Genomic DNA, 72,089 nt, shown 5'->3' on the forward strand with positions numbered 1-72,089 from the left:
CACGGTTCGGTTCGGTTCGATACTTTGGTGTCACGGTTCGATATTTTTTCGATACAAAAAAATGTTCATGCATTTTTAATTTGTCATTTATTAAAATTATAAATACATATTTTAACTCAAAAGTACAGTTTTTAAATTTAACCCTAACCCTTGTGCGTGTTTTTTATTTTGACAGCGAATGCGCACCTGCGGACCACTTATGTGCAGCCCTGGTTATTTAGCTCATCATATTGCAGCCACAGAAATTCTTTTGTCCATGAAACCATAAAGCTGCACTTTCTTTTTGCCTTATAGTCTGATTTGTCATAACTTCTCCGTTTTGTGGTAAGCTTTTCTTTGGCTGTCACTTCTTCACCCTGACCTGTCTTATTTGGCTCAGCAGAACTGAAATGCTTTTACACGCTCACTCACATAAGCTCAGCGATTCTCTGCGCGATCAACCTCTCACATGTTTAAGCTGCGGGAGATTTCACTTGTCATGTTTGCATAGTAAGCTAACGATTAATAAGACGATGTCAGAGGAATTGGTGCACAAATTATCATCACTCACAGATCAGTGCTGTCGCTCTCTATACACAGTTCGCACGATTGCAAAGTGAAAGCAAAAAAACAAGCGCAAATTCAAACGCGACTTCAATATGTCACATATTGACAGTGGCTCACCGATGCCAATGACATAATTACCCAGCTACATTTCTGAAAGAATGCAAAAGCATTGACATATATTTTTCCTACAATAGCCCGACGGGCAGGGAAGAGATAGATTTTGGTAGCCCGACTGAAAAAATCGCTAGCTCCGGGACGTCGGGCTAGCGATATTGCAAGCCCTGTATCTGATTGAGGAATCACTCATCTTTGGAAAAGAGAGTTTATTACAGAGAAATGGCTCTTTCCAAAATAAAAGCTATACTATCCGCTTCTTCTGGGCTATATTCTCAGCAGCATAAGGAGAATCATGTGCTAACAGCTGTCTAAATGACTCGGCTAAAGTTAGTAGCATGCTTGCTTTTTTTTGTCTGCTTCCACTTGTCTTTGCACTAGGATGATGTCGGCGTAAATGTGCAGTCATATTCGTTGTGTTCCCACTAGTGCTTTCAGGTTAATCTCGTTGAAATGACCTTAACGCCACAACACGGCAAATCTCCGTTAACGAGCTACCGCCGATCGCTCCGTGCATGGGGCTAGACGGCAAACACGTTAACGAGCTAACTGCGCTAACACACTAGTTCACACCAATGTAATTGAGCATTGCATGGCACATCCAACATACTGTTTTACTTTAGTCCATGACTCGCTTACCTTCAGGATCATACGTCACATGAAAACCAAAATAATTCCAAACGCCAGATCTGAATGTTGCAAGTAGAGCTTAACTTCTGTCTCGCTAGCTTGCCCTGCGCTCTTCCTTCTGACTATGCTGTCTGTGTTGAGCACTCAGTGGATCTGCGCTCGACAGTGCAGCCTAGGCGGAGTAGTCGAACACAGATTCACTGAGCGCTCAACACAGACAGCATCGTCAGAAGGAAAATTGATAAAATAAATTACAAATGTTGTATTGTTCGATACATATGCGTACCGAACCGAAAGCACTGTATCGAACGGTTCAATATCGATACGAATATCGTTGCACCCCTAATATATATATATATATATATATATATATACAGTGATGCCGGTAACGCGTTGCTTAGTAACGCGTTACTCCGAATATGACCACTTTTTCAGTAACGACTAATCTAACGCGTTACTATTTCCATAACAGTAGTCAGATTAAAGTTACTTGTCCAAACCACTGTGCGTTACTATTTTTTTAAGCAAAAAGATTTGGTTTCTTCTTTTCGTCTCAGCGGATGACAAACGCATACGTGTCGTGAAACGTCACATAAGCGACAGGTCACGTTTCCCGCTCACAAGCAGCCAGCGACGTAAAAAAGTGTAAACAACAATGGAGGGAGAGAGATGTTCGTTCTTTAGCTGGAAATATGGTCACTATTTTGAGTTTCTGTTAACTAAAGATTTAAATATTAAGGTTCGTTGTACACTCTGTGTTGGCGAAAAAGTGTTATCTACCTTCAAAAACACTACGTCAAACTTAAAGAAACATTTGGAGTCGCAGCACAGCACAGTCAAACTCACAGAGAGAGTCCCACCAAGTGGTCCGAAGCAGAGAGCCGTGACTTCCGCAGAAGGTCCTACACCCCCCAAACAACAAAAGTTGGACTTTGGTGCAAAACCAGTAAGTGATGAAGAATTGAAGAAGTTGGTCGCGCAGTATATTGTAGAAGAAATGCTACCTATAAACACTGTTGACTCGCCCTCGTTTCGTGCCATAATAAAAAAGATCCCTACTTCTGTTAATGCCGAGCTGCCTCACCGAACGACTTTTACTTCTTACTTGGAGAAGGAGTTTACAGAAATGGAGAGAAATTTGAAGGCCACACTGAATGAGATTGACTTTGTTTCAACTACCGCGGATATTTGGACTGCTAACAACAGAAGCTATATGGGAGTAATGCTCCACTGGATCAGTAGAACCACATTAGAGCGTCACAAGGTTGCATTAGCATGTAGGCGAATTCGTGGTAGACACACGTATGATGTCACTGGTACAGAAATCGAAAACATCCACTCCTCTTATGGATTACTCAACAAAGTAGTTGCAACAGTTACTGATAATGGATCCAACTTTGTTAAGGCGTTTCAAGTTTATCATCCTGTCACGGAGTCCGATGATGAGACGGAGGAGGAAGAGTCCAGCCCCAAAGACGATGATGTCACTTTTTCTGATCTGTCAGAAATCCTCTCGGCTGAGAATGAAAGTGATGGTCAGCTGTCTCTTCCCCCGCACCGCAGGTGTGCTTCGCACACCATCAACATAATTTGCACACGTGATGTGGAGAAACATTTAACAACCAATGCAGAGAGCAGGGCTGTGTATAGGAGCAGCACAGCAAAATGCACAGCTCTTTGGACCAAATCGAGTAGATCTACACTTGCATCAGAAACAGTGGAAGAAATCAGCAAAAGAAAGCTCCTAATACCAACATCCACAAGGTGGAATTCCTTTTTTGATGCTGTAAAGAGAATTGCAGAAATCCCCATGGGTGAGCTGAATACTCTGTGCACAAAGCTAGGACTGAAGTGCTTCAAAGATCAAGAATACCAGTTCCTGCATGAGTACTGCATGGCCATGAAACCTCTGACTGCAGCACTGGACATTTTACAAGGCGACTGTCCATATGGAACTTTACTACCAACACTTGAAGTTCTGATGCAGAAGACCCAGGCTGTGAAAGATGACCTCTCCAGGATGACTGCAGGCCTTCCAGATGCCATTGTACAGGTACGCTCTATCTTGAAATTAGTCAGATTTTTTGCTTCATACAATTCACAAACATGGAACAGAATATTAATTATCATTGAAAAATAAGATTAAAACAATTAAAATGTTTACAAGTAACCTAAAACAAAATAAACCCATAATACTGATCTCATATTAGGCATGGTTTGCAAATAATTCAATAACATAATAAATTGTAGGCATAAAAATATCAATTATGTTTTTTAGGCTATTCAGACTCGTTTCGCCGGTGTGCTGGATGACAAAGATGCCCTTCTTGCAGCTGCCAGTTGTCCAAAATTCAAACTCCGATGGCTGAGAGATGCAGGAAGGAGGGAGCGAGTAAAACAGCTTCTGACAGCAGAGTGTTGCACCACTGCTCCTCTGGCAAAAAACCCTGCCAGTGTGCCCAGTGCTACTACATCTAGCAGCCAAGGTGAGATGGACTTTTTCACTTTTGAGGCAGAGCCAGAGGAGGAGACCTATTCTGCAGAAAAAGAAGTCATGGACTACCTGATGTCAGGCTACGACCTTCAGATTCTGCATAAATTTTCAAGCATAAAGACAATTTTTTTAAAGTATAACACTCCAACCCCATCAAGTGCTCCTGTGGAGCGACTTTTTAGTCTGGGAGGTTTGGTGCTCACGCCTAAAAGAAATCGACTTTCTGACAAAAGGTTTGAGAAGCTTCTGTTAATGAGGTACAACCACTGGTTTACTCGCTCCACTCTACTGTTTCCCCCATAACATGCGATGACAACATATACTGAAAAAACAGAGAATGGGGAATCCAATTTAAATAATTCAATTACTTGTAAATAGTTAAGTTTATCAAAGTCACTTAATAAACTTATTAAAGTTTTCAAGTTGATTAACTTAAAACAATTACCTGCAAGGAAGTAAGGCAATTTAAGTTGGACCTGCAGTCTCTTTTTTTTTTTTTTTTTTTTTCATAAGATTAGTCCAAAGTTACAAAAGCGGACAATAGTGCTTACATGTGGATGGTATAAAAAGTATCTTAAGGGAAGTCAAGAAAGACTCTTTGTTTGTTTGTTTGTTTTTTTATAAAAAGTATTTATGTTAAGTGAAGTAACAAAACTGTCTTTATTTTCATACAAACAAGTATTTCTGTCAGGAAAAAAGTTAAGTTCAACTTCAAATGTCAGGAGATATATTGTTGACATTACTGTTAAAATACACTTCCAATAAAGTGAGTATTGGCAAAATCGGTTGATTTTTTTATGTTGAGGCAGTGGGGAGTGTTATTGGCAGCTTCTGAAAGTAACTAATAAAGTAACTAGTAATCTAACTTAGTTACTTTAAAAATAAAGTAATCAGTAAAGTAACTAAGTTACTTTTGGAAGGAGTAATCAGTAGTCCGTAATATATTACTTTTTCAAAGTAACTGTGGCAACACTGTATATATATAAATAATGTTCTTCCTCTACACCCCCCCCCCATTTTTGCACATGTCGAGGAGCGTGTCAGGCTACATTTCACTGTGTGTTATACTTGTATAACTATGCATGTGACAAATAATAAAGAACCTTGAACCTTGAGAAGTGCGTTGAAGTTCCACAAAGTGATGAATGAAGGACATGCATATTGTATTGAAGAAATAAGTGATGAGAATGCTCTTATTTGCATTTACAAGCTCACCTATGTCAGACCTTTTGATAAACAAAGTTCTAATGAAAGTGAGAACATGTACACTGTTACATCTTTCAGAAAATGTTTTGAAATTGTGGTGCACAGTTCAGAATAAAAGTTTCTTAAAAACCATTGCATCTTTTTAGTAAATGTTTATTTCCAAAAGAAATTTCTAGAAGTTCAGAACAGTAAAATTCCCGCTTTTTAGAATTAATTAGAAGATAACTCTTACGTAGTTAAACTAAAATAGTCTTTGAGAGTTAATATATAAACTCTTAACACCTAGTTAGCATTAGTAAGTGTTAAATTATCAACTCCAGACAGATTTGGTGTTTAACACTGAATCAGAGTTAACGTACCAACTCTCCAAAAAGAGTTAGATTAACACTCTCTGGTGTGGACGCATATAGACACTTTAATAGTGTTGAAATCAAATCTGACAGTGTTAATTTGGACACGCTGGATTTGCTGTGTAGAATGAACAAATGCAATTATAGTCGGGTTTACCTGTGAAAAAAAAAAGCTTTAAACCTTCAAATATTCAAGTGAGTAAAAATATCTGATCAATGACAAGTGGAAAGAACTTCTGCCGTTGATATGCAAAACTAAATAAAGTCCAACATTCAATCCACAACATGATTAAAAACATTCTTCTTCTCCCAAATCACCAAGAGCTGCACATTAACCACCACAATATATTTTTATTCTCTGTGCTTTCAAATATGAACACTGTTTACTTTCATCTCAGTTTCATTAGTTTTTGTTAACATCTTCCTGTGCATCACTTTACAGCAGCCACACTCATTAAAATGAGACTTTGTAGGAGTTCACTTCCTCTCATGTGTTCATCCACAGCACCTGGACAATAAAGTTATAGTGACCCTGATACTGCAGCAGATCGCTCTGATTCCCTGTTATCACTTCAAATAGAAATGAGGCTGTAGAGGTTTGGTGCAGGCAGAAAAACAGCTGCAGGGACAATGAAAAGACTTTTCTGCTCCAACTTCTCCCAGCATGCTGAGCTAATGATTAGTTGGTGTTTTTCTCCAAACACTCTCTCACTCTTCTCTCAACGTGTTCACAATAAACTGTGAACAGACACCGAGGAGAGCAGCAGAAGACCTCATTCAGGAGCTAAACTCAACATGAACTGAACTCACAGTAAAGTTAGCTCGGTGCTTACCTTTAGATGAGCCCACAAACCGAGAGAAACTCCGCGATGAAGCTGCAACTCTTTCCAAACACAGGAAACAGATCAGGGAGCAGAGACCCACGTGGTTCACGCTGATCTCAGCTACGATCCAGGAGACAAGGGTGGGCAGATCGATGCAGATACCGATCCAAACGTTGGTAGTGGTATATGATCGACATTTTAGTTTGTTTCTCTCCTCTAAGTTCACTACCTTACTCCCGTTTCGTGAAAAAGGAGCTCTCTCTGCTCGACTCCTCTTCCCTGCACACACGCTTTGCTCCGCCCCTTCTTCCTGCTCTGCTGTGATTCGTTACTTTGCGGTCACGTGACGCAGCTGCGCTTCGCAAGTAGGTGAGGTACATCCTATTTCCTTCTATTAATCTTTTTTCCTGGCCTTGACGAAAACTTCATCACTGGTAGGAGAATTGCTAAGGACTCAGTAGAAGAGAAGAGCGGTGCTGCGAATTTGAACAGTCTTACTATTGTCTCTCCTAAACAATAGGTGAAGATGGACTACAAAATGTGCATCTTTTGTTGTAACTGCTGTTTTATTGTCATTTAAATGTGAAGAGTTTCTGGAAAATAATATGGAAAGGTTATACAAAGGTTAGAATTTTAAAGAAGGAATGGTCATTTGACATTTCGACGGCTAAAAAGAGACACTGTATCAGTTTGTTACTTAAAGTCATGAACAGGAGTATTTCTACTGCATGTTTTTTTTTTTTGTTTAAAGTGCCACGTGCTTGACCTCAGTATGACCTGAATTTAGAACAGAAAAAGAAAGGTCATATATTACTGAGTTTAGTCATCCATAAAATCATCACATTCAATGTAAGATTAAGGTTAACTATTGAACTATTCTAAAGTAAAGGCTTTAAAAACAAGTTGACGCAAGGGGTTCTTCGCTATTAAACATTTGCACATAAATAAGTGACATAATGTCCATAATGTCCAGTACTTACTTTTAAAAGTTTACTCTTCAGTCAATCCGTTTCAGAGAGCCGCCGTTTTTTTCCCAAAAAATTATCCGCACCCACCACTGCACAAGGAATTGTGGGATATGTTGGGCCACGAAGGCTACACTGGACCCAGCCTTCAAATCTTGGGAAAAGAAGAGGGCAATTGGAGGACTTTTTTAATTGGGACGATCTTTGTCACATCGCTGTGACGTAATCGGCCTTAAAACGCTGCATTTAAGGCTGCAGACCTTGAATTGGGATAAAGTCTTTGTCTTTAAGACATTCCTGCAGTTTAACTATTTGTTGTGTGTTGGCTTCATGGATAGAAAAAGTTGGGCGTCATCTAAGAAAAGCACGAAAAAGACTTAACAATGTGGTGTATGCTGTACAGTGCAGCGAGGAATGCCCAGACCTCTACATTGGAGAGACCAAACAGCCACTTCACAAGCGCATGGCACAACACAGAAGAGCCACCTCCACAGGACAAGACTCAGCAGTCCATCTGCATCTTAAGGATAAAGGACACTCTTTCAAGGATGCCAATGTTCACATTTTGGACAGAGAGGACAGATGGTTTGAAAGAGGAGTGAAAGAAGCCATCTATGTCCACTGTGAGCGACCAGAGGCGGTGGTTTACGACACCAACTCTCTGCCATCTATAATCCAGTTTTGAGTTCCCTCCCTAGACGCCTTAACGCCCACTTACATCCTGGACCATCTGACCTCAGGAATTCGCATGGTAAGGTGGGGCCAGGTTTCACAATGAGCTCACCCGAAACTCTGGCTGATTGTGACCCACAGCCAGTTTCACACCTTGTCTCAGGCGATTAGAGGATCATCAGGGGGTCCTTTTGTCCCTCTGTGGGGGGTTACTCCCACTAGGTTTATATCTGGGACTCTCCACCATTTGATCTTAGAACTGAAGAAGCTTCTCGGATGAGAGGTGAAACGTCTTCAAGTAACTTAAAGAAGTCCAGACCCTTTTCTTTCCAAGCTCCTTAGACTACGATGACCTGGATGACTGAGAACCTTCACAGACATTATTGTATTTACCAACATCAAGAAGTCACAAGCAAAGAAAGATCACACAATGGTGCATGTTTAAACAAGGAGAGTTTACTGGTCAAAATTATTTATTAAAGAAATAAACAACATTTTTTTAACCACCAAAAAATACACATTTAAAGCAACACAATGGCGGCCCAATATCTTATGTTTATGTCAGAACCGGTGCCATTATGGAAAAAGTTGGCGGTACCCATCCGGTAATAGATACTGGATGGGTACCGGTATCTATTATGTGGATACTGGTACCCATCCCTACTCAGAACTGACAATGGTGGGGAATACACATCTAAAGAGTTTCAAGAATATTTGAAAGCTCAAGGCATCCACCATGAAGTGACTGTGCCACATACACTGCAGCAAAATTGTGTTGCAGAGAGAAAAAACAAAACTCTAGTGGAATCAGCTAGAAGTATGCCATCACATGCAAAGTTGCTAAACACATTCTGGGCAGAAGCTGTTGCTACTGCAGCTTACATACAGAATAGGCTCCCAACATCTGCTTAAAAGAATGAAACACCCTATCAGAGATGGTATGGAAAAAAACAGACATTAGTCATATGAAAGACAGGAAAGACAAACAAGTACTGAGGAGACTGTCGCCAGTGAGGCTACAAAAGGAGATTAGCGGATCAGAAGACCTCCAAAGAGATATGGATTTGAGGAGTTTGCTGACGTAGTTACAGTTGACCATTATGCAAACATCTGTTGTGTCACAGAACCAAATACACTGGAAGAGGCAATGTCAAGTCCAAATGCAAAGGAGTGGAAAGAAGCAGCTGATTTGGAATATGAGTCACTGCTGGAAAATGGCACATGGGATTTAGTGGCTCTACCAAAGGATTGCAAAGCAGTTGGATCAAAATGGATCTTTAAAGTTAAGCATCACAGTGATGCACAAGTGGGAAGATTCAAGTGCAGACTTAATGCCAAAGGCTATTCACAGATTTATGGTGCAGACTATGATGAAACATTCTCTCCGGTTGTACGATTTGGTTCAATTCGTACTTTATCATTTGCTGTGCAAAACAATCTAAATGTGCTTCAAATGGATGTTGTGACTGCATTCTTGAATGGACACCTGGAAGAGGAAATCTACATGAGCAGCCAGAGGGTTACATCAAACCTGGGCAGGAACATCTAGTGTGCAAACTAGACAAGTCAATATATGGACTGAAGCAGTCTCCACGTTGCTGGAGCAAAGCTTTTACAGAGTTTATGAAAAGCATTGGTTTTACACAGAGTACTTCAGATCAGTGTGTGTTTGTTAGAACAGGTCAGGAGTTGGAAATATTGGCTGTGTATGTTGATGATCTGATTTTGATTACCGAATCAACAGAGAGCACGAAGAACTTAAAGGACACTCTGAGGAAACACTACAAAATGAAGGACATGGCTGAGCTATCCTACATTCTGGGCATCTCAGTGGTCCAAGACAAGGACAAAAACCATGTTGTGCTTCATCAGAGACAGTTTACTGAAAACATACTACAAAAGTATGGAATGGACAGTGCAAATCCAGTAGAAATTCCAGCTAACACAAATGTCAAATAAAGAAAGAGTGATGACGTCAGTCAACCTGTAAACCCAAGCATGTATCAGTCAATGGTTGGAAGTTTATTGTATGCTGCCATGGCCACACGACCAGATATTGCACAAGCAATGGGTGTGGTGTCAAGGTTCAATCATATTATGTTCATTTGTGACGCATGAAGGGGCGTAACCCTGATGAATGAAACCATTCTGAATTGAGCTGTTCGGGGAAGATCGATGCTGGTGTTGCAGTATACATCTTCCCACGCATGTACTCAATAAATCATTGTTTGACTGAACTCTTCTGGGCCTCTGTTGGTTTGTTCCATTGCTCAACATTTTCGAACTCAGGACAACAGGCATCTCCAAAAACGTTGGAGCACTTATGCAAATATGTGATGTCTTGATAAATCAAGCAGATATTTGAAGTTTATACAGCACCATTCTTGCATGAAAATATCTTAAAAGTAAATTTTGTGACCCAGAAAAAGTAATATTTCAAACTCCACCACTCTGCGTTCCTCCACCACTGCCTCGTTTGAGTTTTGGAAGAAATAGATTCTGGGATATTGCATTTTGTCATTTCGAGCTGATTGGAGACCAAAACAGACAATAAGATTTTTTTTGCATCCAAGTCTGTCATTGTATGGTTTTGTGGCACACATATAACGGTGTACAGAAATGTTGAGAGCGCAAGCAACACATTGCGAGCAAGCGCAAATGGAAAAACTGAGCGAGAGGGGCTGCTGTTGTGTGTGTGTATGGATAATAGCAAACACTGAAATTAGGGCTGCCACGATTAGTCAACTAGTCATGATTACGTCGATGACTGATTTAATAGTCGACGCGTCGTTTGAAGCTTTGTGAGATCACAAAAGACGCAGGAATAAGTAGTAGGATTTAAGAGTGTAATCACGGACTGAAACAGAAGATGTCAGCACTGCATGTACAAGGGTGCCAGCTGCCGTTAAACCACGAAGAAGAAGAAGCAGCTGTGTCCCAGAATTCATAGCGCAGCCCAGCTCAGTTTCCAACAATGGCGGCAGCTAGTTAGTTTTAATATTATTCTTATTATTCTTTCTGGGTCACAAAATAAACGTTTAACATATTTTCAGGCGAGAATGTAGCTGTGTAAACCTCAAATATCTGCTCAGTTTATCAAGACACCACATATTTTCAAAAGCGCTCCAACGTCTGTTACCCACTAGCTCGATAGCTAGCCGGGGGCAAAGCTCACTAGAGCCCGTGAGAACACCGGACTCCCGGCAAATCGTTTTCAAACCCACTGCCGTCTTTTGCTACTCAGGTTAAACATGATATATGAGTCACTTAGATAACTTAAAAATGTTATTGTTTGGCTTTTTTTTTGTATTTTATTTATTCCTGAGTAAATCGGTTTGGCTGAGATTAAAGTTATAGTTTTTACACAGCTGAATAAACGTCAAGCAGACAGCTGATCATCAGAAGTGTGAGATGCTCGAGAATTTACTCCGGTGTCCCATACCTTAAATACTTAAAGCTGTAAGCTAATGATAGTTATATAAGAGCAGATGAATGCTGGTGCAATAAGCTGTACGTCCAATGGATGCATGATCTGATTAGTCGACTAATTGCAAAAATAATCTGTGACTAGTCGACTATCAAAATAATCGTTTGTGGCAGCCCTAACTGAAATCAATTTTTTGCACGCAGCAATGAATTTTGTTCACTCAAATTTAGCTTTTCTTCGCTCAAAATAAATTTCTCCTCAAAGTGCAACATTTGCACCAGCAAATTGTTTTTACGTGCACTCAGAATAGTGTCACAAAAATAATGCCATATATTGACAGTATTTGGCTCTACATATCTGTGTGAGCAGATTTTCTCTCACATGAAGAGTGTCCTCAGGTAGCTGTCTGAATGCTGGACACTTGCAGACATGTGTCTAAAAAACACAGGGACGGCCATCTTTTCGAGTCACGAGACCGCACAGCAACTAATAACAGAAGAGCAGGAAGAAGGGGGCGGAGGGTGGTACAGCTGATGCAGAACTATCAGATGGGAGAGACGAGTGGGAGAGTTTCGGTTTAAGTGAATTGCTTTTGACTTTGGACTATGAATTTGGATCATGGACTTTGGCAGTTGGCATAAACTGGTATGTGACTGGCTGGAATGGCGTCTCAGGTGAGTGAGGATGATAATGTGGACTTTGGTGAATGGACCCTGGGTTCTAGTGGGGGAAGATCAAGAAGAGGGAGAAGCAGGAAAGAGGATGCTTATATGTTGGGGGCGCAGTCCAGTAAACGGAGTCTTGAAGAGAGCAGTTCGGATGAAGGGTCTAGGGTGGTGTGGAGAAAGACAGTGATGGAGGAATTTAAAGTTATTTGAAATTCAGGTCGGAAGATGAGAATGTGCGATTGAGCCCAATAGCGGTGTCCAGAGAGTTGAAAAAGAAGTTTGGAGAAGTCCAGCTGGCCAAAATTCTCAGGGATGGTAACTTATTGATCGTGGTTAAGACAGAAGAACGAAAAAATAAGGTGTTGGGTGCCGCAAGCATTTGTAAGACGTCTGTAGCAGAGAGAAGGATATTGGGAGGAAATAAAGTTACACGAGGGGTGATTACAGGTATTCCAGTGGACGAGGATCTGGAAAAGCTTAAGCGGTGTATAAATAGTGGTGAGGTCAGTAATGTAAAAAGACTGTTGAAAACAATTAAGGGGAGAGGGTTAGTAGCTTGTCAGTTTTATTGGAATTTCTGGATGCTGTTCTGCCAGATCAACAAAGACCTTTTGCACATACAACAACAATAAACCATGGTTCACTCCTAAACTCCAACATCTTCGTAAGGCCAAGGAGGACGCCTACAGAAGTGGTGACAGGGCCCTGTACAAGCAAGCTAGGAACACACTGACCAAGGAGATCAAAGCAGCTAAAAGCATCTACTCCCAGAAGCTGGAAGAACGGCTCTCAGCCAACGACCCTGCGTCAGTGTGGAGGGGCCTGCAGGAAATCACCAGCTACAGATGCCCCCCACCCACTATTGAAGCAAACAAAGACCTGGCCAACGAGTTAAACACTTTCTATTGCAGGTTTGAGACGGACAGACTCCCACGCCCCACCCTCCCCTCCCCAGGGACATTGCTTCAGACATTGACCCCCCAACACACCTTCCACCTCTCCCCCCTTCACCCTGCCCCTCCCCAATCAAGACTCAACGACCACCCCCACCCTCCCCAATACAGACTCAACGACCACCACCACCCTCTCCAATCCAGACTCAACGACCTCCACCACACCTCTCACCCCCCTTTCCTCCTCCCTGAAACTCAGAATACACACTCAGGATGTGAGCCGACTATTCCAGAAAGAGAAGCCCAGGAAAGCCCCCGGACCAGACGGCGTCTCACCCTCCTGCCTCAAAACCTGTGCTGAACAGCTGGCTCCCATCTTTACTCGCATCTTCAACAGATCCCTGGAGCTGTGTGAAGTTCCCTCCTGCTTCAAACGCTCCACCATCATCCCTGTTCCCAAGAAACCCACCATCACAGGACTGAATGACTACAGACCTGTTGCCTTGACGTCTGTGGTCATGAAATCCTTCGAACGACTGGTGTTAGCCCATCTGAAAGACATTACAGGCCACCAGCTGGACCCTCTGCAGTTTGCCTACCGGGCAAACAGGTCGGTGGATGATGCAGTGAACATGGGGCTGCATTACATCCTGCAACACCTTGACCGCCCGGGAACTTATGCCAGGGTCCTGTTTGTGGACTTTAGTTCGGCTTTTAACACCATTGTGCCTGAACTTCTTTCCTCCAAACTCTCCCAGCTCAGCGTGTCACCAGCTACCTGTCAGTGGATCACCAGCTTCCTGACAGACAGAAAGCAACAAGTGAGGCTGGGGGAGATCACCTCTGAAACCCGGTCCCTCAGTATTGGTGCCCCTCAAGGATGTGTCCTCTCACCACTACTGTTCTCCCTCTACACTAACGACTGCACCTCCAAGAACTCGGCTGTCAAACTCCTAAAGTTTGCAGATGACACCACTGTCATTGGCCTCATTCAAGATGGTGATGAGTCTGCATACTGGCAGGAAGTTGAGCGGCTGGTACTCTGGTGCAGTCAGCCCAATCTGGAGCTGAACACTCTTAAGACTGTAGAGATGACAGTGGACTTCAGGAGACATCCCTCAACTCTGCTCCCCCTCACCATATCAGACAGCCCTGTGTCAACTGTGAAGACCTTCAAGTTCCTGGGTACAACCATCTCCCAGGACCTGAAGTGGGAGACCAACATCAACTCAATCCTCAAAAAGACCCAGCAGAGGATGTACTTCCTGAGACAACTGGGGAAGTACAGTCTCCCACAGGAGCTGCTGATCCAGTTCTACACTGCGGTCATTGAGTCTGTCCTGTGCTCCTCCATCACAGTCTGGTATGGAGCAGCCACTAAACAGGACAGGAGCAGACTGCAGCGGACTGTACGGGCAGCAGAAAGGATCATCAGCGCCCCCCTGCCCTCCATCCAGGATCTGTACCTCTCAAGAACCAGGAAACGGGCAGGGAAAATCATCACAGACCCCTCACACCCTGCACACAGACTTTTTGATCTGCTGCCCTCTGGCAGACGGTACAGAAGCCTGCAGACCAGGACCACCCGACACAGGAACAGTTTCTTTCCCCTCGCCATCTCCCTTCTTAACAGTTGACCTGTCACACTGCTCCCACTGCCAGACTGCAACTGCACCTTATGTACATTTTGTAGTATTTATTCCACCTCATTCATTTCTGTATTTTATGTATATAAGTTTAGATTCGTTATTTATCGTTGGTTTACACAGCTTTGTGTATGTATGTGTAATGTGTGTATATAGACACGTGTGTGTGTGTGTGTGTGTGTGTGTGTGTGTGTGTGTGTGTGTGTGTGTGCGTGTGTGTGTGTGTGATTTACATTGCTGTGCTTGAGAGCCACCATCTACCGGCATAGCTGGACTGGCCATCGGGCATACCGGGCACTTGCCCGGTGGGCCGCTGGCGATTTTTTGTTTTTATGGGCCGATGGATTTTTTTTTTTTTTTTTTAGGAAGGGTATATATAATGAAAGGTGTTGGATTGGCCAATTGGTCATGATCGACTCTGGGCTGGACCAATTACAGCCGAGGAGGCTGGATGCACCCTCCCCCTTGTTTAGCAATCACGTGATTTTCGCGCATTGCATGCCGGGAACTCGTGGCAAAACAATCCAAGTACCGCATCAAATGCAAGCATTTGCAGCACCGGAAAACGTTCATTCTCCGGTTCCAATACCTTCTTGTTTTTTCTATGCCGCACAAAAAAGGAATGTACAAAACAAAAGGAGAACAATGCCGGTCCGTAAAAAGACAGACTCGACGAAAAGACAAAGAAAAGATACGAGGAAAAAATCAAAGGAGTGAAAGGGTCAGACCCTTACGAGCACACAGAGGGACAAAAGACGTCAGCATGCTGCCCAACTTTCACCACGCTCAGATTTATAATTATACGGTTCTTGGAGTGAGTGCATACACTCATGAAGTTTAGTAACTTCAGGTCACTGCAACAAGCCCAGGTACAGTTTACCGACGGATGGGTACAGGACCTTGAAATGCACCGTGTAGAACGAAAGACCATCGTACGAACAAAGGTAAGTTTACCAGTCTCACAAATCGTCGTCATAAATACACATTCGTTAACCGTTTATTAATAGGACCTTTGAGCTCAACGGTAATTAATTAGTAGTGGAAATAATTTCTGGTAGCATTACAGAAATGTGGCAGTGACAATAATATTGTATGTTGTAATCGTACTGGGCAATTAGTGATACAAAACAACTGTTTTACCCTGTGAATAAAAGTATATGTTTTTGTCAATGTACCATAATAACAGAAGCGAAACGCAATATTGTGTCAGGACAATTCACTATTTATGCACAATAAATAAAGGAGCATAGCGCGGCAATTTCTGTTCAGCGCCAGACTTGCTTGTAACCTATAACCTATAAGAAAAATGACATATTAACTACTACAAAACTCTGACCTTTGTAGGAATGCTTGGAGCAGACTAACATGTGAGCTGGAGTGTTCTGAGACGTTATATTTGGTATATCCAGACCATCCGTCGGCTCTTACTTCGGAAACATGGCTTAAAAAATTTCTCTTCAACGATGTAATCCGATAAAAACCGATCTCTTTACCCGTCGGCTTCCCGTGGCTGTCATGCGACCGGCTATTGCAGTTAATAATACAACAGCTTCTTGGCATTTTTTGGGTTTCTTTTTATCGCTGTGTAACTGAGTTCAATTGAACGCCTGCGTGCGCTAGTAGCTCTTGCCACAAGTTCCCAGAATCCTTTGCGGTTTTACCCCTGAATGACGTCACATTTTCAATCTTTATCCTGGTGGGCCGGTCTCTAGTCAAAATGCCCGGGCCGATTTTTTGTCCCAGTCCAGCCCTGTCTACCAGAACCAAATTCCCTGTATGTGTCTGCACATATACTTGGCCAATAAACACGATTCTGATTCTGATTCTGAGATAGGGTTAAAATAGGATGCATGAGTTTTCCTGTTAGAGCCTACGTGCCACCGCCCCTCAGGTGCTATAAATGCCAAAGATACGGTCACATTGCTGCAGTTTGTAAAGGGAAACACAGGTGCCCCAAGTGTGGGGGTGAGCACAGATTTGAGGAATGTGGGGATACAGGAGTAATGTACAGGAGAAATGCAGTAACTGTGGGGGGGGGGCAGCACAGGGTAAGTTATGGGGGGTGTGCGGTAAGGAAGAAAGCCATGGAGGTCGAGCAGGTTAAAGTAGCTTATAACATAAGTTATGCAGAGGCTGCCAGGAGGGTTCAGAAAGTGCAGGACGGAACAGGAAGAGTCCAGTCATCGGAACTGGTGCAACCGCATGGAACTAACCCTGGACTGATAGTTGAGAATATGATTCTGTTCATTGCCTATGTTATAAATTGCACCGACCAAGTCAAACACAAAACGGAGAAAATTAAGATCATTGTTAAAGGAGCGGAGAGGTTTTTTGGCATTAAAGATGTTTCTTGGGAACATATCAATAAAAGACTTGGAGGGGAGGGGCAAGTGGAAGGTTCAGGGGAGAGGATGACATGATTATTTCACAGTGGAATGCCAGAAGTTTGACAGCTAATGGTGCTATCAAGAGTTTAAGGGATTCATAAGAAAATGTAAAATGAAACCAGAAATAATCTGTGTACAGGAGTCATGGCTTAAAAGCACTTTGAATTTTGTTATTAAAGGTTATGATAGTGTCCAGAGGAATAGGAAGGAGGGTAATGGAGGAGGATGTGTAACGTTTGTGAAACAAGGGATCCAATATAGAGTTGTAGCTACAGGAAGGCAGTTCGAATTTATAATTCTTGATATATGGGGAGGAACTGGCAGCATTAGAGTGGTAAACTTTCATAATCCAGCTAACAAACTATTAGCAGTGGAGGAACCTGGTGCATATTTAAGGGGTAAGAGTAATCTGGTGTGGGGACTTTAATGCACACAGCACGTTGTGGGGTAAGAGTAATGATTGGAATGGGGCGGTGATTGAGGAATTGATGGAGGTAAAGAATTATGCATGTTTGAATGATATAGGGGGCACTAGGGTAAATGTTAGAACAGGGGTCGAATCAGCCATTGATCTTACTTTAGTATCGGACTCAGTGGCAGGCATTTGTTAATGGGAGATATTGAAAGAGACTACTGTAGGGAGTGACTATTATCCTATTCTGATTGAGGTAGAGCTGGGTGTTGAGAAACAGGATATAAGAGGTGTCAAGAAGTGGTGTTTCAGTGATGCTAATTGGGATACATTTGGATTAATTAGTGATCAAGAAATGCAAAGGATCGATATGAATGTTGAAGTTGATGATTTATATGATTCTATTTGTAAGGCAGTGTTAGAGGCGGCACGTAGGGCAATAAGGAAGAAGGAAGGGAAAAGGGAAAAGAGGATTGTACCTTGGTGGACAAAGGAGTGTCTGGAAGTGATTAAACTTTGAGGTTTTTAAGATTTTAAAGAGGAATCACAATTTTCAGAATCTTGTTGGATACAGAAAGTTATTAAAGTTAAAGTAAGTCAAACTGTTAAAAAAGCAAAGAAGGATTTCTGGAGAGGTTTTTCTAACTCAGTTGGGAGGGAGACTAAAATACACAGCGTTTGGTCAATGATTAGAAGCATGAATGGCATAAAAAGGGAGTATGGGTATTCAATTCTGAGGCATGGAGAAGTAGCAACGATTAAAGATGAGGAAAAGGTTAACATGTTGGCAAAATAATTTGTCAAAATCCATAGTTCAGGCAATGCTAGTGAAGTAGGGCGAAGAGGAAGAGAATTGACAGTCACAGAGAATATAGATTTATTGGATATGGTAGAAGATACAGATGATCTATTGAATATTCTTTTTACGAAGTCAGAACTGCATTGAGTGCACCAGAAATTAAAAATATCAGGACCAGGAAAAGATCAGGTGTGTTATATCATGTTAAACCATCTTAGTGAGTCAGGTAAAGAGCTTTTGTTAGAGCTGTAGGATAGGGTAGGGTTTGGGAGGGTGGGAGGCTGCCGAAAAGCTGGAAGGAAGCTGTGGTGGTACCCATACGGAAACCAGGAAAGGATGACACAAATCCAGGAAATTTTAGACCTATAGCTTTAACATCGCATATTTGTAAAGTAATGAAGCGTATGATAAATTAAAGATTAACGTACTATTTAGAAACTAGAGGATTTATCTCTGAACATCAAAGTGGGTTTAGGACAGGGAGGAATACCATGGACCAGTATTGTGTTTGGAACATGAAGTCAGGAAAGCACAAATAAACAAAGAGAGTGTAGTTGTTTTTTGATATAGAGAAAGCCTGTGATATGATGTGGAGAGAAAACATACTAATTAAAATCTGTAAATTTGGTATTAGGGGATAATGGATTTTTTAAAGGGAAGACAAATTCAAGTGAGGATTGGGGAGGTTTATTCTGAAAGGTTTTTGGTAGAAAACAGTACACTTCAATGGAGCATAGTGAGCCCTTTGTTGTTTTCTTTAATGATAAATGGTGTGTTTGATGACATAGAGGGTGGATTGGGGTGTTGGCTTTTTGCTGATGGTATATAAAGGGTAAAAGCCATCTACTTATGAGGAAGGCTTCACATGATGGCAATATGGAAGAGAGGGAAAAATGTTGACTTTATTGTGAAGAAACTGCAGGGAGCACTTGGGAAAGTTAAAGAGTGGTCGTATAAGTGGGGTTTAAAATTTTCAGTGAATAAGACTAAGACAATGTTCTTTACAAGGAAAAGGGTTAGTGAGGAAGTTAAGCTAAAGTTGTATGGTTTAGAGTTAGAAAGATTTAGGCAGTTTGAGTTTCTGGGAATGTGGTTGGATGAAAGGCTGACATGGGCTTTTCATATTCAGAAAATGGTGGATAAATGCAAAAAAGTATTAAATATATTGAGGTGTTTGGTTGGGAAGGAGTGGGGAGCAGATAGGAAGTCCTTGAGAGCCATATGTGTGGGGTTGGTCAGATCTGTGTTAGATTATGTGTAGCATACTATTCAGCTGAAGACACAACTCTAGTTAAGTTAGACATTGTTCAACATCAGGCGCTAAGACTCTGTACAGGTGCTTTTAAAACAACTCCTACTGCAGCTTTGCAGGTGGAAATGGGGGAAAAGCCACTAGGACTGAGAAGAACACAGCTTATGCTTAATCATTGGGCAAATCTTCAGGGCCATGGACAGGATCACCCAACACAAGCAGTTCTCAACCCTTGCTGGGAGAAAGAAAGGCGGAAATCAAAGAGCTTTGGGTGGATTGTGGGTGCAAGAGCAAGTGAATTTAAACTGGATCAGTTATACGTTTGTGAAAGAGTTTAGTTACCAGCAATACATCCATGGATACTTCCCGAAGCCATAGTAGATTTCACTCTACTGGATAAGAAGAATAAGGATGGGGAATTTATTTTAAACTCCTATACTGTGCAGGCTTACATTGACCAGTTTTATGGTTATGTTCAATTATATACAGATGCAACAACGAATTCAGCCAGTCAAATTGGTGTAGCAGTTTTGGTCCCGGAGTTCATGGTTAAAATAGGAAAAAGGATCACTGATAGACTGTCAGTATTCACTGGAGAACTGCTTGCAATTCTGTTGGCTGTTCAGTGGGTGGAAGATATGAGGCCATTAAAAGCTATCATTTGTTCAAACTCAAGAGCATCATTGCTTAGTTTACAGTGTAGTCACTCAGAAGCGAGAGCAGATATTCTAGCAGAGATTCAGCAAACACTTTTCACAGAAAACACTTACAGTTGTGTTTCTATGGATTCCAGCCAATTATGGAATAAAGGGGAATGAAATGGCAGACAGAGCGGCAAAGGAAGCAACAAAACACGGGACAATTGACCTGACTGTTAGTTTTGGTCAAGCTGAAATAAAGAGTATCATATGGCAAGAAACGAGGAGTAGATGGCAACAGCAGTGGGAGGAGGAAAAGAGAAGATGGTGTTTGTATACAATACAAAGGGGGTATAGGAGAAACGAGGACCACTGGAAGGAGCAAGAGAGAGGAGGCGGTCATATCGAGATTGAGATTTGGTCATACTGGGTTGAATGCAACACTATTCTTGATTGGGAAACATAATACGGGGAAATGTGCCTTCTGTGGAGAAAAGGAAACTATAGAGCATGTGATATTGCACTGTCAGAAATATCAGGTGGAGAGCAGCGATTGAACCAAAGTCTCATTACTACGAAAATAAAACTGGATCTGGTTGACCTATTGCAAAAGGAATCTGGAAGTGAAAGTTACCAGGCTTTATTTCAGGTTTTTTTTAAAGCGGGAAGAATGTTTGAACGGATTTGTGGTTGTTTTTTTTTTTTGTTTGTTTTGTTGTTTTTTTTTTGGGGGGGGGGGGGGGGGGGGCGTCATTCCAGTCCACACTCCATGCTAGTGGTGGCGGTAATGCGCCAACCGCCAATAACATTTAAGAAAAAGAAGAAGAAGAAGGAGAAGGGGGCGGAGCAAAGTGTTTGTGCAGGACCGGAGTCCAGCAGAGAGAGCTGCTTTTTCATGAAACGGGAGTAAAGTAGTGAACTTAGAGGAGAGAAACAAACTAAAGTATCGATCATAAACCACTACCAACGTTTGGATCGATATCTGCATCGATCTGCCCACCCTTGTCTCCTGGATCGTAGCTGAGATCAGCGTGAACCACGTGGGTCTCTGCTCCCTGATCTGTTTCCTGTGTTTGGAAAGAGTTGCAGCTTCATCGCGGAGTTTCTCTCGGTTTGTGGGCTCATCTAAAGGTAAGCACCGAGCTAACTTTACTGTGAGTTCAGTCCATGTTGAGTTTAGCTCCTGAATGAGGTCTTCTGCTGCTCTCCTCGGTGTCTGTTCACAGTTTATTGTGAACACGTTGAGAGAAGAGTGAGAGAGTGTTTGGAGAAAAACACCAACTAATCATTAGCTCAGCATGCTGGGAGAAGTTGGAGCAGAAAAGTCTTTTCATTGTCCCTGCAGCTGTTTTTCTGCCTGCACCAAACCTCTACAGCCTCGTTTCTATTTAAGTGATAACAGGAAATCAGAGCGATCTGCTGCAGTATCAGGGTCACAATAACTTTATTGTCCAGCTGCTGTGGATGAACACATGAGAGGAAGTGAACTCCTACAAAGTCTCATTTCAATGAGTGTGGCTGCTGTAAAGTGATGCACAGGAAGATGTTAACAAAAACTAATGAAACAGATGAAAGTAAACAGTGTTCATATTTGAAAGCACAGAGAATAAAAATATATTGTGGTGGTTAATGTGCATCTATCGCTCTCTCTCTCTCTCTCTCTCTCTCTCTCTCTCTCTCTCTCTCTCTCTCTCTCTCTCTCTATATATATATATATATATATATATATATATATATATATATATATATATATATATATATATATATATATATATATATATATATATATATATATATATATCGCTCGAGAGAGAGAGAGAGAGAGAGAGATCTCATATTGTTGTCACTGAGGAGTGTAGTAATGTTTATTTGCTCTGCTTCTTCTTGTCAGGGATAAAATACATATCTATACTTTTGTGTTCCAGCTGAGTAACAGGAGGAGAAGAGTCTGGTGTAGCAGCAGAGGAACAGTTTCAGCCATTTGGACTCAGCTCAGCCACTACAGAGGAAACAATGACTTCAACGCAGGAGGTGAGAAAAATATCTCAGTTACGTTGTTATTGAAACTGTGTGCACAGCTGGTTGTTAACAGCATGTTCAGCCCCTATTCTATGTGTTTAGAGATGCACATAAGATTCTGGGTAGAGAGAAGCAAGTACCCGCCCTGGTTCCCAAACCAAACGGCCAAAACCAGTTATGAGCAAAAAAAAGGTGATTTTTATTTAATGTCAGGAAGCATAGCTCCAGGGTGAACCCAGGCCAAAATAATACACAAAACCAACTAAGTCCCGCCAGAGGAAACTTAACTAAGCCCTAAGGGGAAAAAACAAACTAACAAACAGATGACAATAGCTACTCCTCGTTTCCAAGCTCAGAAACAGGAGAAAAGCAGTTCAAAAGAAAAATAATAATAATAATAATACATTTTATTTAAATAGCGCCTTTCAAAGAACCCAAGGACACTGTACAACAGATAAAAAACTGGAAATATACACAATGATAAAAATAGAGATAAAAGCTAAAACATACAGAAATTTAAGAATAGGCAATTTTAAACAGATGAGTTTTAAGGGTGGACTTAAAAAGAGAGAATGAGCTAATATTTCTGAGGTCCGGGGGTAGAGAATTCCAAAGTCGAGGGGCAGTGCAACTAAAGGCCCTCCCTCCCATTGTGATCAGACGAGCAGAGGGAACAGAGAGAGAAAGAGAAGATGAAGATCTGAGGCAGCGGGATGGGAGCTTCATCTGTAATAAGTCAGAGAGGTACGGTGGAGAGAGAGAATGAATAGCCTTGAATGTATACAGAATTATTTTAAAATGGATGCGAAATTTGACCGGGAGCCAGTGAAGTTGCTTCAGGATTGGGGAGATGTGGTGGGTAGAAGAAGTCCTAGTAATAATACGGGCAGCAGAGTTCTGGACACGTTGGAGCTTGTTGATAGATTTTTGTGTGAGGCCAAATAATAATGAGTTGCAGTAGTCAATCCTAGAAATAACAAGATTATGGATGAGAATGGCAGTGGCGTGAGGTGTGAGGAAGGGGCGGAGGCGATTAATGTTACGGAGTTGGAAATATGCTGCACGTGTAATATTATTGATATGCGAGTTAAAGGATAATGTGCTATCGAGAATGACACCCAAGCTTTTCACAGAAGGAGAGATAGGGACCAGCGAGTTATTGATGGTGAGAGAGAAATTGTTAATTCTGGATAGCAGTCGTTTGGTGCCAACCAGAAGAAGTTCTGATTTATTGCTGTTGAGTTTAAGAAAGTTGGAGGAGAACCAAGAATTAAGTTCAGCTAGACAGAGGATGAGGGAAGGTGGAGGAAAAGTAGAGTCAGGTTTGGTAGAGAGATAGAGCTGGGTGTCATCGGCGTAGCAGTGGAACTGAATATTATATTTACGAAAAATATGTCCGAGTGGAAGAAGGTAGATGATGAAAAGAAGGGGCCCGAGGACAGATCCCTGGGGCACCCCAGTGGATAAAGGAGAAAGCTGAGAAGTGAAGGATTTTAATTGAATGAACTGAGTGCGGTCAGATAGGTATGATTTAAACCAGGCTAGTGGAGTGTGAGAGAGACCAATAGAAGCTAATCTGCTAAGGAGAATGGGATGAGAGATGGTGTCAAAAGCTGCACTCAGATCAAGAAGGATAAGGATGGAGAGGAGACCAGAATCAGCTGCTATAAGAAGGTCGTTTGTTATTTTTATAAGAGCAGTTTCAGTGCTATGTAAAGGACGAAAACCGGACTGGAACTGTTCGTAAAGGTTATTATCAGTTAGGTGAAGATGGACTTGTGAAGCAACTATTTTTTCAAGGATTTTTGAGAGAAATGGTAGATTGGAGATAGGACGAAAATTATTAAAGTTGTTGGGATCTAGACCAGTTTTTTTCAGAATTGGGGTAATAGCGGCAACTTTGAAGGAAGCAGGAACAGTTCCAGTGGTGAGTGAAGAGTGAATAATAGCAGATATGAGGGGAAGGAGAGGGAGTAAGCAGGCTTTGACGAGGACAGTGGGGATAGGATCGAGCTGGCAGGTAGAAGGCTTTGATTTATGGATGAGATCAGCAATATCAGCTAAGGATGGAAGTTGAAAAACAGAGAGGAAGTGAGAAGGGGGAGGAGTTAGGACAGAGAAGCTACATTGAGCATTAGGGTCCAGGTCTAAGTGTATTTTATGAATTTTATCAATAAAGAATAGCATTAGAGCATCACAGAAGTTAGATGAATAGAGATGAGCAGGGAGAGAATCAGGTGGCCTGTTAAAAGAATTGAATAGTGAGAAAAGGGTCTTGGTAGAGTTCTTACTTGAGCAGACAATAGCAGAGTAATAAGCAGATTTGGTTTGACTAATACATTCCTGGTAAAACAGAACGTGGTTATTAAACATATCCTTATGAATAGTAAGGCCAGTTTTCTTATAGAGGCGTTCAAGCTGTCGGCCTTTAGCTTTCAGTAGCCGGAGTTCAGGGGTGTACCAGGGTGCAGAGCGAGAAAAAAGTACAGTTCTGGTTTTTTGTGGAGCCAGGGAATTTAAAATACTACTAAGGCTATGATTATAAAAAAGTACCAGGTCCTCTTGAATAGCTAAGTTGTTAGAAGACAAGCAGCTAGAAAAAGCAGAGGAAAGGATATCAAGATTTATATTCTTGATATTCCGGAAAGAAATAATACAGGGGTTGTTAATTACAGAGAGGGTCATGTGAACATTAAAGGAGAGAAGTAGATGGTCCGAAATTGGCAGTTCGTCAGCTGTACAGATGGAGGGGGTAAGTCCAGAACAGCAGACTAAAGTGTGGCCCTTAATATGGGTAGGGAAGTTTATGTATTGTTTAAGGCTGAAGCTATCAAGGCAGGATAGAAGGTCCTTGGTAAGAGGATGGTCGCAGTTATCCACGTGAACGTTAAAGTCACCCAGCAATATTATATTAGGGGAGACAGTAGCTAGATTGGTCAGCAGATCGGCAAAGTCACTGATAAAAACAGAATTAAAAGGTTGCATACCCCTTCAGCTTCAGCCTATAGACGCATAAGCACTGAACATATACACATGATTGGTGGCTCTAACGGAGCATGCTTACATACATATAATAACAAATAATAACACAAGAATTTGGAATCCAGGGCCAGGTCAGAGTCTGCTGTCAAATCTGATCACTCTCGCACTTACTCGCTTCTCTCGCTCTCTCCTGGCAGTTGTCAGTGCGGCTTTTTGAACCCAGTCACATGATCAGTGGTCCAATCAGCAGCCCACTACTTTTCATTAGTGGAAGGACCTGCAGAGATTCTTATCACACTGTAAAGAAACACAACACAGCAGCTAACACAGACTACTTATGGCCATAACCCCCCCTCCCCCATTCCCAAGATCAAAACATCTCCTCTGTAGATGTTTTGACAGTTAGGAATAAAAGAAACTTTGAGACAGTGCATCCGCTAGTACATTCTCTGTACCCTTTTAATGCCGAATTTCCAGATTGAAATTGAGATAGACCATCTCACATGTCTTTGGTTCGAATTCTGCATTCACATTAGGAACACCAGGGGATTGTGGTCGGTATAAACAATCACAGGCGAGGGGCTGGAACCAACATCCACCTCAAAATGCTGCAATGCGAACAGCAAGGAAAGGGCTTCTTTTTTTCAATCGTGCTATACCTTTGCTGATGAACATTGAATTTCTTTGAGAAATAGCCGATTGGGTGATCCACAACTTGTTGATCTTCCTGTAAGAATATGGTACTTGCTCCGTTGGCATCTACCTCTAATTTGAAAGGACGTGCAAAATCAGGGGCAGCCAGCACTGGCAAACTGCAAGGAGAGTTTTGACAGCCTGGAATGCACTCTGACATGCAGAGGACCACACAAAAGGTTTTAACACACTAGTGAGGCTAGTGAGGGGTGCAAATACTTCTGCGAAGTTTTGGCAGAAACCTTAGTAATAACCCACCATGCCGAGAAAACGACGGAGCTCAGGCCGGGTACGGGTTGGGGGCAGGAAAATTCAGTATGGCTTGGATTTTTGCCAAAATAGGGCGCACTTGTCCCCGACCCACCTGTTTCCCTAGATACGTCACAGTGGCTATGCCAAACTCACACTTGGAAACATTGAGGGCGAGGTGTGCCCCTTCCAAGCGACGAAAAACATCAGTGAGCATTTCCGTATGCTCTAACCAAGTGTCTGAGTAGACAATAATATCTAGATACACTTCACAATTGCTCAGGTTTAGTTTTTTCATCCTGGGTTCCTCCATACATGCAGAATCTACAGTCACAAACAAAAACACCGAAGTTACAAGAGAATACAAAGATCATATTTTTAAAATCTTTTTTTTAAACTTTTATTTAACTTTTTTCCCCAACAAATACAAGACTGGTTCACGTCCAAAATAATAATACTGCACAGCACTAGAGTATTACGACATTATGTCCTTAATTATTGTCCATTAGGGTCCAGTTTACAAGTTACTCCCAGTGCTTCCAGTGGTTTCTTCCATTTGTCCAGAATACTTCGGGAGCTCCCATCAATATAATGTCCCAACCCGATCAGAGTCATAACATCACTGATGAGCGACTTCCATAGAGAAATGGAGGGAGGCTCAGCCCCCACCCATCTCAACATAATACTTTTCCTGGCCAACATTAACAGTGACTGAATTACATGCTCATGTTGTACCAGTGAAACAGGGATATATCCCAATAAGCACATTAATGGGTGTTCTGTTACCTGCTGACCAATGGCTGTACTAATATTGGGACAGACCTCTTTCCAAAAATGACTGAATAATAGCACATTCCCACAAGCAATGGAATCTAGTGCCCACTCTGACCTTACACTTGAGACAATTTGGAGATGTTCCCATATTGTACTTACTATAAATATATAGAGAAATATATACGTTGTGCAGGATTTTGTACTGCAGTTCTTTAAATCGGTTACAAACAGAGATTTTAGATGGAAGGAGCAGGATTTTGTCCCATGCCTGTATATCTATTTCACACTTAAGTAATGTCCCCCAAGATTTTCTCAACCATGCCAGTTTATCCACAATTAGGGCATAAATCTCTGAATAAAACTTTGATACAAAATGTTTACGCTCCCTATTATCTAGAAAGAATTTCCCCAACCGAAAATGATTTAGCATTTTTTAACACATAATTTCTCAATTGCAAATACTTATAAAACTCAGTCTTTGACATAGAATACTGGGACTTCAAGGATTCAAATGATTTAAACTCACCATGTTTAAAGAGGACATAAAACCTCTTTACACCTACTTTATGCCATCCCACAAACCTCAACCCTATGTTTTTCCTGCCCAAATGAAATCCACCATAGCCTTGTTAATTGCTTTAATATCTTCTGATTTCAAAATTACAAACACCATGCCTATATAATATTGTATTTTCGGTAGGATTACCATCTTAATGAGATTTATTCTTCCCAAAAATGATATTGGAAGTGACCTCCATCTTGTCAGCATCTCTCGAAGATCTTGAACCATTCCATTAATGTTTTCTCTATATAAGTGACCAACATTTGGTGTAACTTTAACTCCCAAATATACAAAACCTGATGGTGCCCGGTGAAAAGGTTTAACATATAAAGGTTCAGTGTCCTTTCCACTACACAGAGTCATTATAACAGATTTATCAAAATTTACCTTGTATCCAGATATAAGACCAAAGTCCTTGATACACCTAGTAAGAACAGGTAGAGCGTTAGCAGGGTCAGTCAGTGCCAGAAGAATATCGTCTGCATAGAGCAGGATTTTATGTTGTCTATCCCCAATTTTAACTCCAGGAACACTTGGATTTTGTCTAATGGCCATGGCCAAAGGCTCGATGGCCAAAGCAAATAATAGTGGTGACAATGGACTACCTTGTGCTGTACCTCTGCTCAATGTAATTGGGGAGGATAGCAAGCCGTTAGTTAACTCTGATGCTATTGGTGATTTGTATATAATTTTGATCCACCCCAAAAAGTTTTTTCCAAACCCAAATCTTCTCATTATTTCAAACAGATATTCTCATTCAATTCTATCAAATGCCTTTTCGGCATCCATAGAAACAACAACCCCGGAGATCTGATAAAAATTTAAAAAATGAATAATATTAAATAGACATCGAGTATTATTGTAAGAATTCCACCCCTTAATAAAGCCTGTCTGGTCAGCATGCACAGTAGAGGACATTACTTTTTCTAGCCTAAAAGCCAGTATCTTTGAAAGTATCTTATTATCAACACCAAGAACGCTAATAGGCCTGTAAGATGAGCATAACTCTGGGTTTTTATCTTTTTTAGCTATCAATGTTATATTAGCCTGGTACACAGATTCTGGGAGTTTCGATTTTTCAAATGCTTTATTAAAAACCCTTAATAATAAACTATTTAACTTCACTTTCATTACCTTAAAAATTCTACTGGAAGGCCATCTGCCCCCGGACATTTCCCTGACTGGAGTGCAGATATTGCTTTGTCCACCTCCATCAATGTGATGGGTGACTCCAGCAGGCTAACCTGAGCTGAGGGAATACTAAGTCGTTTAGAAAAAAAGCCTGAGTTAAGCCTTGTTATATCCATCTCAGACTGATATAAGTTTGTATAGAATTCTCTAAATCACTCATTAATTTGACAGTTTCCTACGGTTTTCACATCCACAATAGCTGTGATAAAATAACTTGATGAAGTATTCCTTGCAAGACAAGCCAAAAAGCGGTTAGGCTTATTAGCTGATTCAAAAAGTTGTCGTCTGGCAAGAAGGACATCTCTTTCAGCCTTTCGCATTAACAAATTACGCAGAGATGTCCTGTCAATATTAAGCTCACTTTAGGTTTCAGCTGATTTTGTTACATAATATTGTTTCTCCAGCTTTTTTATATTATTCTCGATCTCTAACTGCCTTGTTAATCGTTGCTTTCTTTTATGACTTGTGTATGAAATAATCATCCCTCTCATGTAAGTCTTATAGCTATCCCATAAAGTTCTCGTGTCTATCTCCCCTTTATCATTTATTTCTAAAAATAATGTTGTTTGCTCTGTTATGAAGTGTATAAATTTCTCATCCAAAAGAGACAGTGCACTCATCTTCCCAAGACATGGAGCGCTCAATATGTCTCATGGGTTGAATGGTTAGGACTACAGGAGCATGGTCAGAGAGACCTATATGACCAATATTTACCTGCTAAACTAACTGACTGATACACTTGGACATAAAAATATAATCTATACAAGATGCTGACAAGTGCGGGTTAGAGTAGAAAGTGTATTCTTTAGATAATGGGTTATAGTGTCGCCAGACATCTACAGGGAGTGCAGAATTATTAGGCAAGTTGTATTTTTGAGGAATAATTTTATTATTGAACAACAACCATGTTCTCAATGAACCCAAAAAACTCATTAATATCAAAGCTGAATGTTTTTGGAAGTAGTTTTTAGTTTTAGCTATTTTAGGGGGATATCTGTGTGTGCAGGTGACTATTACTGTGCATAATTATTAGGCAACTTAACAAAAAACAAATATATACCCATTTCAATTATTTATTTTCACCAGTGAAACCAATATAATATCTCCACATTCACAAATATACATTTCTGACATTCAAAAACAAAACAAAAACAAATCAGCGACCAATATAGCCACCTTTCTTTGCAAGGACACTCAAAAGCCTGCCATCCATGGATTCTGTCAGAGTTTTGATCTGTTCACCATCAACATTGCGTGCAGCAGCAACCACAGCCTCCCAGACACTGTTCAGAGAGGTGTACTGTTTTCCCTCCTTGTAAATCTCACATTTGATGATGGACCACAGGTTCTCAATGGGGTTCAGATCAGGTGAACAAGGTGGCCATGTCATTAGTTTTTCTTCTTTTATACCCTTTCTTGCCAGCCAAGCTGTGGAGTACTTGGACGCGTGTGATGGAGCATTGTCCTGCATGAAAATCATGTTTTTCTTGAAGGATGCAGACTTCTTCCTGTACCACTGCTTGAAGAAGGTGTCTTCCAGAAACTGGCAGTAGGACTGGGAGTTGAGCTTGACTCCATCCTCAACCCGAAAAGGCCCCACAAGCTCATCTTTGAAGATACCAGCCCAAACCAGTACTCCACCTCCACCTTGCTGGCGTCTGAGTCGGACTGGAGCTCTCTGCCCTTTACCAATCCAGCCACGGGCCCATCCAGCCACGGGCCCATCCATCTGGCCCATCAAGACTCACTCTCATTTCATCAGTCCATAAAACCTTAGAAAAACCAGTCTTGACGTTTCAGCTTGTGTGTCTTGTTCAGTGGTGGTCGTCTTTCAGCCTTTCTTACCTTGGCCATGTCTCTGAGTATTGCACACCTTGTGCTTTTGGGCACTCCAGTGATGTTGCAGCTCTGAAATATGGCCAAACTGGTGGCAAGTGGCATCTTGGCAGCTGCACGCTTGACTTTTCTCAGTTCATGGGCAGTTATTTTGCGCCTTGGTTTTTCCACACGCTTCTTGCGACCCTGTTGACTATTTTGAATGAAACGCTTGATTGTTCGATGATCACGCTTCAGAAGTTTTGCAATTTTGAGACTGCTGCATCCCTCTGCAAGATATCTCACTATTTTTGACTTTTCTGAGCCTGTCAAGTCCTTCTTTTGACCCATTTTGCCAAAGGAAAGGACGTTGCCTAATAATTATGCACACCTGATATAGGGTGTTGATGTCATTAGACCACACCCCTTCTCATTACAGAGATGCACATCACCTAATATGCTTAATTGGTAGTAGGCTTTCGAGCCTATACAGCTTGGAGTAAGACAACATGCATGAAGAGGATGATGTGGACAAAATACTCATTTGCCTAATAATTCTGCACTCCCTGTATAAGGTCAAGCTCATTTATAATTTGCCAAAGGGTTTTGGAATTTTTTGACGAAGTAGATTGTGGGGGAGATTTATCCATTTTGGGGCATAGAACACAGTTAAAGTCACTCGCTAATATTATGTTAGCACAGTCCATGTCCATTAATTGACTGAATAATATTCTGCAAAACTCATCATCCTGTGGATTTGGTGCATATATATTACCTAGGAGAACAGTTTTCCCATGCAACATCCCTTTGACCAATATATACCTTCCATCATTGTCCTTGTGAGTGGCTGTAACACTGAAAGGAAGGTTTTTGTGTATAAGAGTAATAACTCCCCTTTTATTTGTGGAGTAGGATGAGAAAAACATTTGACCAACCCATTCTCTACAGTATTTTTTATGTTCATCATCTGTCAAATGGGTTTCTTGCAAAAAAGCAATGTGAATCAAATCTTTCTTCAGAGAATTTAAAATTGACTTTCTTTTCATCACATTGTTGGACCCTTTAACATTCCAAGTAGTTATCTTAACTGACATACAAGAAAAGCAATATATATTTTGTGCTGTTTACATGTTTAAACAAATCTACATTTGACCAGTCTGAACCTATTAACCAAAATAGTTGAACATAAAACAAAAACACTGGTTCCCAGCAAAACCTGACCACAAAGCCTGGAAACCTCAACCCTCCCCAACACAAATAACAAAAAGTAAAGCAAAATAAATTACACATCTAGGTGTACCCTGCTCTAAAGTACAGCTGTAGGGGGATACAGACGCGTAACATACCTGCACTGGAGTGTATGTCAAAAATCAAAGTATACTCTATATCTTAGCTTGTTAACAGTACTGTACTACCCTCCGCACCTTCTTTTAGCCCGACAATCCTCGCGTTCTGCCGCCGGCTCTGATTCTCAAAGTTTTCCAGACGCTCCATGGCCTTCTTAAGCTGGGTCTCGAGAGCGGCAATACGTGGCTCACTTGTAGCTGTAACATCTTCCAAGTCCGAGACCCGCTGCTCCACTGTTCCCATTCTTTCTATCCGACTGTCGAATTTCTCAGTGAGCTCGTTTATTGGCTTTATGACTTCGGATATCTTATTATCCAATACTTTCGATATGTTAGAAGTCACCTTGTCCACAGTCACGTCATCCCGCAATGTACTTAGTGCATCCTCAGCGTCGCACCTGGTCTCATTTTCAGAGCAATTGACTCCTCGTTTGCCCATTTCTCTCTTTTTGCTTGATCCAGGGTGTGCAAAAAACTTGTCTAAAGACATTATATAAATTTCGAGGCAGTTTGTTGGCAAAATGAGCTAAAATACCAATATTTTACAGCTGTCCAGTGCAGAGCTCACAAACTCACGTCTGCTCAGCTCGACGCATCACATTTTTTCAATAATGTCATTTTAATTACAACTGTCATTGTAGCACATCATTGTAGTGTGATACTATCACCAGAAGGTGGTGGTAAAACACCAACAACATGTTTGTTGACCTCTTTGATCCCACTAATGGAGACAGTTTCAGTTTGTTTCACGACTGCATTTCACTCACTGCCTCTGTTTGTATCTCTGTCACTGCAGGACCAACATGGAGCAAGAAGTCAGTGCTCTCAGGAGGCCGACAAACCTCACAGAAGAAAGGGAGAGAAAAAATACAGCTGTGATGAGTGTGAGAAGTATTTTACTAGGAAGTCAGACCTGAAACGTCATCAACTCATCCACAGTGCAGTTAAAGCATACAGCTGTGAGGAATGTGGTAAAGATTTTCCTTGCAGTAGTGACTTAAAACGTCATCAAGTTACCCACTCTGGAATTAAAGCGTACAGCTGTGAGTTGTGTGGAAAGTCATTTACCCAGGCTGGAAGCTTAAAAACACACAAACTCATCCACAGTGGAGTTAAACCGTACACTTGTAATCAGTGTGGTAAAGCTTTTGCTCGCAGTAGCAACTTACGACGTCATGAAGTTACCCACTCTGGAATTAAGGCGTACAGCTGCGACATTTGTGGAAAGTCTTTTAACAATCCTACAAACTTAAAAAGACACAAAGTTGTCCACAATGGAGTTAAAGCGCACAGCTGTGACTTGTGTGGAAAGTCTTTTACCCGGGTTGAAAGCTTAAAAACACACCAACTCATCCATAGTGGAGTTAAAGCGTACAGCTGTGATCAGTGTGGTAAAGCTTTTGCTCGCAGTAGCTACTTACGATGTCATCAAGTCACCCACTCTGGAATTAAGGCATACAGCTGTGACATTTGTGGAAAGTCTTTTAACCATCCTGCAAACTTAATAGCACACCAACTTGTCCACAGTGGAGTTAAAGCGTACAGCTGTGATCAGTGTGGTAAAGGTTTTGCTCGCAGTAGCAGCTTACAATATCATCAAGTTACCCACTCTGGAATTAAGGCGTACAGCTGCGACATTTGTGGAAAAACCTTCCGCTGGCTAGTCAGCAGAAATATCCACCAACGCATTCACACTGGCAATGATGTTTGGTTCTGTGATCAGTGTGACAAACTGTTTGTGACATACAAAGACCTACAGGAGCACATGTTTACCCACACTGAGGAGAGACCTTACAAATGTGACCTGTGTGAAAAGGCTTTTAAAACTCCACGTTCCCTGGGAAGACACGAACAGATTCACACCAGAGAGAAACTCTACAAGTGCAGTTACTGTGAGGTATGTATTTATATTTTTACAGTTGCAGTTATTTTGAAGTATTATGTGAATTAAGTTTAATTTCAAAGTAGGACTGGGCCATATCACACCATTCACAGTAATACCGGTGTAATGTTGGGCAACAATAAAAAAAATGAAATATTGCGATAGAATAGGGGTAAAACGCACATGCGCAGTGCCTTTGTTTTCATACATGGTGGAAAAAGCATGGCAGCGACGCAGAATGAGAAGGGTGAAAGTGGATCATTGAATGAAACAGATGAACCAGAATTGGTTTGTAAAAATGCTGCAACTTCAGTGGTGTGGAACTGGTTTAGCTTTCGTCCGTCAGATACTGCACTATTAGCACTATTTTTGGTAGCGCATGCTAGCCGGCCGTCGCTATTACCGTGTTTTTTGGAAAATACGGCACACTTAAAATCAATCCTTTGATTTTTCTGAGAATCGACAGTGCCCCTTATAATCCTGTGTGACTTATGTATGAATTCTGGTTGTGTTTACTGACCTCGAAACAATTTTTCTGTGGTACACAGCGCTCGAAAATCTGTCAAACATTTTAGTACGACTTTGCTAAGCTACGGACCCGCAATGTTTGATGGATTTTCGGAGCATTATGGCTATCGTAGGCGGAGCCTCGCGGAGTGATACGTACTGTGCTTCAACATAATATTACCGTATTGTGTGTGTATAACCTCTTTTTAAGTTTTGTGGATATTATACATGTTTATTAGGGGTGCAACAATACTCATATCGATATTGAATCGTTCGATACAGTGCTTTCGGTTCGGTACGCATATGTATCGAACAATACAAAATTTTTTATTTATTTTATCAACTTTTCTTCTGACGATGCTGTCTGTTTTGAGCGCTCAGTGGATCTGCATTCAACTACTCCGCCTAGGCTGAACTGTCGAGCGCAGATCCACTGAGCGCAGCGCAAGCTAGCAAGACAGACGCTAAGCTCGTTGCAACATGGCAAATTGAACCTCATTCAGATCTGGCCTTTGGAACTATTTTGGTTTTCATGTGACGTATGACCCTGAAGGTAAGCGCATCATGGACAAAAGTAAAACAGTATGTCGGATGTGCCACGCAATGCTCAATTACATGGGTGGGAACTAGTGCGTTAGCGCAGTTAGCTCGTTAAGGTGTTGACACCGTCCAGCCCCACGCACAGGGCGATCCGCGGTAGCTCGTTAACGGAAATTTGCCGTGTTGTGGCGTTAACGTCATTTCAGATTTATGCTGACAGCACTAGTGGGAACACAACGAATATGACTGCACATTTACGCCGACATCATCCTAGTGCAAAGACAAGTGGAAGCAGACAAAAACAACAAGCACGCATGCTACAAACTTTACCCGAGTCATTTAGACAGCCGTTAGCACAGGATTCTCCTTATGGGGACCTGATATGTTTAATATGCTGCTGAGAATATAGCCCAGAAGAAGCGGATAGTATAGCTTTTATTTTGGAAAGAGCCATTTCTCTGTAATAAACTCTCTTTTCCAAAGATGAGTGATTTCTCAATCAGATATATTTATTTATTTTATCCCTTTGTTTCAGCAACATTAAATTTAAAAACTCTATTTTTGAGTTAAAATATATATTTATAATTTTAATAAATGACAAATTAAAAAAGAATGAACATTTTTTTTGTATCGAAAAAATATCGAACCGTGACACCAAAGTATCGAACCGAACCGAACCGAACCGTGAATTTTGTGTATCGTTGCACCCCTAATGTTTATGTTGCAGATATGTCGGCCAATTCCCACTTGAAATGCCATTTGGTTAAACTTTCAGCAAGGAATTTGCATTTGCACTGTTACATTTTTACAACTTTAATGCACATAAAAAAGCAGCTGCTTGTTTACATTGATGTTTGGGGGGGGTTCTTTGCACTAATAAAGTTGTGGAATTGTAAAGTATTTTACGGTGGCTGGGAAGTGCAAATCACATTTACAACATAAATAACAAAATAGCATTTCCGAAAACACTTTTACATAAAAAAACCACTAAAAAAATTGACAACAAAATAAGAAAACACTTTAACAAGTCCGCAACAAATAAACAAGTGGCTCTTGACGGAAAGGGATTGTCTGAAATACCGGAAGTGACTCAACGATAGGGCTTTGGAGTTGACGGGGTCTAGATTTATGCCTGTAGTGCACTACCATGTAAATAATTTGCATTTACTGAGTATATACTGAGTACCACTGTTCAAAAGTTGAATAAAGAAATGAACTAATTTTTGCCTTTTTTTAAAAATTAAAATCACTTTATAGAACATCACATCAGTTAGTGTTGAATCCATGTCCTTTAGAGTTTAAAAATGACAGTGTTTACATGATATCACCCACTATTAACACTACTTAATTTACTGTATCTTTTGAAAAATTACCGCTATTTATACAGCACAAGACTTAAGAATATTTAAGAAGAGCAAGTTTCATTTTTCCTGGTTTTATTATCACACTGTTCATCAAACGCAGCAAACCTTCACCATCTTATCCAGAAGGGTCACCTCTTCACCCTCACATGGAAGAAGTAATCTGATTGGCATGGTGGTATGTTTGAAGCAGGTCCATTGTGTAGCGCTGGAACCCAGTCACGATGTTTCATCCATTTCATAGGCTGGTTTGCTGCAATAATGCCAAATAATTAGCAACTCTATAAATAGAACATAGTTCTGCAAAATCACTCAGTAGGATGTTTGTTCTAATTTGCTATGAGCTCAGAGCGCATCAAAAATAAAACTAATAGGCTATAAAGAGTGAAGATATTTAGAACTTACTGGAATGAAAATGTCTGGAGCACCAACAGATATTTGGAGATGGAAGAGAACTGGATATCAGCTCGTCTCACAGCTGCTATCCAAAATAGACGCCTTCTTTTGGTAACATCCGATACACGAGCTGCCTCGTGTTGCTTCCAGGTTGGGAAAGAATGAAAAGATAAACCATGTCATCAGTCGTCTAGAAACTAACTCCTCACAGCGCTTTGTTACATTTATTACCCTGACGGTGCTCGCTGCACTGCATAGATGAATGGAAGATGTTTTGCCCATTTTGTGGCGTTAGCTTTAGCCTCTTCACTCCTGTATGTGCAGTTTAGCTGCTGCTGCTTCTTCTTCTGCTAATTTAAAGGCGCTTACCGCCACCTGCTGGGCTGGAGTGTGGAGAATGACTGTTTTAACCCTCTCAGGCTCAAATTAAACTTTTTGTTGCTAATGCACAACCAAGTCCTGCAGTGGTACTTCTGAGTAAAAAAAAAAAAACCTCATAAAATATGTATGTGGGGTAATCAGGTTGTTAGTTTTTAACTGTTGCAAATCGGCAATGCCTGCCTTGAGAGGGTTAAGGCCTGGATATTTTAAGAAAATCACCGCTAAAAATCTGGACATCATTATCTCACCCCTACTCTTGTAAAATCTCTTCAAACATTAATTAAACACTACTTCTCTGAAAAGCCCTCGTTTAGCTGACTACAAATCACTTTTTCTGTACTACAAATGTGAAGTAAGCCTAATTGTTGAGTCACTTCCGGTATTTCAGACAATCCCTTTCCGTCAAGAACCACTTGTTAATTTGTTGCGGACTTGTTAAAGTGTTTTCTGAAATGTTATTTTGTTGTAATGTTTTTTTTTTTAAATGTAAAAGTATTTTCGGAAATGTTATTTTGTTGTTGGTGTTGTAAATGTGATTTGCACCTCCCAGCCACATATCGTCAGTTATATCATTATCGCAAATTTTCAAATGTATGTTGTGATAAATATTTTTGGTTATATCGCCCTACTCTATTTCAAAGCTACATGAGACATGAAAACTTAATGTAAATAAATCTGACACAAATCTCCTGAAATTTTCCCAATGTTGCAAAAAAGTAAAGTTTTAAAAGCTTCCCCCCCTTTCTATCTAACATTTACACTCCAATAGATGCATCGGAGAGCAGCTTGGGGTTAGTATCTTGTGGCATGCAGAGTAGAGCATCCAGAGGTTTAACCACCAATCTTCCCATTAAGTTAATTACCTACAAATGAAGAGTCATTTTTGCCCAGTAAGCTGAGTGTTATAATGTTAATGTAAAATGTAAATACTGGCAGAGCTGCTCTTTATTTCAGGCGGCGTTCAGGATAAAAATGTTGAAAGAATTCCCTGACTTACACTGTCTTTGTGTCTTTGTTTAGAAACAGAGCGACACAGATGGATCCAGTTCTCAACCCTGTCGTCGCTGTGGTGGTGGGAAAGCGTTTCGTTGTGACCTTTGTGGAAAAACTTTCAGTAATCAAGAGAACCTAAATCGACACCAACGTAGACACACTGGAGAGAAAATGAACTACTGCAAAGAATGTGGAAGAGGCTTCCCCACACCAAGTATATTAAAAACGCACGAACTCTGTCATCAAAGGATTAAAAAGCATGTCTGTGACCAGTGTGGGTCATGCTTCACCACTGTAAGTCAGCTTAATGTACATAAAAGAGTCCACACAGGAGAGAAACCATATAAGTGCAGACACTGTGACAAATGCTTCTCACATTCAAGTCGTTGTAATGATCATGAAGATACACACATTGAAGGGAACTTCAGCTGTGACCAGTGTGACAAGAGCTTCAAGAATCTCAGTTCATACTCTGAACACAAACGATCCCACGCTGTGAAAAAACTGTTTCACTGTTACCAATGCGCAAAAACATTCACTTCATTATCTGCTCTGTGCAAACATCAGCGTGATCATGAGACTGGCTGAAATCATTCTCATCATTAAAAATTGGTTCATGATGAATCTGAAGAGACAGACAGTGTTGTTGCGGTTTCAAAAGTTTGTTGTGAAAGCTACTGTAACTTCTGCTGAAATCCCTGCTCTGTAATACATCAACTCTTTCATGTTTTCTTTAATGTTTCTTTGAATTTTAATGCTAAAAATGTTATTCTAATTACATTATAATCTTTTCTCCTCTTGGAAACAGTATTTAATAGTAAAAATAATAGTAGTAGTAATAATCATAGCATAGTAGAAGTAGCATATGAAAGAAATGTCTGACTGATCTATTAATTGGTTTTGTATCACAGGTCTTCAAGCTGACCCACTGTAAAATCTAATTAGTTCACAGAACTATGTAAAACTCGTTGCCTCAAAAAAATTGAGTAACATTTTACTCAAGATGATTAAGCTAGGGCAACTTACCCATTTTGAGTACACTGTACAGCCTCTTTAGTTCCCAGAATTAAAAAAAAAAAAAAAAAAAAAAACTATGTAAACTCGTTGCCTCAAAAAAACTAAGTAAAGCTTACTTAAGATGACTGTTAAGACAACTTATTCATTGCAAGTCTGCAGTATTAAGAATAACTTGATATTTCTGTTGAACATTTCAAGTTCAACTAAATGAAAAAAAAAAACAATTTGTGGTAACCTGAATTTGATTAAAAATAATTAACAACACTTTTTGTAATGACGTTAAAATCAGCCCAACTTTTATTTTCAAACACAACAAAGTATAACAGCCAACATACTGGACACTGTTTGGCTGAACAACAAACAATTATATTGCCATCACTGTTATAACCTCACAATGAAACAAAGTCTCAGATGTAATTATTCTGAAAATAAGTTTAGGCCTACCACAAGTTTGTTTTGTACTTACATTACTTATATAGCCGAAATAAAATATTTGTTGTTCTGTCACAAGTGCCGTCTCTGATTTAAACAACACATTTGTTTTTCATTCCAACACAGGAGCTGGAATGTTGTAATACTTTAAGGATGCTTGTTTCCAGTCCAGGCATTACTGCCTGAATGACTGTCATGGATCGAGGTGATCCAAATGTAGGTGCAGAAGAAAGTCTTTAACTTCCCTTAAGTACAGTGGCAGTGGATGTGGGTTGGAGATGCAATGAGCTTGAACCTGCAGGCGACCATCTTCACTGACCACACCATCTGTGACGGAGGACTCATCTCTCCTGGTGTCCTGCAAGCAAACAATCATATTTTTTGGAACATGAACTTAATTGCTTTCTTAAAACAATTTTTCTGCATTTGGTATAGAACAGACTCCAATTTAGACAATCTCAGGCCCCCTCCCCACCGGAGAGGTGACATTCAATGTCCCACTTGTCAGTCTGGATAGCTGTGACCACCACCCAACATACAATAATGTCATGAAAGCATAATTTTAAAAAGGGCTATGCAAACATGGCCAATAACTTTCATTCTAATGATGTGCAAAATGATTTGGGCACAAAACAAATTTTGCTGTTAGAAAACTTGCAGACTTCACTATATACAGTGTAGACCCTCTAAACTAAGTTTGGGGATGTGATCTTTCAAGAAATGCAGACCAAACTGTTGTTGTTTGTTTACTTACACAGCGTGTCTTGTAGAATTAACTGGAGTCACCAGCAACAGCATAATGCAGTCATATCTCAAGTCTAATAACAGAAGACAGGAAAAGATCAGTACAGAAACAACTTCCCCAAACCAAAGCACAAATAAAACAATAAGTAAAACAGGCTGATCTAAAGTATGATTAAAGTTCAGCCTGATTAATATAAATGTCACTGACAATTGCTAATATATTGGAAAACCAAAATACTTACCACTGAGTTGATGTCTTTCTGTCCAACAACAGGAGTGCTGGTCCCGAGCCTCATAGCAAGCAGCTTTTTCATGATTGCTAGGTTTGTCATATTGATAACAGTTTACTTATTAACTCAAGGGATCCTAATGTTCTTCTCTCCTGTCCTCTCCTATCCCGTTCTCCCCTTCTCCATTCATCTTCTGTCCACTCCCCTCTTTAGATAAACTGAAATATATTGAAAAAGCATCGTAAATAAAATAAAACATGTGTATGCTTTTTGTTTCTTTCTTTTTAACACGTAGGAATGTGAGGATTATACAGACAATATGATGAAGGTGATCGTGATCCACCACATCATGGCTGAGGAGGATCCATCAGATGTGTCCACTGTGATTGAGGGAAACCAAGTGATGGAGGGATGTGGAAGCCGAACAAAGGCATGTGTACTGCTGATGGGACTGATATATGCCCTCAACCTCGAATATCCGAAGGAGATGAAGAACACATTTGATACTTTTCAAAAACATTTTTTGAAACTTGACGGGGCCAAACTACTGAAAAAAGTCCACGGCCTCAAAAATAAGCTTATGCAATGCACACACATTTCCCTTCTTGTTCCAAGAGAATCTTTTGTCCAGACATAGCTTGATGGAGCTGTATTTTTTCTGCTGACAGCAAGCACAGATTGAATGTTGGTGTTAGTGTTTTGTTCTATGTATCCATATTTTTGAAAACGTACATGCACAGAAACAACCTTGTAGAGTTTCGGTATGTGCTTTTGGCTTTTAAAATGGACTGAGTGGCCTTTGAAAGTGTTGTGTGCATTAGCTGTTGTGTTGCACTTTATTCTGTGTTTTTATGTAATAAAAACATTGAGATGATGAACCATCTGAATGTCTTTTTTGGGGGGTACATTTTATCTTATATGAATAGGTAATGTTTATCAACTGTTAATAATTAAATTTTATTAGTTATTATATAATTAATTTTACCTAATTTCAATGAGTAAGTAGCTGTTGAATATATACGTAAATATGGGGTAAATTTTACCCAATTTAATTAAGTATTTTATACACAATATATTGACTTAAATCTACCCCAAAAAAGTCAATGCAAATTGTTACCTCAGATTTATTGGGTAAATTCTATAGATGACTTCTTACAGGTATTCAGTCTTTAAAATCTGCACCGCCAGAGTCAAATACCCGCGTAACACAACAAATTTGTGAGCATGTGTCTTGCAACCATAGCAACGTAGCATCAAATGCTAATTTTAAAACCAAATGAGGTGATCCCGCTCAACGGACAATTGAAGAAGTTAACTTTTCGATAGTACCAGTCATATGGTAACTTGAACTGAACTAAAGCGCAGTAACCCAGAGTGGAGGCAAAAATAACGTTTCAACAAGGTAATACAAGGGTACACTTAGCAGTGGCAAATACACAGTGGCTTGGCTAACGTGGTGTGGTAAGGTGGCGGTGAGCAACCAGGGAAATAGGACGGCAAGGTCAACTTGAGTGTGGCAGGTATGTACTGGTCACACTGAGGAGAGAGGACAACAGAGTTAGAACGAGAGTCCAGGTGGTTTTCGGAGAAGGTGAGTATGACAGATTTTCCCAGCTTACTTGCAGGAGAAGTGATAGAGGTGTTGAGGGAGGGGATTGTGAGCCCAGGAGAATTCGAGGAGGCGAGACTGCTGACCTGGGTTCCGTTGATTCCGAGGTGGCGAGAGGGCAGGCAGTTGAGGCACAGAGATTTCCAGAGAGCCAGTGTGAAGCCAGAATCTGTCATGGTCTGGGCGAGCCTGAGTAACTTTGCACAGCATCAGCTCTCCTCTGGGTGGAGCCCTTCCTGCCCCTCCCCGTTCCTCAGCTGCAGGCAATTATTCTGGCAGTATTTAGGAGCAGCGCACACAATGAGTCTTCGCCAGATCGTCTGGTAACCTCATTGGTACCTGGACTCGTCATTCCAAACCCTGCCATAGCCTTGCTTCTGGATTCCGGTCAGCTGCTGCTTAATCCTTTTCAGACAAACTGCCATTCTCACCTGCCTGCCTCCCTGCACACCTATATGGGACTCAGTACCCACCTGGACCTCGCCTCGCCTCCACCTAATCCCCGCCAGCAAACACATAAGCCATTCCAGCTTGTGAAATGGGGAAACACTCACAACTCCTTGGACTGTTCTGATTTTCCTCTCCTACGTTTCAGTACCCTGGTCTGCCACAGTTTCCACCAGACCCAATCCAGTCTCAGCAGTTTAGTGACCTGACTGTTCCATGCTCGCCCTAGCCCCGCACCTCACAGACGCCACGCTTTTGAACAAAGCTTAATCTTGTCTTTTGTCTTGAATATTTCTGTTAGGAACACTTGTAAATAAAAGTTTTTGTTTTTGCAAATCACTTCAAGCTTCCGGTCTTTGGTTCTGCACCTGAGTCCATTCCATGCCACGGGCCTCTGAGCCCTGACAGAATCAAAGAGGTGAGTGTTTGCACCGTGGAGTGTCCTGCAGCTCAAGACAAACAGCATAAGCATAACATTTTTGAGAGTGTAAACATGAAACATCAAGTAGTACCAACATCAAGTAGTTGACGAACTGGCAAAGAAACGTCAGCATAGAGCTTAAGCCTGATTGACTCAGTTAGCTCCAGGTGAGTGAAGCTGTGATGGCCCTGCCCATGGGCAGATCCAAGGAGCCTCAGGAGCCTGGTGGAAATTTCCAGGCACTCACCCAGACCATGACACTAACAATAACTTTAATCTGTGCAACAAAAACAATACAGTCAGTACTTGTTTTTATTTGCAAAGACATGCACCCTCTGAAAAAATGATTCTTTTTCACTCAAGTCAGAGTGAAAAAGAAATGTTCACATTAACATTACTTATTACTTACCATGTTCACTGGTAATTGAACTTAAGGGGGCCAGATGTAGTCTTTCCAAGATGGCGCCATCTCTCGTTTCTGAAATATTTATGTATTGTGTTTATAGTGGTGTCCCTGCTAAGTTTTAAAGAGCCACTCGCTGTTGGTGTATGAGCAACAGAATATTCTTAATATTCGTGACTTACTGCTGATGCTCCCCTGCGTTAGCCAGCGATTTGGAGGACTCCCACTGCCTCTGGTGTCAGTCTGAATTGATGCGAGAAGTGGATGTATATGTGGCAGATCAGATCTTGGATGTGGCGTGTCCTTGCCATCAGCGATCTTGGCTGTTTAGAACTTCTCTCTGCCCTCAAACAGCGCTGCCTTCTACCTGTTTACCCAACGTTATCGAAGCATGCTCACCTGACGCGGTTTTATTGGTCACCATGCTGACAAAATATGAAGGGAGCTAGAGCACATATAAACCACTTGCAAGTACTGCATATTAAACCTGCTCAACACTGGCCCCAGCCAGTTTCTTTCACAATAGATCATAAGAAAATCATTATAACCGCTTATTTTACTAAAAGATCAAATAGAAAACAAACATTCTAATCAATTAAGCTTAAGCATACAAGCAATTACTTATGAATAAATTTTATCGTAGCTAAATCAAACTCCCAGAAAGTCACAACATGATCATAATTTTCTCTCCCCAACCTAGTCAATTGTTTGTCCCCTTTTATTCATGCTAACCCACAGTCACTAATTCACAAATATTCACTCAAAATAAAAACAAATCTCTATCATTTTTGGTCTGGATTGACACGCGGCAATCCTTTTAGACAGGAACTCCCAGGTTGCCACAGGTGGCTTCTCCTCAGCCAGTTGTAATCTGGAAAAGGTCACCTTATATTTGCTGTCCCGAAAAAATTTCAGCGCTGTTAATTCAATCTTGCAGGCTTGCTTACAAAAAATGAGGGGAAAAAAAGAGCTTTTTATTAGCTCATCAAAACACAACACATAATCACCTGACCGGTTTTCTCTAAGTGCACTGCTACAATTTTAAAGGGCCCGATTTTAGACATGTCCATGTTTAATAAAACTCACTCTATTAAAATTGTCACGTCCGGTGTGGCAGACGTGTGGAGTTGTAGAAAGGACCCGAAGGGCGGCAGCTCTGGTGCAGGTGAGTATTTATTTACAGGAGTGGGTACAAACAGCAATGGTGGGTGAACATGAAACTGGAAAACCTAAACTGGGTAAAACTAACAAAACAAACCAGAAACGAAGATGCAGGGAGGTCCGGGGAAATACATACGGAGGGAGACCGGGGGAAACAACACAGACAAACCAGCAACGAAGACGAGGTAACACACACTATAAATACACACGGCAGGAATCAGGGGATGGGAAACAGGAGGGGAACACACCTGGAAGACATCACAGCTGACGAGGCAGGGGAAACATAAACAGAACACGCTGACATAAGACACAGACTTTCACAATAAAACAGGAACTTATACATGCAAGGGACTGACTAAGAAACGTGGACTTAACACAGGAATACATGGGCAGAACTGAATAAACACTAAACGGAGGAAAAACAGAACCAAAATCACAATAATAGAAAACACAAAACGAAGCAAAACTCGAAGCAAAACAAAACAAGAGCAGTAGAAGACCAAACACGAAACGCGCACGAAAAAACACTGGCGCACAAAGAACAGTTCAGTAGTAAGTCAGGGGGCCGACCCGGAGGTCGCCGGCACAAAAGTCCACAAGTCAAACGGTCGGGGGGCCGACCAGGTGGGTAGCACAGGTGACAGAGCTAGTCCGGAGGCCGGCCGTGTGGAAAGCAACGGCGGCGATGTGGAGGCAGTTCAGGGGGCCGACCGTGCGGAAGGCAGAGGCGGCGACTCAGGCGAAGGGGGTCTGGGGGGCGCCCACGACGGCCATGGCGCCCGACCCATAGCCTGGAACGTGGCCGGTTGACTACTATATCATTGTAAAATTCCCTAAAGGAAAAAAAAAAAACCTTAATGATCTTATGAATATCTTTCGAACTTTCTAAATCCCAGAAAGTTGAGAAATCAGATCCAAGTGTGACATCAGCTGACACTTTTTACAGGAGACTCCATCTGAACTCTGTGGAGCCTGATCTCAAGGTTTTTAAGTCTGACCCTGAAACCAGAAGAGGATCTTTCTGTCTCTTCAGATTCATTGTGATCCAATGATTTCGGTTCTGCATGATACTGCTGATGTTTGCACAGAGTAGATAATGAAGTGAATGTTTTTGCACATTGGTAACAATGAAACTGTTTATTTACAGCGTGGGATCGTTTATGCACTTCAAGATGATCCGCAGTGGTGAAGGATGACCCACACTGGTCACAGACTTGCGTTTTGACGTCACTGTGACAGAGTTCATGTTGTCTTAATTCACTTGGTGTGGTGAAGCCTCTCCCACATTCTTTGCAGTAGTTCATTTTGTCTCCAGTGTGTCTGCGTTGTTGTCCTTTTAGGCTCTCTTGCTGATTGAACATCTTCTCACCACCACAGTGACGACAGGGTTGAGAAGTGGATCCATCTGTGTCGCTCTGCTTCTAAACAAAGACATAAAAGACAGTGAAGGTCAAGCAATTCCTTCAACATTTTTATCTTGAACACCGCCTGAAATAAAGAGCATCTGTGCCAGCATCCAATTACATTTTACTATTTACATTATAACACTCAACTTACTGGCTTACAATGACTCTTAATTTGTAGGTAATCTACTTATTGGGAAGACTGGTGATTAAACCCCTGGATGCTCTACTCTGCATGCCACAAGATACAAACCCCAAGCTGCTCTCCGATGCATCTATTGGAGTGTAAATGTTAGATTGATAGGAAGGGGAGGAGCTTTTAAAACTTTACATTTTTCCAACATCAGGAAAGTTTCAGGAGAATTGTGTCAGATTTGACTGAATATTCTGTACATGAAGTTTTCATGTCTCATTTAGTTTTGAAATTAAACTTCATTCAAATAATACTTCAAAATAACTACAACTGCAAAAAGAAAAATACATACCTCACAGTAACTGCACTTGTAGAGTTTCTCTCTGATGTGAATCTTTTGGTGTGATTTGAGGTAACGTGGAGATTTAAAAGTTTTCTCACACAGTTCGCATTTATAAGGTCTCTTCCCAGTGTGGATAAACATGTGCTGCTCTAAGTTTTTGTAGGTCACAAAAATTTTGCCACACTGATCACAGCAGCAAACATCCTTTTTTGTGTGAATGCGTAGGTGAATGTCTCGGCTGACTAGCCAGCTGAAAGTTTTTCCACAAATGTGACAGCTGTACGCCTTAAATCCGGAGTGGGTAACTTGATGACGCTGTAAGTAGCTACTTTGAGTAAAAGCTTTATCACACTGATCACAGCTGTACGCTTTAACTCCACTGTGGATCAGTTGGTGTGTTTTTAAGCTTCCAGCATGGGTGAAAGACTTTCCACACAAGTCACAGCTGTATGCTTTAACTCCACTGTGGATGAGTAGGTGTGTTTTTAAGTATGCACTCTGCGTAAAAGACTTTCCACACAACTCACAGCTGTATGCTTTAACTCCACTGTGGATGAGTTGGTGTGTTTTTAAGTATGCACTCTGCGTAAAAGACTTTCCACACAACTCACAGCTGTACGCTTTAACTCCACTGTGGATCAGTTGGTGTTTTTTTAAGTTTCCAGCATGGGTAAAAGACTTTCCACATTCATCACAACTATACGGCTTAACTCCACTGTGAAAAAGTTGGTGTGATTTTAAGTTTCCAGCATGGGTAAAAGACTTTCCACACAACTCACAGCTGTATGCTTTAACTCCACTGTGGATGAGTTTGTGTGTTTTTAAGCTTCCAGCCTGGGTAAAAGACTTTCCACACAACTCACAGCTGTACGCTTTAACTCCGCTGTGGGTGAGTTGGTGTCTTTTTAAGGTGTCATGACGGTGAAAAGACTGTCCGCAGAAGTCACAGCTGTACGCTTTAACTCCACTGTGGATGAGTTGGTGTGATTTTAAGCTTCCAGCCCAGTTAAATGACTTTCCACACAACTCACAGCTGTACGCTTTAACTCCGCTGTGGATGAGTTGATGTTGTTTTAAGTATCCACTCTGCGTAAAAGACTTTCCACACAACTCACAGCTGTATGCTTTAACTCCACTGTGGATGAGTTGGTGTGTTTTTAAGCTTTCAGCGTGGGTAAAAGACTTCCTACACAACTCACAGCTGTACGCTTTAACTCCGCTGTGGGTGAGTTGGTGTGATTTTAAGCTTCCAGCCCGGTTAAAAGACTTTCCACACAACTCACAGCTGTATGCTTTAACTCCACTGTGGATGAGTTGGTGTCTTTTTAAGCTTCCAGTGTGGGTAAAAGACTTTCTACACAAGTCACAGCTGTATGCTTTAACTCCACTGTGGATGAGTTGGTGTCTTTTTAAGCTTCCAGTGTGGGTAAAAGACTTTCCACACAACTCACAGCTATATGCTTTAACTCCACTGTGGATGAGTTGGTGTGTTTTTAAGTATGCACTCTGCATAAAAGACTTTCCACACAACTCACAGCTGTATGCTTTAACTCCACTGTGGATGAGTTGGTGTGTTTTTAAGTTTGCACTCTGCGTAAAAGACTTTCCACACAACTCACAGCTGTATGCTTTAACTCCACTGTGGATGAGTTGGTGTGTTTTTAAGCTTCCAGCCTGGGTAAAAGACTTTCCACACAACTCACAGCTGTATGCTTTAACTCCACTGTGGATGAGCTGGTGAGTTTTTAAGTTTTGAGAAAGGGAAAACGACTTTCCACACTCATCACAGCTGTATTTTTTCTCTCCCTTTCTTCTGTGAGGTTTGTCGTCCTCCTGAGAGCGCTGACTTCTCGCTCCATGTTGGTCCTGCAGTGACAGAGATACAAACAGAGGCAGTGAGTGAAATGCAGTCGTGGAACAAACTCAACCTTCAAACTTCCTCCACTAACACTAGTTTTAAACCAAAGGTTGAAGTAGTTTCTTTTCAGGCAATACACTCGGTACAACACACGTGCTATGGGATATCATGCCCTCACGTGTCCTGGCTGAGGAAACCTTTATTCACGCCTTTAAGGCAGATTATCTGTGATGACGTGTGCACAGCCCCACATGCAAACATATCCCCTGCCATCACAGTCACCCCTCAGTTATTATACTCCTTTGGGATCTTACAAAACTTTAAACGACTTGTCGACTATTAAATTAGTTGAAAATGATGGAAAATGATGGTTCCCATTTGCCACAAATTGGAACCATGAAGAGGTCGCTAGAAAAGCTGCAACCACCAAGTACCTGCAGAGGGTCAGGCAAGTCCTGAGGAGTCAACTCAATGGTAAGAATAAGATGTGGGCTATCAGCCCTGCCCGTGATCAGGTATCCTGCTGGGGTCTCCTGACCATGCATGGAGGGTTTCACCCCAAGTCCAGCACCCTGAGGCTGTACGCTAAGTGGAAGGAAGGAGGCTGGAGACTGGTGAGTGTCAGCACCATGGTCCAGGAGAAAACAAACATCCATGAATACATCAGTAAGATGGCCCCAACTGATTGCGTGCTCAGTGAATACCTCAGGCAGCAGAAACCCAAGAATGAGGAGGAAGAGGAGGCACCATCATGGAAGGACCGCTACATGGCATATACCACTGGCAGATAGCGGAGGTCGCTGATATCCAGAAATCCTACCAGTGGCTGGACAAAGCCGGACTGAAAGACAGCACAGAGGCACTAATCATGGCAGAAAAGGAACAAGCCCTGAGCACAAGATTCATAGAGGCCGGGGTCTATCACTCCAGACAAGATCCCAGGTGCAGGCTGTGTAAAGATGACCCTGAGACAATCCAGCCCATATCTGCAAGGTGTAAGATGCTAGCAGGCAAGGCATACATGGAACGCCATAACCAAGTGGCCAGCATGGTATACAGATAAATCTGTGCCGAGTATAACCTGGAAGTCCCAAGGTCAAAATGGGAGACGCCCCGTAGGGTGGAGGAGAATGACCGAGCTAAGATCTTGTGGGACTTCCAGATACAGACGGGTAAAATGGTGGCGGCTAACCACAGTGGTGGTAAACAAACAATTCAATTCAATTTTATTTATATAGCGCCAAATCACAACAAAAGTCACCTCAAGGCGCTTTATGTTGTACAGTAGATACATAGAAAAGCCCAAAAATCATATGACCCCCCCAGGGCTCTAGAGTGTGACCGATTTGGTCGCAAATGCAACCAAAGCTTTCAGTGGTGCGACTAAAAAAAAATATTTGGTTGCACCAGTGCGACCAACTGTTTGGATAATAAAAAAATAATAATAATTTCTGCAACTCTCCGTGTGGTCAACAACAGACACACATTATGCCTCTATTGTGGACTAAACCAATCAGAGATAGTCAGGGGCGGGACCTCTCTGATTGGCCTTGGTCCAGTTGAAAGTGCAGTTGGAAGAGGGAGGTGAGTAGCTTGAATAAAGCGATATCGATTCATTAAATCCTGAATTGACTTTTAAATAGAACTGTGTTTTGCCAGAAACGCCAGATTCTCAGATTAAAGCTCACAAAACTATTTCAACAACCACCAAACAGCAAACAGACCCGACGCATCAGAATCAGCTTTGTCTTTCTCGGCTTTCTCACCCGACGGCCCGTAGACGGACACGCTGTCGGAGCTCAGCGATTCTGATGCGTCGGGTCCGCTCTGTGTTTATGTCTTTTTGTGCTAGAATCTGAGCTGCAGGTTTTGTCTCTAAAGTCCTGTTATTGGCACATTAGTATATGTGAGGGGGCAAACTCCTCAAGATGGGTGGTGACCATGGTGGCCATTTAGAAGTCGGCCATCTTGGATACAACTTTAGTTTTTTTCAATAGGAAGAGGGTCATGTGACACATCAAACTTATTGGTAATGTCTCAAGAAAAACAATGGTGTGTTTGGTTTCAATGTAACTTTATTCTTTCATGACTTGTTTACAAGTTTCACTTTGTTCACAGCCATTGACATGTCGAAGAGTTTAACACATGAGGAGCGGATCGAAATTGTGTTGATATCTGGTGAATGCAGTAACCAGGTCATTGGTTACTGCATTCACACACACTGCAGATTTTGTTCAGTGATGAGGCAAACCTTTATGTGAATGGTGAAGTTAACAAACAAAATCACCGCTATTGGTCTGACTCTAACCCACATTGGATGGATCTCTCCAAGACTGTTGGAACAACAAAAGTGATGGTTTGGTGTGGTATATGGGGTACAACGCTAGTGGGTCCATTCGTCATCAATGGAAACCTCAACGCCACTGGATATTTGAAATTGCTACATGATGATGTGTTTCCCTCTTTATGCTGTGACGGCCAGAGTACTGGGTTTAGCCCAAATGACTTGGCCTTTGACCACAAAGTTCGGGGACCATTGACAGTGCTGTGCGATAAGTGGTTGTCAGGTGAACCACCAGTGAACTTGATAGATTAGGTTAATGGTTTTCGGCACGGACTGTATGTGGCAGGTCAGTTGGCGAAACAGAACCTTGAAAAGGTTCAGGTCAAGATGAAATATTTTCATGACCGGCATTCTGAAGAGCAGCAATTTAGTGCGGGTGACCAGGTTTTGGCTTTTCTTCCGATTGCAGGGTCACCATTCCAGGCACGGTTTGCTGGGCCTTACACCGTGGTACAGAAACTGTCTGAACAGAATTATCTGATTGCTACACCAGATCGCCGGAAAAGAAATCAACTTTGCCATGTTAATTTGTTGAAACCATATCATGTTTGTCCTTTATCCGTTGGTCTGTCAGGCTCTCTCATTTCTCCTTCCGCATCGAGTCCAGGGTTGACTGCTTGTACAATAGCGCGGTCAGTTTGTGGGGGGAAGGTGGTGGCAGCGCCTGATGATACTTTATTGCTTGGTCGTCTGAAGAATTCAGAAATTCTTCAGAACTTGGATGTGCTGTTGGGCCATTTGCCTGCTGACAAATGTGCAGAACTGTCTGCATTAATTAAAAGGTATCCAACCTTGTTTATAGACACACCTTCTAAAACAACTTTGATAGAGCATGATATTGATGTGGGTGATGCAAAACCAATCCGGCAGAGGTTCTACAGGGTCTCTGAGGAAAAGAATTGATAAGGAAGTTCATTACATGTTGGAAAACAACATTGCAGTGCCGTCAACATCAAGCTGGGCTTCCCCATGTTTGTTGGTTGAAAAAGCTGATAAATCACCACGTTGTTGCACAGACTTTCGTAAAGTAAATGCAGTGACCAAACCCGATTCCTATCCCTTGCCTCATATTGACGACTGTATTGACCAAGTTGGTGCAGCAGAATATGTGAGCAAGTTTGATCTGTTGAAGGGATATTGGCAGGTGCCACTGACTCCCAGAGCTCAGGAAATATCTGCTTTCATCACGCCATCTGGTCTTTATTCATATACAGTCATGGGTTTTGGTTTACGCAGTGCTCCAGCTACATTTCAGCGACTCATGAATATGGTTGTTAATGGGCTGAAAGGCTGTGCTGTTTACATAGATGACGTGGTGGTATATAGTAGCACCTGGAGGATCATCTGGATCGTATTCGCACTCTGTTTGAACGACTAGTTTGGGGAAATCTGACTATCAACCTGGCAAAATGTGAATTTGCAAAAGCAACTAGGACCTATCTTGGTAAGGTTGTGGGCCAAGGTTATGTGAGGCCAGTTGATCCAAAGGTGTTGGCCATCAAAGAGTTCCCTGTTCCAGTTACCAAAAAAAGAACTCATGAGATTTTTGGGTCTGGTTGGTTATTATCGCCGTTTTTGTCGAAACTTTTCAACAGTGGTTGCTCCTCTGACTGATTTGTTGAAGGCCAAAGTAAAGTTTATTTGGTCTGCAGCATGCCAGCAAGCTTTTTGGGATGTAAAAGCTTTACTGTGCTCTGAACCTGTGCTTTTAGCACCTCGTCTGGATCAGCCCTTCAAGCTGTATGTGGACGCAAGCCACATTGGTGCAGGTGCTGTTCTAGTCCAAGCTGACAAGCAAGGTACTGAACATCCAGTTAGTTTCTATCCCAAGAAGTTCAACTCCCATCAGTTGAATTATTCGGTCATTGAAAAGGAAGCTTTGGCATTAGTCTTGGCCTTGCAGCATTTTAGGGTATATTTAGATTCTGCTCGGCCAATTGAGGTATTTTCTGACCATAACCCTCTCACTTTCTTGAACTCATTGCAGAACCCAAATCAGAGGCTCATGTGGTGGGCTCTCTTTTTGCAGCCTTACAATTTGGATATCCAGCACATTAAGGGCAAAGATAATGTCTTGGCAGATGCTTTGTCCCGTGCCCTTTTGTAACCAGCAGCTTCACTCCTCATATGCTTTGAAGTATGTCCTCTCCAGTATAGTTTTCCTTCCTCTTAAATTGCTCCTAGGTACCAAGGTTGCGGAGGTTGGAGTTGAGCTGAAGATGACTTTTGAGCATACAAAAGGTGTTAAAAGTGAGGTTGCATGTGTGTGTATATATATGTTATGGATTTAATATATGCATGTTCTTCTAGTTGCAAATTCATAATGTAAATGTGTTTGCCAATTCAGGGTGAGACCCTGTTCTATGGGGGGAAGTGTGACGGCCAGTGGGCTGGCCTTGTGTTTTGCTTTTTCTTTTACCTGTTTCTTGCAGGTAGGTGGAGCTGACCCAATTATTAATGCAGCACACCTGAGAGGCCAGTTCCAGTGTATATAAAGACACCTTGACTGAACCAGCAGGGCGCTGGCTGGCTTTGGCTCTCTCTCTGGCACCCATCTTGTTCATTTGGAAGTTTCAGTTATGGCTGTTATGTCCTTTAAATTGTGTTTAAGTTGCTTTACCTTATTTTCATTAAATATGTCTTACAGCCTTTAGAAACCTGTGTGTGGTCTCCCATTTGTTTGTCACTTCCTATGAGCCGGGTTGTGACAATGCACTGAAACTGGCACGTTCCCTGAGTTCTTCCAGGAAGATGATACACCACCACATTATGGGTGCCAGGTCCGAGCATTCCTAGATGAACAGTTTCCAGGAAAGTGGATTGGTCGTCGTGGGCCAGTTGAATGGCCCCAAAGGTCTCCCGATCTGACCCCCTTAGACTTTTATTTTTGGGTTCCTCTGAAGGCAATTGTCTATGGTGTGAAGATACGAGATGTGCGGCACATGAAACTACAAATACTGGATGCCTGTGCTGGCATTTCTCCTGCGGTGTTGCTATTGGTGTGTGAAGAGTGGGAGAAGAGGGTTGCATGCTTGTTTAAGTGAAAATACGTAGATTTGTTTTTTTTGCACTAATAAAGTTGTGGAGTTGTAAAGTATTTTGTCTAAAGTCAATTATATCGTCAGTTATATCATTATTGCAAATTTTCAAATTATACCGTGACAAATATTTTTGGTCATGTTGCCCTGCTCTAAGCAGGACCAGCCAGTGGTCAGAGAAGTTAGAATTTGCCCACCAGGAGCCAATTCTGCACTGACAGACTGTTTTGCGACCAACCAACAACATTCAACAACATTAGTGACCTCCAGGAATACTCTTGTCTGTCACTGACTACATTAATAATCGTATAGATTATGTGACAGTGGTCAAAACCATGAAGTAGCAAGTCAACCAAAAACCATGGTTAACCGGGGAGGTTCGCCCTTTGCTGAGAGCTCGTAACAAAGCCTTTAAATCTGGGAATACTGCAGCTTACAGTCTAGCGAGGAAGAACCTGTCAAAAGGGATTAAAGAAGCAGAGGCTGAATGCCCAAAAAAAAAATGGACAGCCACGTTAGATGCGGCAAGGACCCACGGTGGCTGTGGCAGGGCTTCCAACACATTACGGACTACAAGCCCATTCCCCCGAAGATAAGGCGGAACGATAGACTTTCAGCCTGTGGCCACCAATTGTGAGTAAATGCTTCGAGCGGCTGGTTTTGAAGCACATCATGGAATGTTTCCTAATAGATCTGGATCCCCTTCAGTAGAGATTGAAAATGTGACGCCATTCGTCATTCCGGGGTAAAACCGCAAAGGATTCTGGGAACGCGTGGCAAGCGGTACTAGCGCACGCAGGCTTTCACATGAAAACAGTCACACAGCGATAAAAAGAAAAAAAAATGGCATGAAGCTGTTGTATTATTAACTGCAATAGCCGGTCGCATGGCGGCCACGGGAAGCCGACGGGTAAAGAGATCGTTTTTTATCGGATTACGTCGTGGAAGAGAAATTGTTCAAGCCATGTTTCCAAAGTAACAAAGAGCCGACGGATGGCCTGGATTGCAGCCATTCGAAGACCAAATATAACGTCGCAGAACACTCCAAGCATTTCCACAAAGGTAAGTCTTCTGATGTAGTTATTACGTAATTTATCATAACATAATTGTTGATGTAGGTTACAAATAAGTCTTATATTGATTTGAATTCAATTTGTTGGGCTATGCTGCTTTGTTCACTGTGGCTTTGCGGGCTAATGTTTGTTGTGTTTTGTAGGAAAACCAGCCTACAAAATGCTGGAATGCGATCCAGACTGGCGCCCTCTATCAACCTGGGTCAGACCGAGTTTAAAGCTGCTACCATAGCGAGATTTGATCGGTTAAGAGAGAGAGAGCGATATCAAAACAGCCACGAAAAGTTCCGCATATATGTGCCCAAGTGTTGTATTGAAGCAATCAAGTGATGAATAACTGCTTTCCAGTATGTTGTTTTGCAATGTTTTTTGGGAGTTTTTTTGCATTGTTGATTTGTTTCTTTGCCGAAGCAGCTAATAAAGTATGATGGAATACAATTTTGCCTCTTTCTTGTAAGATTCTATAATAGAATGAAACAATAATGCCAGTTATAAATAAAGACAATTGAACGAATTACGAAACACTCATTTTATTTCTATTTGATCTGAAAGTTGTGTAATGCTACAACCTGAAACGACAAATAGATTGTGTTGGCCTGTACAGGAGATAGAAGAAAAAAAACACATCTGTGAAATGGAATAGTCCAAATCACCAAAGTAAACTGGACCTGGGCTTGTTGCAGGGATCTGAAATTACTAAACATTTTGTGAGTGTATGCACTCACACTTAGAACCATATAATAATAAATATGTGCGTGATGAAAGATTTCCTTTTTTTCAAGTCTGTCTTTGTACGGACCTGCCGTGTTCTCCGTTTTTTTGTACATGACTGTTTTGGAGGCAAATAAAATGCAAGTAGGGATTAAAACCGCAGAATTAATGATTACCGGTGCTGGAAATACTAGCGCTTGATGCAGTGTTTAGATTTTGTTGCCACTCGTACCCAACATGCAATGCGCGAAAGTCATGTGGTCTGTCAATTTTATTTATTTATTTATTTTTAGAAAGAGGGGCAATACATATTAATGAACATTTTAACAAATGTAAATATGCCAGATTATAGCCTTGGGCTAATTTCCATCTGCAGACCCTCTGGCAGGTTGGTGTTAAACACAAGTTAGTAAAAACATACAGAGACACTATTTACAATCTCTGTTTGCATACAGGACCAACCGATCTACAGAAGATGACCTCTCTCTACCACACTCCGTGTTATGCTGTCACACCTGGAGAGGAAGAACACCCCCTCTGCCAGAGTCCTTTTCATCGACTTCAGCTCAGCTTTTAACACGATCATTCTGCAGCAGTTGGTGGAAAAGCTGATGCTATTAGGTGTGGACCCTGCAACCTGCAATTGGGTTTTCAGCTTCCTGACAAAGTGACAACAGGCAGTCACACATCAAAGACCATCTTGGTGAGCACAGGCTTTCCTCTGGGGTGTCCTGAGCCCGTTGCTGTTCAGTCTGCTCACACATTACTGTAAGCCAGACTCAGTGCTAATCATATTGTGAAGTTCAAAGACAACTGTGGTTGGTCTCATTACTGAAAACAATGAGTCCACTTATAGAATGGATGTGGAGCAGCTTGGAGTGTGGCGTTGATCCCATAATCTCATAAACAATGAAGACAAAACAGAAGACCTGTCCTTCTTTATTAATACCACATCAGTTATCAAAAAAGCACAAACGCATCTCCACTCCCCCAGGAGGCCCAGAAAAGCAGGACTGCATCACCTCCCCATCCGTTCAACTATTAGCACGGCTTTACTGTGATGCCTCCTGTCTACACACACATATAGCATACAATATACTCCCCAGATGCACACAATACTCTGTGAAAGGACTGTTGCTACCTGTATGAGCGTGACTATTTAGACTTGAGTTTTTTTATTTAGATGTTTTGTTAGTTACCCTTTTAATTTATTACTGCCTTTTTACTCTTCTTTTTTTAAGCCATTTTCCTTTTTAATTTTAGTGATTATTGCACTGTAGATTCTGGTGAGAAACTGTATTTCAGGTGATTGATTGATAGATATATATATATAGATTTGTTGGTTTTTGTTTTTTGCCCTTTATCACAGTTCCTCTTCCCCACTGTTTTTCTTTCCCTCTTTCTTTCTCCCTTTTCTTTCTCCCAGTCATATCTGTCCCGTGTGTAGCAAGTGAAAATAAAATAAACAATAAAAGCAAAGGTGAATCAAATAGACTAATACAGCAAGGCCGGGATGGTCCATTTGGTAAAGTAAATCCGTTGGGCATCTTTCTTTGTCTTCAGACAATAATTCTGATGGCAAAAGAAACAAATGGGACAGGCAAAAAAGGAAAAAAAAGAGAGAAACTGTATTTCGTTTCAGCCTGGGCATCACCATACAAAATGTCAATAAGGCTCTTCTTGAAACTTCTCCAATCTTGACAAACAAGCATCAGCTGATGAAGTGCACACAGTTTCAATAAAATCTGTCACTTACTGTTATTTATTCACCTTTCAGTCACTTTAATTTTTAAAACTGTAATTTTAAAACTGTATATACTGTATATTCTGTGTATTTATTATTTCACTCCTATTGCCTGTTATTATTGTCCTTATCTTCAACGTATGCTGCTCGGTTGTTTGTTAATTGCCCCTTGAGGATAAATAAAGTTTTCTGATTCTGATAAAAGTGATATGTTCTTCACCTTTTGTGTTGATGACATTTATTTCCACTGTAGCAGCTGAGCTGAGTCCAAACGGCTGAAAATGTTCACCTGGTGCTCTGTCAAACTCTTCTCCTCCTGCTGATCAGCTGGGACACAAAACAGTAACATCACAGTGAGACAAGAACGTGAGAGGGACGTGTCCCAGGATTGAATTTAAAGCCATCATATTTACAGTTTGGATTTGGCGGACGCCCTCTTTACTTTTAGGAATAGTAACTGTGAAACTATGGTACTCATGACCACTGATCAATAGTCACAACATTACAACGAGTATTCATCAAGATACTTTTAAGAATATTCTTAACATGCACTCGGATTTTAAAAAAAGATTATATATAAAAAAATTTCTCTCCATCAATAAGAATTTACTGACTGCAACTTGAACGTTGACTCAAAATGACTTAAAATCATCCGGGAAAGATGCATTTGACAAATTATAGACAAAAAAAGCCTGATAAAGGACACATGTCTGTAATGTCCCACAACCACAACCAAAGCAGACATGATGCCAGACCACCAACCTCTGACTCTCTCCCCCACTGATGTAGGAGCGGTGCTGAGCAGGATCAATGTCCACAAGGCTGCAGGCCCTGATGGCATCCCCGGGCGTGTTCTCAGAGCGTGTTCTGGGGAGCTTGCAGGAGTGCTGACAGACATATTCAACCTGTCCTTGGCCCACGCTGTGGTACCGGCCTGCTTCAAATCCACCTCCATCCTCCCGATACCCAAAAACTCCAACCCATCTAGCCTCAATGATTACCGCCCAGTAGCACTCACCCCCATCATCACTAAGTGCTTAGAGCAGCTGGTCCTAGCACACTTCAAATCCTGTCTGCCCCCCCACCCTGGACCCCCACCAATTCGCATACCGCCAGAACAGGAGCACAGAGGATGCAGTCTCCATCTCACTGCACTCTGTCCTCTCACACCTGGACAACAACAACACCTACGCCAGAATACTGTTTATAGACTTCAGTTCAGCGTTCAATACAATCAACCCCTCACAACTCATCAGGAAACTGACAGACCTGGGCATCAGTTCCCTCATCTGCAAATGGTTACTGGACTTCCTGACCAACCGCCCCCAACATGTCCGGCTGGATAACCACTGCTCATCTACCATCACAATGAACACCGGTGTACCACAAGGCTGTGTGATGAGCCCTTTCCTCTACTCCCTCTTCACCCACGACTGCAGACCTGCTGATGGTTCCAACACCATCATTAAGTTTGCAGATGACACCACGGTGATTGGCCTCATCAGTGACAACGATGAGGTGGATCGTCTGGCTGAGTGGTGCGACAGAAACAACCTGCTGCTTAACACCGAGAAGACCAAGGAGCTCATCGTGGACTACAGGAGGAATGCTGACCCACATCCACCCATCCACATTAAGGGGACGGCTGTGGAGCGTGTGAGCAGCTTCAAGTTCCTGGGAGTCCACATCTCCGAGGATCTCACCTGGACGACCAACTGCTCCAAGCTGGTCAAGAAGGCTCACCAGCGCCTCTTCTTCTTGAGGACTCTGAGGAAGAACCACCTGTCCTCAGACATCCTGGTGAACTTCTATCGCTGCACCATCGAGAGCATCCTGACCAACTGTATAACAGTCTGGTATGGGAACTGCTCTGCCTCGGACCGGAAGGCGTTGCAGAGGGTCGTGAAAACTGCCCAGCGCATTGCCGGAGCACCACTTCCTGCCATAAAAGACATCTACAGGAAGCGGTGTCTGAAAAGGGCTGGGAAAATCATCAAAGACCCCAGTCACCCATCACATGGACTCTTCACCCTCCTGCCCTCTGGGAGGCGCCACAGGAGCCTCCGGACTAAGACCACCAGGTGCCGGAACAGCTTCTTCCCCACAGCTGTCAGACTCCTGAACTCTGCTCCTGACATCTGACCCACGTTAAACTCATGGACTGAACATACACACACCCACAATGGACAACTGTACCCTCAAACACACAATAATAACATGGACTGAACCACCACTCACAACCACTAGCACTTTATATAGCCTCTGTAGAATTATCCACATATCTCACTTATCTTAACTGCACTACTGTATAGCTCTGTGTAAATAATCATTCTGTACATTCGATAATCTTTAATCCTACAACTGTTTACAACTTGCATAGTTCCCATTTCTGTATAGCTGTATATCTCAGATTCTGTAAAGTTATTTATTTCATATTCTGTATAGTTTTTCATATTTATATCCTGTTCATAGCCTGTACATAGCTTGTACTCACTACAGCCTGTACATACTTATAGTTATAGAATATTCACAACATACTTCATACCGTGTACATTATAACATACCATAATAGACCCATTTCTGTAATATACTCACATATCTATATTATTGCTAATATATATTGTAATATATCTATATCACTAAAGCACTTCTGGATGGATGCAAACTGCATTTCGTTGCCCTATACCTGTGCATGTGCAATGACAATAAAGTTGAATTCTATTCTATTCTATTCTATTCTAATATGGATAAATGTTATTGACTGAGCAGATAATGAACAAGTGTGTTCTAGCAGCTGCAGTTTCAGCTGCGTGTGCTAACACACACACCTTCCTCTTATCACTTTAAATAGAAATGAGGCTGTAGAGGTTTGGTGCAGGCAGAAAAACAGCTGCAGGGACAATGAAAAGACTTTTCTGCTCCAACTTCTCCCAGCATGCTGAGCTAATGGTTAGTTGGTGTTTTTCTCCAAACACTCTCTCACTCTTCTCTCAACGTGTTCACAATAAACTGTGAACAGACACCGAGGAGAGCAGCAGAAGACCTCATTCAGGAGCTAAACTCAACATGAACTGAACTCACAGTAAAGTTAGCTCGGTGCTTACCTTTAGATGAGCCCACAAACCGAGAGAAACTCCGCGATGAAGCCGGAACTCTTTCCAAACACAGGAAACAGATCAGGGAGCAGAGACCCACGTGGTTCACGCTGATGTCAGCTACGATCCAGGAGACAAGGGTGGGCAGATCGATGCAGATATCGATCCAAACGTTGGTAGTGGTTTATGATCGATACTTTAGTTCGTTTCTCTCCTCTAAGTTCAACGCTTTACTCCCGTTTCACATATAAGCAGCTCTCTCTGCTTCTCTCCTGCACACACACTTTGCTCCGCCCCCTTCTTCCTGCTCTGCTGTGGTTTGTAGCTGTGCGGTCACGTGTCTGAGCACACGTCTTTTGCGGACCTCCTATAGGGCTTTGGAGCGTGATGTCACGGGAAGAGGGCCACGCCCCCTCCCGCCATGACAGTAGGTCAGACATTAGGTTGTATCCCAATTCAGGGTCTGCAGCCTTAAAGTACTTTTTTTTATTTATTTATTTTTATTAACAATTGAAACAATACAGTCACAAACAACATAACACATTATAGTGCAAATGAACTCTCGTGGAGGATAAAAAAAAAGAACACAGTCAATACAACAAAACTAACAGCAAGGATATGGGGGGAGGGGGCTAGACAAAAAATCCACAGTATTAACGGGGAAGAATTAAAAAAGAGCACAGGTTGATACATAACAGAGGTAATAATCAAAACAGTAGCAAATGGGAAATGTCATCATAGATTGTGGCAAATCTGCTTGACTTCAGTTTTTTAAGTGACATGAAATAATGTTTAAAGTCATTGATGAACCATGTAAAGGATGGTTTTCTATTCCTCCATTTACAACAATGTATATGGTATTTACCTAACAGGATGACAACGTTAATCACAGTAGAGACAGATGGATGTTGTTTAGCCATATAGAAAATAATATCAGAAATATTAAACTGGGGAATATCGTTGATCTTGAGGGATAACCAGCTGTGTAGTTCTAACCAAAAGGCAGCTGATACAGGACATGAGAAAAACAAATGGTGTAATGTTTCACAGGCTGAATCACAAAATGCACACTGATTAACCTCAAATTTAAACCTCCTCTTTAAAAATTCAGACACAGGATATATATTATTAATTATCTTGAAATGAGTTTCTTTTACTTTTGGGGAGACAGGCCACTGAATGAATTTTGAGAACGGCTTTTCCATGAGTGACTGGTCCCCATGAAGGGCCTGCAAATATCTACCTGAGTTAAACCCCTGGAAAAGAATAGATTTGAAATTCACACTGATAAATTTATTGTTACATTTACTATCATTTAGGATGCAGTTACCAATTTTTAGGTTTGGCAGCGCTGGATTGACCTCAGAGTGTAGCATTGTGTTGCGTATCTGCTGCCTTAGGGCCAAAGGGATAGCACAGCAAACTTTTCTGTATTCTTTTAATGGACAATTAAAGTCGTGTCTCTTTGAGAAAGACACGTAATCCACTAGAGCACCACTCAAATCTAGCAAGTCAGTTACAAACAAGATACCACTCTCAAACCAGTTCCTGATAAATAATGTCTTTTTGTTAGCAGTTATCACTCTATTGTTCCATAGGGTCGACATGTGAGGAGAAAAGTTGTGTGTAAACATCATTTTCCAAAAATGAAGAATCTGTTTGTGAAAATTAGAGAGTGTAACAGGTATTTTACTAGTCTCAAAGTCACATTTTAATAGAAAATCAATTCCTCCTAGTTCCTTAAATAAAGATCTGGGTATATGAAACCACATGGAATCAGACTGAGATAAGCAAGCTCTGAGCCAGTTGATCTTAAAAGTTCCGATCATTGATTCAAAGTCTAAGGCTCTGACACCACCCTTCTCATAGTCTTTAACCAACTGTGATCTCTTAATATAGTGGGTTTTGTTTTTCCATAGGAACTGAAAAATAATTGAGTTGGCTTTCCTAATATTTTGGGGAGAAATATAAAGAGAATGACATGGGTAAATTAATTTAGAAATACCTTCAGCTTTGGAAAGGATGACTCTGCCAAATATAGTGATATCCCTGGTCAACCAACAACTAAGGGATTTCTTCATGTCGACGATACGATTGCAGATGTTGTTGTCTTCTCTTCGGGACATATTTTTAGAAATCACTATACCTAAATATTTAACTTCCAATTCAACTCTCATAGAAGCTATATTAGAATCAGAACACGTGTGAATAGGTAACAATTCACATTTGTTAATATTCAGACACAGTCCTGACGCCTGGGAGAATAATGAGATAGTGTTAAGCGCTTTAGCTACCATGGATTTATCTCTTAAAAACAGTGCAGTATCGTCAGCAAACTGGCTTATTTTGAATTCCTTGTCAAAAATGTTAATACCATACAAATCAGGGTCTTTTTGGATGATAAGTGCCAGCAGTTGAGTGGTTAATATGAACAATTTGGGGGAAATAGGGCATCCCTGACGGATACCTCTCTGCACTTCAAACCTAGGTGTCATTCCAGGGTTAAGCGAGACAGAGCTAGAAATGTTACTGTAAAACATTTTGATCACATTACAAAAGTTTTCCCCAAAACCCAGGAAATTCAAGGCTTTAAGCAGGAAGGGATGTTCAACCGTGTCAAAAGCCTTATAAAAGTCCAAAAACAACACTAAGCTTTCTGTCTTTATATACTGGCGATAATCAAGCATATCAAAAATCAATCTAATGTGATTGTGTATATGTCTTCCTTTTATAAACGCCGACTGACATTCATCCACTAAATGTGTTAAACAATCATTTAAGCGGTTTGCATATACATGAGCCAGTAATTTATAATCATTACACAGAAGGGTTATGGGTCTCCAATTATCCAGAAGTAGTTTGTCTTTGTTGGGTTTTGGAATTAAAGTGATTAGACCTTGTTTCATTGTAGGTGAAAGATTAGTTGATGAGATACATTCTAAGTATGCACTGTAAAGAGTTAATCTAATGTCATGCCAGAAAAAGGAGTAAAATTCCACTGTTAGCCCATCAATACCTGGTGATTTGCCCCTGGGCATTTGTCCGATTGCCTTGTCCAGCTCTTCAATTGCAAGTTTACTCTCCATACAAACCTTTACATCCACATCCAATGTCCCATTAAGGCCTCTAAGACTTTCCAGAAACACAGTGCCATTCTCCGTTGAATAGGTTGACTTGTAAAGGTTACTGTAAAAATGAAGTATTTCCACGTTTATTTTGTCATGGTCGTCAGTCAAAACCCCCTTGATATTCAGTGATTGAATCTTCTTATTTGATTGTCTGTATTTCTCTAAATTAAAAAAGTAGGAAGAGTTTTTCTCGCCCTCCTCAATCCACCGGGCTCTTGAACGAACATAGGCACCATTGGCTTTCTCTAAGAACATTTTGTCTAGTTGAGATTGAAAAGTGTTTAGTTGTATATGTTCGTCCAGAGATAAATCCTGTTTGCAGCATAGCCTGTTAATTCTTTCAATAATGCTTTGTTGCTCCTGTCTTTTCTGTTTAGCAATGGATTTGCTAATTTGAATTGCTACCTGTTTAACTTGGAATTTAAACCATTCCCATTTGCTCACATGTGACATATCTAGTTTATCAATTTCCACAATTAAATTTCTCACTTCAAGGCAGAAGTTGTCATTATGCAGAAGGTTGTTGTTGAATTTCCAAATAAGGGATTGATGTTTCACCTTGGTTAATGAGATGAATAAGGAAATCAAACAGTGATCAGTTAGAGGGGAAGCTGAGATTTCACACTTAGAAATGTTGTTGATCAAATTGTTAGAGACTAACCAGTAATCAATCCTGGAACACTGACCATTATTAGATGAATTAAACCAAGTAAATTGAGATACAGATGGATTTTTCAGCCTCCAAGCGTCACAGAGACTAACTTTGTTGACCAAATTAAGGATACTTTCATCGTAACTGTGGCATGAGGTCCTGGATGGAAGACGATCTACAGAGGGATCAGGAGCTACGTTAAAGTCTCCCCCCACAACAACTTTGTCAACAAGATAGCTCAATTTCCATTGCTCTAACTGTTCACAAAGGAAGGTTAGAAGTTTCTTATTCTGAGCTCTATTAGTATAACCATATACACACAGCAGAATGTATTTTGAACCATTAATCTCTGACACTATCATCAGCCAATGACCATCAGAATCACTTTTACAGTCTATGACATTTCCCGGAAACCTATTAAATAAAATCATCACTCCAGCTGAGTGAGACGTACCATGACTAAAGAAAACAGATTCACCCCACTGTGTTTTCCAGAACTTTGTGTCTGCCTCTGCCGAATGGGTCTCTTGTAGAAAGACACAGTTAGCCTGTTGCTCCTTGCAAAAAAGAAAGATAGCCTTACGCTTCACAATGTTTTTCAGCCCCCTGACGTTCAAAGAAATAACAGATAACATATAACACTATTACAACAAAAGTATTGGGGAAAAAAAAGAAACTTAAGAAGACACGCAGGAACGAGCAGCCGTGTCCTGTATAAAAGAACTATTCAGTGCAATAACCCTTAACAACCGGGAAATTTTAAATTAAATGACATGCTAAGCAATAGGCTTAATCAACAACAGCATACCTGAGAGGTGAAAAAGGTCACACAAAAGAAAATCAGTTCGGGTCCACTCTTTGGTTATCAATCAGAGCGTAGCCGTCCTTCAAAAACGCTCTCTTTCCCTTACTCCTGGCGTCCTGGACCAGCGGCCACAGCTTAACTCGAGCCTCCCGATCTTCCTTGGAGAAGTCTTCCTTGAAGCGGATGTTCATCTCCTTGCAAACCCTCGCATGCCTCGATTTCTTCCAGACGTGCAGCCTTAAAGTACGCAGCCTCAACGATCCTCAAGGGCCGCGTACTCAAACACCGCTGAGGCCGGAAGTGCGACGCTTGTGAAATGGGACGGTCTAGCCTTCGTCGCGCTGCCCAGGTTGCCTAGCAACCATGATACTAACAGCTCAAACGTTTCATACAGCTTTGTTTGACAGAAATGAAGGAGAGCATATTTTGTACATTTGTTTCTACATGTGCTTTGATTTGATAAGTAAATGGTAAAAATGGCCTGTATTTATATAGCGCTTTACTAGTCCCTAAGGACCCCAAAGCGCTTTACATATCCAGTCATCCACACATTCACACACTGGTGATGGCAGCTACATTGTAGCCACAGCCACCCTGGGGCGCACTGACAGAAGCGAGGCTGCCGGACACTGGCGCCACCAGGCCCTCTGACCAAGTATCTGAGGCTGAGACCACAGGACTTTAAAATATGATTGTTGGCTGTATGAGTGGTGTCCCAGAAACGATGTGGGCTTCATAGATAATTGGCAAACCTTCTGGAGGAAACCTGGTCTTGTTAGGAGAGACGGCATCCATCCCACTTTGAATGGAGCAGCTCTCATTTCTAGAAATATGGACAAATTTATTAAACCCCCCAAAATATGACTATCCAGAGTTGGGACCAGGAAGCAGAGTTGCAGTCTTACACGCCTCTCTGCAGCTTCTCTCCTCCTGCTACCCCCCCAAAAAAAACATCTCCATAGAGACTGTGTCAGCTTCCAAACAGACAAAAAACAAACTAAAAACCAGCAACAAACAACTTAAACATAAACAATCACAAAGAAAGAACAATACAGTATCCACATCTGAACCAAAGAGTAAAACAGTTTATTATTATTATTAAATATTAGGTCTCTCTCCTCCAAGTCTCTGCTAGTATATGACTTAATAATTGATCAACAAATTGATTTACTCTGCCTTACAGAAACCTGGTTGCAGCAGGATGATTATGTTAGTTTAAATGAATCAACACCCCCGAGTCATTCTAACTACCAGAAATCTTGAAGCACAGGCCGAGGGGGCGGTGTGGCAGCAATTTTTCACACCAGCCTATTAATTAATGAAAGACCAAGACAGACTTTTAGTTCATTTGAAAGCCTGATGCTTAACATTGTCCACCCCAGCTGTAAAACTCAGAAACCAGTCTTACTTGTTATCATCTATCGTCCACCTGGGCCTTACACAGAGTTTCTGTCTGATTTCTCAGACTTTTTATCTGCTTTAGTTCTCAGCTCAGATAAAATAATTATTGTTGGTTTCTCTCAAAATGTAAAAGAACCCACCCACCACTTTAATCACACTCTAGATCTTGTTTTAACATATAGCATAGAAACTCAACACTTAACGGTGCTTCCTGAAAACCTTCTCCTGTCTGATCATTCCCTGATAACATTTACATTTACAATAATTGATTACACAGCAGTGGAGAGTAGACTTCATCACAGTACACCCACTGTTCAAAGATTAAGGATTGTGTTTTAATAGCATGTAGTAAACTATCCCCTTTTTCTTCTTGGGGCGATTGTGGCTCTAGAGTTGGGAGTTCGCCTTGTAATTGGAAGGTTGCTGGTTCGAGCCCCGGCTTGGACAGTCTCGGTCGTTGTGTCCTTGGGCAAGACACTTCACCCGTTGCCTACTGGTGGTGGTCAGAGGGCCCGGTGGCGCCAGTGTCCGGCAGCCTCGCCTCTGTCAGTGCGCCCCAGGGTGGCTGTGGCTACAATGTAGCTTGCCATCACCAGTGTGTGAATGTGTGTGTGAATGGGTGGATGACTGGATATGTAAAGTGCTTTGGGGTCCTTAGGGACTAGTAAAGCGCTATATAAATACAGGTCATTTACCATTCTTGGCATTGTTGTGTGTACCTCACAAGTCAAATTATACATTGGAGCAGTAGGGTTAGGGTTAGGATACACTACAATACACACTCACGAGACACAGTTTGATTTTTCTAACATAAAGTTTGTATGAAGTTCACCTTATCAGCTGAAAATATTAAAGCCAGAACTTACAACATCAAAAACCTTTTTCCTTCATGTACAAGGTTTCCAAAAAAGTTTTATTTCAAGTAAAACAAAACCAATACATTTGTTTGTAAAACAAATAATTACATTGATTCTTGTAAAGAGTTTCCAAAAAGGTTTTGACTGGCAACAACGCTCACCTGCTAAATCCAACAGAACACCACTGGGACATTATGTTTCACTCCATCTGACTGTGCAGGAGCTCAGTGTTGGGTATGGTAAATGGTCTGTTTCATATTCAGTGTTTTTAAGACTCTTCCTGGTTGTTGATGTTTGTTTCTAAAGATGTTGTTGATGAGACTTTGTAGAAAGCAGCTTCACACACACACTCAACTCCACTCACTCACCTGGAGGATCAAGACTCGGGCTAATGATGCTGATGGGGTTATTGCTCTGGGGATTTAGCAGGTGAGCTAAATCATGTGTGACATGTGAATTTCTTTTTTTGTATAAAAGGCCCCAAAGTTCATAGAATAGTTTTACTGGTGTTTATAAGTTTATATAAGTTCATGTAATGTTCAGTCTTCTGTCAGTTTGGGCCAGTCCACCTTCTAGTGACATCATCCGGTTAGTAAGGTGGGCAGTGTAATGTCGGATGTGCAGTGTTGGTCCGGAGGGGGTGCACTGATTCCTGGGGAATGTTATGTGTGCGTAAATGACAAGTAAGTAGTGACCTGTGTTGTATTTTGCCTTTGTTTGTGTCAGTACTGTAGTATGTTACCATTTAAGAGCTAATGTAGTCCATAGTTGGAGCGGTAGGCCACGCATGCAACGCGTGAGTTCACCCTCATTTCATATGCTAATGTATGTTGTTAGCTTACCCCGGTTTAGCTTTGTTGACGCATGTACGGTCGCTCATATGTCCATAATGTCATTCCTGTGTTATCAGACCTTCTCTGTATGTTGTATGTGATGCTTGTGATTGTTTACTTTGAAGTAGCGGAGTTTGTAGCGAACAATTAGGTACGTTGATTAATAAAATAGCGAACGTAGTTTGACCGGAAGTATGGCGTCCCACTTGCCCTTCACAATAAGAGCATCATAGCGGATTATAATGGGAGATGCTTTTATTTTGTACAACTACCGGAAGTAGTTCCTGGTTAACCTCGCACTAATGCTATCTGATTGTTAAGTGATGACGTGACGAATCCTACTTCTGCGTTTAATATGGCTTTTGTGTTGTTAACATGTTTAATGCTTTGTATTTTCTTCTATTTAATCTCAAAAAGCTTCTAAAACAGTCAGTGATCACTGTTGACCTCCCTCGGCTTTTATTACCGCTAATCATTTATTTAAGCTCAGTTAGGGAATGGTTTATTTGAAGAGTTTCAGTCAGGTTTCAGAGCTCATCACAGCACAGAAACAGCTTTAGTGAAGGTTACAAATGATATTCTTATGGCCTCTGACAGTGGACTCATCTCTGTGCTTGTCCTGCTAGACCTTAGTGCAGCAGACCTTAGTACTGTCGACCATAATATCCTATTAGAGCGATTAGAACATGCTGTAGGTATTACAGGTACTGCACTGCAGTGGTTTGTATCATATCTATCTAATAGACTCCAGTTTGTGCATGTAAATGGAGAGTCCTCTTCACACACTGAGGTTAATTATGGAGTTCCACAGGGTTCAGTGCTAGGACCAATTCTGTTTACATTATACATGCTTCCCTTAGGCAGCATCATTAGAAGACATAGCATACATTTTCACTGCTATGCTGATGACACCCAGCTCTATCTGTCCATGAAGCCAGATAACACACACCAATGAGTTAAACTGCAGGAATGTCTTAAAGACATAAAGACCTGGATGGCCGCTAACTTTCTGCTTCTTAATTCAGATAAAACTGAGGTTATTGTACTCGACCCTGAAAAGCTTAGAAATATGGTATCTAACCAGATTCTTACTCTGGATGGCATTACCTTGGCCTCCAGTAACGCGGTGAGGAACCTTGGAGTCATTTTTGACCAGGACATGTCCTTCAACGCACATATTAAACAAATATGTAAGACTGCGTTCTTCCATTTGCGCAACATCTCTAAAATTAGAAATATCCTGTCTCAGAGTGACGCTGAAAAACTAGTTCATGCATTTATTACTTCCAGGCTGGACGACTGTAATTCATTATTATCAGGATGTCCAAAAAACTCCCCGAAAAGCCTTCAGCTAATCCAAAATGCTGCAGCAAGAGTACTGACAGGGACTAGAAAGAGAGAGCATATTTCTCCTGTGTTGGCTTCCCTTCATTGGCGTCATGTTAAATCCAGAATTGAATTCAAAATCCTGCTCCTCTTGAAGTGGATGAAGTGGATCCTGCTCCATACAAGGTCTTAAATAATCAGGCCCCATCTTATCTTAATGACCTTGTAGTACCATATCACCCTATTAGAGCGCTTCGCTCTCGCTCTGCAGGCCTACTTGTTGTTCCTAGAGTATTTAAAAGTAGAATGGGAGGCAGAGCCTTCAGTTTTCAGGCCCCTCTTCTGTGGAACCAGCTTCGAGTTTGGATTCGGGAGACAGACACTATCTCTACTTTTAAGATTAGGCTTTAAACTTTCCTTTTTGCTAAAGCATATAGTTAGGGCTGGACCAGGTGACCCTGAATCCTCCCTTAGTTATGCTGCAATAGACGTAGGCTGCCGGGGATTCCCATGATGCACTGAGTTTTTCCTTTCCAGTCACCTTTCTCACTCACTATGTATTAATAGACCTCTCTGCATTGAATCATATCTGTTATTAACCTCTGTCTCTCTTCCACAGCATGTCTTTTATCTTGTCTTCCTTCTCTCACCCCAACCAATCGCAGCAGATGGTCCCGCCCCTCCCTGAGCCTGGTTCTGCCGGAGGTTTCTTCCTGTTAAAAGGGAGTTTTTCCTTCCCACTGTCGCCAAAGTGCTGCTCATAGGGGGTCATGATTGTTGGTTTTTTTTCTGTATGTACGAAGCGCCTTGAGGCAAATTTTGTTGTGATTTGGCGCTATATGAATAAAATTGAATTTGATTGAATTACTTCCTGAGCTCATGAATAATTTATTGGGGCCATAAATCACGCAGTTTGACATGAGGGGTATAATATCCCTCCTCGTCTAGTTTGCCGAACCAAAGAAGTAGAACAGTGAATGTGTGGCAAATTGTGCTAGCTCACAATTAGCTCCTGAAGAGGAGAGGACACAGCTGGCCCCAGCAGCTTTCAAAGCTGATGTGGACTTACTTTGGATTCAGGACAAAAGGCGGCAATAAAGACTATGACAAGAGGTATTCAGTCTTTAAAATCTGCACCGCCAGAGTCAAATACCCGCGTAACACAACAAATTTGTGAGCACGTGTCTTGCAACCATAGCAATGTAGCATCAAATGCTAATTTTAAAACCAAATGAGGTGATCCCGCTCAACGGACAATTGAAGAAGTTAACTTTTCGATAGTACCAGTCATATGGTAACTTGAACTGAACTAAAGCACAGTAACCCAGAGTGGAGGCAAAAATAACGTTTCAACAAGGTAATACAAGGGTACACTTAGCAGTGGCAAATACACAGTGGCTTGGCTAACGTGGTGTGGTAACGTGGTTTGGTAACGTGGTGTGGTAAGGTGGCGGTGAGCAACCAGGGAAATAGGACGGCAAGGTCAACTGGAGTGTGGCAGGTATGTACTGGTCACACTGAGGAGAGAGGTGAACAGAGTTAGAACGAGAGTCCAGGTGGTTTTCGGAGAAGGTGAGTATGACAGATTTTCCCAGCTTACTTGCAGGAGAAGTGATAGAGGTGTTGAGGGAGAGGATTGTGAGTCCAGGAGAATTCGAGGAGGCGAGACTGCTGACCTGGGTTCCGTTGATTCCGAGGTGGCGAGTACTGCAAGTACTGCATATTAAACCTGCTCAACACTGGCCCCAGCCAGTTTCTTTCACAATAGATCATAAGAAAATCATTATAACCGCTTATTCTACTAAAAGATCAAAGAGAAAACAAACATTCTAATCAATTAAGCTTAAGCATACAAGCAATTACTTATGAATACATTTTATCATAGCTAAATCAAACTCCCAGAAAGTCACAACATGATCATAATTTTCTCTCCCCAACCTAGTCAATTGTTTGTCCCCTTTTATTCATGCTAACCCACAGTCACTAATTCACACACATTCACTCAAAATAAAAACAAATGTCTATAATTTTTTGGTCTGGATTGACACGCGGCAATCCTTTTAGACAGGAACTCCCAGGTTGCCACAGGTGGCTTCTCCTCAGCCAGTTGTAATCTGGAAAAGGTCGCCTTATATTTGCTGTCCCGAAAAAAATTTCAGCGCTGTTAATTCAATCTTGCAGGCCTGCTTACAAAAAATGAGGGGAAAAAAAGAGCTTTTTATTAGCTCATCAAAACACAACACATAATCACCTGACCGGTTTTCTCTAAGTGCACTGCTACAATTTTAAAGGGCCCAATTCTTGACATGTCCATGTTTAATAAAACTCACTCTATTAAAAATGTCACGTCCGGTGTGGCAGACGTGTGGAGTTGTAGAAAGGACCCGAAGGGCGGCAGCTCTGGTGCAGGTGAGTATTTATTTACAGGAGTGGGTACAAACAGCAATGGTGGGTGAACATGAAACTGGAAAACCTAAACTGGGTAAAACTAACAAAACAAACCAGAAACGAAGATGCAGGGAGGTCCGGGGAAATGCATACGGAGGGAGACCGGGGGAAACAACACAGACAAACCAGCAACGAAGACGAGGTAACACACACTATAAATACACACGGCAGGAATCAGGGGATGGGAAACAGGAGGGGAACACACCTGGGGCCCGTTCTTCGTACCTCGCTAAGTAAGTTAGCTGGATTTGATTGTTGACGATTTCGCGTGATCCTGGATCGTTCGGTTCCCCGAATCTCATCCGGGACTTGCTGTCATAGCAACAGAGCCGTAAGCGTAAACCTGCTCGGGAGCAGGTTTACTTTATGTAAACAGGATTAGATCGCGGCCACGCAGGTATGTCCGCTTCATTTATACGAAAGCAACAGCGATATTTTACCACTGTTTCACCATAAATGGTAAATGGTAAATGGCCTGTATTTATATAGCGCTTTACTAGTCCCTAAGGACCCCAAAGCGCTTTACATATCCAGTCATCCACCCATTCACACACACATTCACACACTGGTGATGGCAAGCTACATTGTAGCCACAGCCACCCTGGGGTGCACTGACAGAGGCGAGGCTGCCGGACACTGGCGCCACCGGGCCCTCTGACCACCACCAGTAGGCAACGGGTGAAGTGTCTTGCCCAAGGACACAACGACCGAGACTGTCCAAGCCGGGGCTCAAACCGGCAACCTTCCGATTACAAGGCGAACTCCCAACTCTTGAGCCACGATCGCCCCACACATTGGGGTTACATTGATGTTAAATAA

General features: G+C 41.6%; 3 protein-coding genes and 1 long non-coding RNA gene across 4 annotated transcripts; 2 read left to right on the forward strand and 2 right to left on the reverse strand.

The window, feature by feature from the left end:
• Positions 1-1,667: 1,667 nt before the first annotated feature.
• Positions 1,668-4,108, forward strand: LOC120717262. The gene is made up of 2 exons (XM_040005186.1): positions 1,668-3,343; positions 3,569-4,108. Exons 1-2 carry the CDS (start codon positions 1,946-1,948, stop codon positions 4,085-4,087), a joined length of 1,917 nt encoding a protein of 638 aa, XP_039861120.1. The 5' UTR covers positions 1,668-1,945; the 3' UTR covers positions 4,088-4,108.
• Positions 4,109-30,698: 26,590 nt separating this feature from the next.
• Positions 30,699-38,694, forward strand: LOC120717267 (zinc finger protein 616-like). The gene is made up of 2 exons (XM_040005195.1): positions 30,699-33,451; positions 37,642-38,694. The coding sequence occupies exons 1-2, from the start codon at positions 32,279-32,281 to the stop codon at positions 38,200-38,202; spliced, it is 1,734 nt and encodes a 577-aa protein (XP_039861129.1). The 5' UTR covers positions 30,699-32,278; the 3' UTR covers positions 38,203-38,694.
• Positions 38,695-39,403: 709 nt separating this feature from the next.
• LOC120717294 lies at positions 39,404-46,405 on the reverse strand. The gene is made up of 4 exons (XR_005692150.1): positions 45,967-46,405; positions 40,050-45,499; positions 39,818-39,881; positions 39,404-39,421 (listed from the first exon to the last, which is right to left on the reverse strand). It is a non-coding gene; the product is annotated as an uncharacterized LOC120717294 (long non-coding RNA).
• A 38-nt stretch (positions 46,406-46,443) lies between these two features.
• Positions 46,444-59,881, reverse strand: LOC120717334 (zinc finger protein 724-like; the record flags this gene model as incomplete). The annotated part of the gene is made up of 4 exons (XM_040005266.1): positions 59,830-59,881; positions 56,946-57,052; positions 47,212-47,823; positions 46,444-47,043 (listed from the first exon to the last, which is right to left on the reverse strand). Coding segments are annotated over exons 2-4 (1,230 nt in total), but the record flags the coding sequence as incomplete, so codon positions are not given.
• Between the last annotated feature and the right edge of the window lie 12,208 nt (positions 59,882-72,089).

The sequence above is a fragment of the Simochromis diagramma genome, unplaced genomic scaffold (assembly GCF_900408965.1).
Source record: "Simochromis diagramma unplaced genomic scaffold, fSimDia1.1 OVJJ01000097.1, whole genome shotgun sequence".
Classification (NCBI taxonomy): Eukaryota; Metazoa; Chordata; class Actinopteri; order Cichliformes; family Cichlidae; genus Simochromis; species Simochromis diagramma.

Excerpts from the sequence above, each read along its gene's own strand:
- LOC120717262 (XM_040005186.1), top strand. The coding sequence starts at position 1,946 with ATGGAGGGAGAGAGATGTTCGTTCTTTAGCTGGAAATATGGTCACTAT. Across the intron at positions 3,344-3,568 it reads TTCCAGATGCCATTGTACAG|GCTATTCAGACTCGTTTCGC; the intron begins GTACGCTCTATC and ends TATGTTTTTTAG.
- LOC120717267 (XM_040005195.1), top strand. The coding sequence starts at position 32,279 with ATGGAGACAGTTTCAGTTTGTTTCACGACTGCATTTCACTCACTGCCT. Across the intron at positions 33,452-37,641 it reads ACAAGTGCAGTTACTGTGAG|AAACAGAGCGACACAGATGG; the intron begins GTATGTATTTAT and ends GTCTTTGTTTAG.